The following is a 72,089-nucleotide window of genomic DNA, read 5'->3' on the forward strand; positions in this document are numbered from 1 at the left end:
TGCAAAATGTTCATACAAGTCAAAGCTGCATTCAAAAATATGTATATTAGGAAAAATTTACACAAAAATGCTGACTCCTTGTTTCTGGTTTCCCTGAGTATTTTTTAGCTTGTGGAACAAATTGCAAGAGACTTGTATTTATTTTGCTGTTGTAGTTGCTGTTTAGATTGTACAAAATTCAAGAAAATACATTTTTTAAAAAAATGCGGAATGCTGAAGAACCATGGAGAACTGAATTTAAGATTGGAAAATATGAGAAACTGAAATCGGGAAGTTTTTATTCCCCTAACTATGGAGTACTAACAACATAAGACATGTATTGCCTGCGGGGATCATGTATAGAAAGAAAACAAAGCAATTCATAATAGAAATATTTTGGCAACAAAATCACTATAGAACAAGAATTCAGATCAGTAAAACATGTAGCAAGCTATGTCTCTGAAAGTGCAGACATATTTCTTTTAGGGACCCTGTAAGTGGTATATAGTTGATGGATTACTGGTCAACATGTCTGTCTCAAGGAATCTTCACCAGAAGCCAAATTCCACACAAAACCTCAGCAACCAACATCAAAAGCCAAATGTCATATAATGCATCAAAGATACATACATATTAAATTTCATGTGCTGATATGTATCAGCACCCGCTCTGCAGTGGCCTGACACAATTTATTGGCGAGTAACCAAACAACATTTCTGTGATTTCATTCTTTATGTAAACCTTTTTTTAAAAAAAAAACTGTTTGAGAGCCCCAAGAGCACAGCTTCTTCAAGGAACGACAGCAAAAAAAAAAAAAGCAGCTAGCATCCAAAGCCAATAGCCACAATCCCTGCTCCATGCCTCTCTGTAAAGCATGTTTTAGGGGTGGAGCAGGAATGCCGACTTGACAGTGTTTCTGGCAAGCTCTCGGCATTTTAGCACTTTTGCAAAGGCATCTGGTAAACAAACAATAAGCCGTCAACGGCTGTGAGATGTAAAGCGCTGGGAGTGCAAAGGAGGCAGAATCCCACTTGAGTGATGCCTCCGAAGATTGTCCAAATATAACTCTCCGCAGTTGAAGTCTAATGTAAGCAAGAGCATTAGAGAACATTTGCTTTTGTAGTTGGGGGACCCACTTTTGGAGTCATTGTAGTGTTATCACTCAGCTGTTTTGGATTACAATAAAATGGAGCAGTACCCGGTGCCAGGCCCAGCTAACAGGTGGGGCATATTTATTATTCCTTCCTTAAAAGAGAAATCCTGTTTGGAATGGGAATGCAAACTTCGCTCAAGCCTTTCACCCACAGTGACTTAAATAGTTTGATTTGGAAATGAGCCCCTCTCGAGTGTTTATAAAGATCTACATGGAAAAAGAACAGCTCTGTCATGGGGAATTATCAGTTTAGGCAGGTCTACAATGTTAAGCTGATGAATCAGGCAAGTTTCGTGGTTTCAAAAGCTAGTGCTGTGTTAAAAAAAAAATGCATGCATTTCCCCAAAACCATTCACTACCAATTAACGAGAGACAAAACTGCATTTTAGAATCATCAAAGGGTGGTTTTGGCATGCTTAACTTAACTTTTTGAGGTGGTTGAGGTGTGTTTGTGAATGTCCTTCCCTTCCTTCTACAAATAATCTCACCGATGGTTAAGGATCCCCCCCCCATGACACAAATTAAATAGGGTGATCCCACCTGGTTGCCATTTTAGGGTGTTCTATGGCCCATTAGTTCCTGTCTGGGCTTTTGGACATATCCCTACTCCTGGACTCATTTATCGAGTTACTCTGAATTTGATCCCACCCACCCATAGCTTAGACTAAGGATCCAACCCAATGCTCTTTTTCCCACCCAAACTTGTGACAGTTGCTATGAGGAAGGACAAAAACGCCCAGCAGGCCAAATTCACCTGCTGGCAAATTCCTCCCTGGCCCTATATATGGCACCCAATTAATTCCACAGCCGTACACATGCACTGTCTGCTTAGCTCCAGGCAGAGCCAACAACATACAGGGTGAGAAGGGCCAATTCCCGCTGTGCCACATGCCCACAGTGCAGGAAACTTTTATTCTGTGGCAGCAGGCCTAATGGAAGACTGGCTGCAACAGGTCCGCCGCCAGAACAGTTCTCCCCCCACAAAGGCCATGATTGCCCTGTTTGAATTTTACAGTTTTGGTGGGTAATCCCGCCATCCCCTGTGACCAGCTGAGGCCGACAGTGATGTCAACTGACCATGTGGGCAAGACTTTCTCTACACAGACCCGGTTCCCCCACATCTGTGCCGAGCCACAATTGTCGCCTGCAAATGAGAAGCAGTCTTTAGCAGTGCTGGCAGAATGTTATTATAAGGCCTGGTTTACATAGTCAGGAAAGTACAAATCACCGCCTTCCTATAAGTGCACCTGAGGAACACAAACAATAAAGTGCCAAATATTGATTACAGTCAACTATCAAATATTGATAAAATGCATAGTTATAACTGATTGTATGGAGATAGATATTGTATCTGCAATGAAGAATTTGCAGAGGGTTTAGGGAGGCAACTCTGTTTCGGTTCTCCCCTGAAACAGTACAATTTGATCCAAGAATCTAATCTTTCTCCAGCTTCATTGTGATTCAATACTTGGCACAAAATAAGAAAAATAGAGCCAAACCAGTTTGGGGTCTTTGCAATTTCGGGAGGGAAATGATTATTTATTCAGATGAAAAGTTCTTTTCTCCAAAAACTCTATGATTTGATAAAAAGAATAACCATACCTAGCAATAATTCAGGACTGCTCTAATTCAGCCTCAATAACCTAAACCTGTCAGTCTTTAGCATTTGGTACTTGGCTCTCCATTCTTCCAACAATAATGTCATTAAGAATTACGCTAGGAATGTGATTAGGTACATTGCTATCCTCCTTTGAGGAACAACTTGACCTTTTTACTTAAGTAATAGGTCTTCAAATCAGAACAACATGCTCAAAGTTTAAACAAAAGCTGGATTTCATCCAGGGTTATCTTCCAGTTGTCTCAGCATTGCATCTTTTTCTTGGAAACCCAATTCTGTGAAGAATATAATGGATACTTTCACACCATGAAAGATGGGATTGGGTATGGCATGGAACAGAGGCTCCCAAGGCTGATTTCTTACTGCTAATTCTATTAACATGGGGCATGATGGCTGAGTAGCAGATGGACAACAAAAAAGGGGGAGCTGTGTCCCTCCAGATGGACCACAACTCCCATCATTCCCAACCATTGGCCATGCTTGTCTGGGGCTGATTGGAATTGAAGTTCAACAACAGCTAGAAGGTCATAAGTTTTTCACTAGGTAAAGGTAAAGGGACCCCTGACCATTAGGTCCAGTCGTGGCCGACTCTGGGGTTGCGGCGCTCATCTCGCTTTATTGGCCGAGGGAGCCAGCGTACAGCTTCTGGGTCATGTGGCCAGCATGACTAAGCCACTTCTGGCGAACCAGAGCAGCGCACGGAACAAACACAACTCTTGTTCTTCACTTGGTTTACTGTACAGTGGTACCTCGGGTTAAGAACTTAATTTGTTCCGGAGGTCCATTCTTAACCTGAAACTGTTCTTAACCTGAGGTACCACTTTAGCTAATGAGGCCTCCTGCCGCCACACCATTGCCATGCAATTTCTGTTCACATCCTGAAGCAAAGTTCTTAACCCGAGGTACTATTTCTGGGTTAGCGGAGTCTGTAACCTGAAGCATCTGTAACCTGAAGCACCTGTAACCCAAGGCACCACTGTATGTCCCTTTGCTCTACACAGCCCATCCTGAATTGCCTGCCTCCAAGAAGCTCAGACCATCTCTCATATGATTTCAAGCAGTTTCCCATCCAGGGAACCTAGGGAGCTAGGCCTGCCTGATCAGCTGCAGCTGCATCAAACTACAGTGGGACCTGCAGTGTACGGTGTTCCCACCAGCCCATCATATCCTTTTCTAGGATATCCCATTCCATTCCACCTTAGTGGCATAGCATGGGCAGGGGTGGGCACAGGGGTGGTTGCCCTGGACGCCAAATTGTTAGAGGCACAAAAGTTCAACACTTGGTGCTGCCTCAGTACAGCTCTTCACTTCCTTTGCCGGGCTCTGTTGAAAACAGCTTCTCCATGTGAACCAGGAAGTGGCCTCTCCAGACAACTGAACAACTCTTCTTTTCTTATCTCTGAGGCTGTGATCGACCATCTCTCTACTCCCTTCCTCTGAGATGGATGTGTGTCAACCTTCCAAGTTCTGATGGATATCTCCTTCAGACCACAGAAGAGAGACACCCATTATCAGGAGACGACCACGTACGCATTGATGGAACATCACATTGATCAACCAGAAGAACTGACTAACTGATTAACATCTGCATGATAAAGGAATGATTGTCCAGCAGCCATGATAATATCTAAAATTATCATTTATTTAATCGTTTTATGTTATTATTATTTTGCTTCAGACGTCTTTTTGAATTCATCTGTTCAGCAGTATGGTGACAGGAGATCATACCTTTTAAAAAATACACTGTGATATAAATTTCTCTCCGACCATGTTGTTCCAGGTATGGGAAACCTGTAGGCCCTCAGATGCTATTAAATTCCAAGTCCCATGAGCCCCAGAGAGCTTGGCCAATGGGTCAGGGATGAGGGGAGTTGCAGCATCTGGAGAGCTACAGGTTCCCCATTCCTGCTGTATTCTAATATCAGTTGACCACACACTTGAATGGGTATTACATCTGCCATGACTTCATCTGTTTGGCCAGTCACTGCCCATTCCTTAGTTTACAATATTCCTTAAATAATAATAATAATAATAAAAACCCAACCCTCTTAAGGAACACCAAAACGCTTGGATAATACAGTAGAGAGCTTTGTGAGTGTTCCATACACCATCAAATTCAAATCTTATTGCCTTCCTTTGTTTGTTTTTATAGTATTCTACTATTTCAGAAATACTCATAAATTGTCCTATGTTATTGCGCCAGGAATGAGCAGCCCCCCCTTTTTTTTTTTAAAAAAAAAAAGCCCTGTGGCTTCTTCCAACCACAAAACAGAAAAAGACACTTCCCAAAACACACAAACAAGATATAGGATTTTCTTTTTAGGAACACTTCTGATTTCTATGAGATTAGAGGGTAGCACAGAATGGTTTGGAGGGGAAAGAGAGGCCATTTATCACAGGAAAGTGGACTGAAAATATTGGGGGGGGAATCATAATGGTGACGCCACATGTCCTTCCTGATTTATCACTAACATAATATGTTGCTTTTACTTTTGAATTTAAGATTTAAAGATCTTAAACACAGGCTAGCTTAGCTTGCTCTGAATGCACGCTGATCAATGAGACTTACTCCTAAGACTGCAACTCCATGCAGATTTAATTTTGAGTCTTCTTCTTTGGCGATCACTTGTAGCGGAGTAAGATTGTCTTCCATAAACACGGTTTTAACAATGAGTCTGTAAGTGACTGTGGAGGCCAATTCTGGACCCACACAACCTTCCACAGTGGTGGAAGTGATGACTTGCCTATGGCAAACAAAGATCTTTTATATCACCCACTGCCATCTTAAGCCCTTTGTTTCCAACAGAGTTTTCTTTCTAGAGTTAATTCAGTTCAGTTTATGAAATGTATAGTAATCAAGGGCAGAGCAGTCAGGCACATTCATAATACGGATAGTCCTGAGGAGAAGGAGACGAAGACAAAATGAACAAACAAACATGGGACATCAACAGCTTTGGGCTTCATATATAAAATTCCATTTAAATGAGGTTCTGTTTAAATGAGAGTTCAGAAATTAGAAAGTTTTGGCCTTTGAATGCCTCGGCAGTGCTCATCAACCCTCTTCTCAATGCTCAGTTTGTTTGCCTCCTGTTGACCTCAGTTATTTAAATCATCTCTGTGTGTCTAAAATTATAAAACATGATCGCCGTGACATACGGTTCAGTGGGAGCCACATGTCTGCAGTTCAAGGCCTCTTTGTTGTTAAAACTTTCAGCACATGCATTTTCTGAATCAGAGAGAGCAAAAAAGCAGTATAAAACCGCAGAACCTACACAAACCTATTCTGAGTTTCCACAAGGACCTTTAATTCAATATTACATATAAAGAAATGGCTAGGCTCATACAGTCTCAGAACTGCAGAACAAAAACCCTGCTAAATTTCCCCACTTTCTCATCAAACCATAAAGCAGCTTAGTGAAAATAAGCATTTCCATAAGACTGGTTGTCAATATACACACACATACATATATAATATACATCTACATGGAGTCTTGTAGCTAATGTGCTGCCCTTTGGCGCAGAATCAAAATAAACTTTGCAGCAGTTTTGCCTGCTGTGCTTGATTTTCTCCAGTGCTGAAAATACTGTATTTGTATTCTTTTTCACTCAGTTGTGGTCTGAGCTTCCTTTGCCCAATTAAATCAAACATTCAGCGATTCAAGCATTCTAGAACACATTGAAGCCTGACTTGTGGTGGCTTAGATTACACCGTTTTAATTATCCATATTGGTTCATCTAGCATGGAAAACAACTGTATTGGAGAAGAACAATCAAATGTGAAACCCAAGGTAGAATTGAAACCCAAGAGGTGAGAGGGGGTTGTACAGTCCTAAATTGGTAAAAGAAGAAGTTGTGTGTGCAATCTGTTTATGAAAAATATGGGCACAAGGGTTTTATTTCATTTGTGAAAGGAGGTTTCATTACCCAAAGGAGCGCTTCTCCTCTTTCTTCTTTGACTAAGGCTGTGTGCACACTAAAATACATGCTATGTAATTTTTCTCAGTCTGGAAACATTTTGGCTTGTCCTCAACATGCTGCTTTCGATCTAGATTGATTCTAGAACCTGCTGTCCACAAGAGAGGGGTTGGGTAATTAATTGGGTTAGTCCTATCTTTTCCTCCCTGCAAACACTCCAGGTGAATGAAGAAGTAAGTTGTGATTGCCATATTGATGTACGCCCATGCACAACATCTCTGGACAAGAGTGGATACCCATTCCCTGGGCTGTGTACATCTGTCTAGAAAAGGAGACACTGCAAGGTAATGCAAAACCAATCGGGAATGAGCTTATATTTTCAGAATGAAAACAGTAGATGACACTTAATCCATATAATTGATGGTGTGGAGATCTGCTAGAGGGTCTGGATCCCCTTGCTACTCATCTGAGGAGGCCTCAGGTTTGTGATCTGGGAAGAGTTGAACTCTGATACAGGCATAATCTGCTGGCTCATTGAAGTAATTAACGTAACTAATAATAATGATTTCCAAACATTCCATTTGCAGCCCTGAACTTAAGGTGAGTTATATCTTACCCTTTTCTATCCCTCAAATTCCCTTTGTTGCATTGTCCATCCTGCGAGGTATTTACGTTTTTTCACCCTGGGGTTCGGAGTTATAGCTTGGTGTTTGCAACTGTTAGGCTGTATGGATATTGATTTCTTTAAAATAAGCAATAAGGTGCTTTCAAACTGCCATGGCGAAGCACTTTCTCCTTAGGGTCAAATCCCTATGGCCACTTACAGAGCTCTAAAAGCTTTTAGACGGCTGAGAAATTGGCAGCTTTTTCCATGGACTATTCCACCATTTTCAACTAATGGCATACAAGGTTTTGGATTCCTCTCTCCTCTCAGTACTCACATAATGGCGCTTTTCTTTACCTCACTAGACCTTCTCTTTCTCGGCCTTCCATTAAAAACGAACAAATTTATAATTTTCATTTAGATATATCCCATAAATTTGACTTTAAAAGGTGGTGCAAAACAGATCTAAAAATGCTGGTCCATGCATTGGGGGGGGGGGATATGTTGATTGCAATTCCAAATTTACTTACCTGGAAGAAGACCTCATTGGACACAGTCAGACCTACTTCAGAGTAAACATGCACAGGATTCTCTGCTAGCATTCAACTTTAACACACCCTCCATATGTCCCTATTTATATATATTTTTTAATCATTTTTTTAAAAAAATATAAAGAATTTATATTAAATTCAGAAATTTTAAGAAAGCAACATTAATGCATATTTACCTTAACAGTTGGATTCCCCGCCCTTACCTCTATGATGTTTTTATTCCCACCTTGTTTCTGCTGCATTATGTAGCATATTTATATCTCGTATTCATTTCCTCTATTGCAATTGCTGTCATTTCCCTTCTGCTGCTGAAATTTTGATGCATATTCCTTTTTCATCTCTTCATTGGATAAACAAAACCCATTCAAAAGAAGAGAGGATAAATTCACCTGAAATTTTCAAGGAGGGCACACTATTTACTTTATGAATAACAAAAAATAAACATTGTGGCTGAGGGTTCACTATGTTTCGCTCACTTTTATAGAAAATGTCCCATGCCAGTAGCTATGGCACACAGCTCTCTCCACAGTTTCCTGCTGGATTCATTTCCTGGAATGCCTTTGGCATGATGCCACATCACATCAGATCACTCCCAAGGCATTCTAGGAAGTATAGTCCTGTGGGAAGTGGCACAAGACTCTCACCACAGTTTCCCACTAGCTGCACTTCTCAAAAGCCCTTCAGAATGTCACATCCCATCTAAGGTGCTCCAGGAAGCACAGCCAGTGGGAAGCTGGGGAGAGAGACTTACAGCAAGTTAAGTACAGTCATACCTCGGGTTAAATTTGCTTCAAGTTGAGCGCGTTCGAGTTGTGCTCCGCGGCAACCCGGAAGTAGCGGAAAGGGTTACTTCCAGGTTTCGCCGCTTGCACATGCGCAGACGCACAAAATGATGCCACGCGCATGCGCAGAAGCAGCAAAAAGTGACGCGCACGTAGACGTGCCATCACTAGATACATTTACCTCTAGATGCGAATGGGGCTCCGGAACAGATCCCGTTCGTATCTGGAGGCGCCACTATACCGTATAAGATGAGGTATTTATACTATAGAAAAATGATAAAAATTGGGGGTCTTCTTATACACGGATAGTGCAGAGGGGGGAGGGGTGATTGGTGTCAGCAGGAGATTATCAGCAGTGATTGGGCTGGTGATTGGTGTCTGAGGCAAGGACTGCCGTGGATTGGCTCCTGCGGTGACTATTGGGTGGGCAAATGGCGGCTGGTGGTGGTGAGAGGGCAGGCGATTGGTGTCATCAGCGAGGCATGTGATTGTCGGCGATCCCTCCCCCCCCCCAAGCTTTAGAATTCTGGGCAATCCCCCCCCCAAGGCTGAACAACTCTGGGCAATCTCCCCCCATTTCCTTAATTTCGAGTCCCCCCAAATAGGGGTTGTCTTTATACATGGGGGCATGTTATACACGGAAAACTATGCTAAGTGGCAATGCCTTGCTCAAAAATGCCAGAGAAATGTATTCCTCCTTTTAGGAAAGCAACATAAACTTGCCTCCCCTCTCCATTTTCACAGAAGTTCTTTCTTTTTTCTCCTGAAATCTGGGAGGGGTGAATTTCTGGCCCAGCTTCAGTAATTTCTACAGTCACTGTGGATAATTGTCTCTCAAGAAGCACTGCTGCTCACTGCCATCTTTTCCTCACCACCTCAGAGACCTGAATGCACCTTCTGTATACAGTGGTACCTTGGTTCCTGAATGGCTTAGTTGCCGAACAAATCGGCTCTTGAACGCTGCAAGCCTGGAAGTATGTGTTCCACTTTGCGAATGTTTTTCGGAAGCTGAACGTCCGACGTGGCTTCCGCTTGAGTGCAGGAAGCTCCTGCAGCCAATCAGAAGCTGTGCCTTGGTTTCCAAATGGTTTTGGGAGTCAAACGGACTCCCGGAAGGGATTAAGTCTGAGAACCAAGGTACCACTGTATCTCTCTCCATATTGTGTCACTGTGAGATATCATGGTCACAACCACACCACACATTCAAAGCAAATTTAAAGTACATAGCTTCCCCTAAAGAATACTGGGAACTGTAGTTCGTTAAGGATGCTGTAAATCAGACCTCTGTGAGAGGAAAACTGTAGTTCTCAGGATTCTTTGTGAGGAAGCCATGTTTTCAATGTCTTTTAAATACCTGATGTGGCTGTGACTCATAAGGACATACAGAAGAATCCTACAGTTTTGTTATATCCTTTTAAACTGGCATTCTGTATAGATTTCGAGACATTTAAATTCTGTTTCCTTCATCTCCCCTAGAAGTCATGAGCAAAATGTGTGCCTGAGTGGCACATAATTGTCTATTGCCTTGTTTTGTACATATCTTCTGAACTAGAAAGGAGATGATTGGCATTGTGGAACTTTCTCTAACACTGGAGTACTCTTATGATACAAACACCCCATGCTGAAATCTCTCACCGTGTACCCAGGAAACATTTTGGTCCAGGAGATGCCAGGACTATTAGTTAGCTTGTTTGTCCTAGAAGACAAGCAGCCACAGAGTAAGTTTGTCCACTGTGACCACAGGTTCAGTTCAGATTTTTACTTGTGAGTAACTCAGCTATGTGTCATATCCTTCTGTTTAATTTGAAACATAAGAATATGAACCAGCCACAGTTAAGCATTTTATGGACCATTTTACAGCATGGATAGCTTCAACTCTCCTATTTCTGGAGTTTACAGGGGACCTGTAAACATAGCTGGACCAACGAGGGAGCAAGCACTGAGGCATTGGAAACCAAGCTGGGAACAGTATATGAAAAGTGGGCATAGATGAGGGTTGTTGGAAAATTCAGGTGAAAAAGGAACTGGAATCAGAACTGATATTTACATATTCATTCCATGTCTGGAAGGGAAATCAATCCAGTGAGTGCCATCAGTATTTTAGCCCACAAACAGTATGTAATTGGTAACACTCCCCTCCCTCGTTCGCAATGACATGATGACATTTATATGATTTACACCAGTGCTTTTTTTTTCTTAAAAAATGTTTAGGGGTACTCTCATTTTGACTCAAGAAAATCACTATTTTATCATTCAGATCGGGGAAAATAAATACAGTAAATGGACAAAAGTACAAAGATTTACAAAATGTTTAGGGATATGCATACCACTGCGTACCCCCCGGGGGGGGAGCACTGATTTACACAGTTAATGAGATAAATTATAAAAGTTACATAATTTCACCACAGCAGAACTAATAACATAGTTTTGGGTGGAAGATGAACTGCAGTGGAACAGAAACCACGCTGCTTGCAGTAAATGCAAGGCAGAATAGAAAGTGATACCTTCTTACATCTTTAGTCTACATCCCATTATTTTCCGTGGTAATTTTAAGCACATAAGTCACTTTTCTACTGAAAACTGTTCTTAACTTTATTTTATTTTAACAGTTTGTATACCACTCAATCATAGTGTCTCTAAACAGGGTGAAGGAGACTAAATACAAGAAGGCTAAAAATTAGTCATTTTAGCTGGACTGTGCTGAGTGACCTGGGAAAACAAGCCTTTCAACTCACAATGTACCTCCAATCATTCAAAGGATATATTGAGCACAAAAGGCATTGGACACTGTAGACATTACTTGCCACATTAATCTGTCTTTATGATCAAATGCTACAGCTATGAGGACCAAGGCATACAAGAAGGGAAAATATAACACAGAGATATGGTTCACTGCCTTGTTTTATAAGCACAAGTTGGTAGAGGTTGGCGGGGAGCAGAGAAGGGAAGAGGAAGAACAAAAGGCAAATATGTACGGTGCCGTATCTACACACACACAAAAATCAGCCAGCGGGATATAAAATTCCTCCATGGTATGTGACTAGGGTGAGGCCAGAATCAATATTGACATTAAAAAGGAACTGAATTAGCAGTCCACAGAAATGTATTTTAATCAGTTTTGGTACTGACAAATGGCACAGAGAGTCTACGAAACACATTGTTGGTACTATGTAAGTTCTCTCCTTCCTGCCTTAAAATTGCAGCCCCTTTCCTAGAAGGTTATACATGGCACACACAGAAACGTTAGACGATTTCCCCTTCTCAGTCCTCCTTCTGCCCACAATGAGTGAAAGGCTTTATACAAATTTAATTAATAAGAATAATAAGCAAGCACAATTTGTGATTTGTTCTTGCACAACACAATTACTGATAACAGAGCATGTATGTTAAAGCATCAGCCTTGGGTTCCATTGTCCCGGCTTTGTGGAGGCTTAGCCAACATGAGCCTTAACTCTGGTCTTAAACCAGCAGAGTTCTTAAATCATTAAATATACCTATAGATTCACTCCAGCAATAATTACCAGGTGGAGTTTATCCTACTGTATTTACCTGCTACTGTAAACACTATCCTGTCACTGTAATGCGCGATGTTGTCTCCTTGGAAATTCAAAGCAGACCTTCCCCATTCTGGCAGCTTATGACAGAGTCTGCTCTTCTCTGTGTCGGCACTGCAGTTTATCCAAGTGAAGCAAACTGAACATAACTGGCATGTAAGGAAGAGTAGGGAACCTTTGGCCCTCCAGAAGTTGCTGAACTAAAACTCCCATCAGCTCTAGCAAGTATGGCCATTGGCCAGGGGTGGTTGGAGTTCACCAACATCTGGAGAAACCAAGGTTCCCCACACCTGATGTAGAAGAAGAAGAGAAGAAGAGTTTGGATTTGATATCCCGCTTTATCACTACCCGAAGGAGTCTCAAAGCGGCTAACATTCTCCTTTCCCTTCCTCCCCCGCAACAAACACTCTGAGGTGAGTGGGGCTGAGAGACTTCAAAGAAGTGTGACTAGCCCAAGGTCACCCAGCAGCTGCATGTGGAGGAGCGGAGACACGAACCCGGTTCCCCAGATTACAAGTCTACCGCTCTTAACCACTATACCACACTGTAGGGTATAAGTTTTTACTCTAATACAGCCTTTGCCAACCTAGTGTCAAACTTCATTTGTTTCAGACTGCAACTCCCATAAGCCTGAGTTTGCATGGTTGTGCTGACATGGTCAAAGGGAATTTTCATCCAAAACCTCTAAAGGACACCAGGTTGGTGAAGATGGCTCTAATACAACCGGGGGATATGTGAGAAAACTTTGTATGTGGAACACCTTTGCAGAAGCATTATGCCAGATTCCACTATGTCAAAAGTGTAGTGCCTATTTTTATTTTTACAGTTCCAAAGGGAGAGTTAAGTGGTACTACAAAGCTGAAAGCCACTATTTTTTCCCAGTTAAAAATTATTATGCATACATACATACATAAATTTATTTGTATGCTGCCTATCCATAGTTAAAGGGATGAGGGTGGCGCTGTGGGTTAAACCACAGAGCCTAGGACTTGCCGATCAGAAGGTTGGCGGTTTGAATCCCCACAACAAGATGAGCTCCCATTGCTCTGTCCCAGCTCCTGCCAACCTAGCAGTTCGAAAGCACATCAAAGTGCAAGTAGATAAATAGGTACCGCTCCAGCGGGAAGGTAAACGGCGTTTCCGTGCGCTGCTCTGGTTCGCCAGAAGCGGCTTAGTCCTGCTGGCCACATGACCTGGAAGCTGTATGCCGGCTCCCTTGGCCAATAAAGCGAGATGAGCGCTGCAACCCCAGAGTCGGCCATGACTGGACCTAATGGTCAGGGGTTCCTTTACCTTACATCCATAGTTGAAACCATGCTCTAGGCAGCTTACAACATTAAAAAAAATAACTACAAACAAAGCAAAAATAGTCATTTACAATAAATAAAACATCAAAATGTACACAACCAAATTAAGCCATTTCCACATAAATAATAAGATCTAAAATAAAGATACAAAAAATTATCAAAAACAGCAACAATTCCCCTCTCAACAAAAACCCCTAAACAATGTCCCAACTGAAGAGTCTGTTCAGCAGCCTGATGCAGCCTTTTGTAGCTGGAGTCAGTCCGAGCCCTGCCTTTCCAGGCCACGTGGGAAAAGACCTGCAAGTCAGGAAGCAGGTCTTTCCGGACTCACAACCAAAATGACAAAAGTTATTTTCTCTGTTTTCATAAATTTCCCCAAGAGAATGTGTGTTGCCATTTAAACAAAACAGCTGAATGAAACAGGCGCAGTAAACTGTGTGACTGAAGTGGGGAGGCCAGGCATAAAATATACAATCTGTAATTGGTTGATCTTATCACATGTCCAGGTCGCTTTCCAAATTCTCATGATCAAAGTAGGGGAAGCAAAGTAAGACGGCTGACTTGAGCTCCTTGCCTAAATGGAAAGAAACAACATATACTCCTCAAAGCAATCCTACGCTCACTGAGCTCAACTTACTTAGGAGCTGTGCGTAAGATTGCACTGTCAATTTCAGCAATTCCACACAACTAAAATTGCAGCACTGTAAGCATGTGAAAAAGAAAACAATAAGCAAGAGGTTGTCAGTCGGAGTTTCTAAAATGTTACTTCCCTCAAGGCTTTGAACACCTTTCTTGATGCTTTGATATTTTTTCTCTTCCATTGCTGCCTCTAAGCTCCTGTTAACATTGATTCATTCGCATGAATATTTCATAAGAAGCAATAAAGCTTTTCCAAGCCTCACCAGAAATGGATATTTGCTTTTTTCTATTTCTTAAAGAACATCCATTATTTCTGAACTTGGGTGATCTATTGAACAGCTTTTAAATTACATCTCTCACTCTCTCGCTTCATGTTTGTTCGATCTCCCGCGCCCTTCGTTCTTTGGGAAAGTTTAGAAGCCTTTAGGAACGGTTCGAGCAGAACAGGTTTGCTCACAAAACTTAATTCTATTCCTGTTTAAACTCTGAGTAACTCCTGTGATAGAGGTGGTGATAATCTGTCTAACTCTATTGTTTTGCTCATTGCCCGAGTTAAAAATGCCCCAGATGTTCAAACAAATATACATGCCAAGCTTCATAGCTCGGGGGGGGGGGGGAGAGATCTTATCACATATGCCACAAATGTTTAAGTAGTAAGTCAACATAAATACATTCCTTGTTTTCTCAAACTTGCTTTTCACAGCTTCTGGCCCCTTCTGTAGCAGAGTGCAAACAGAAAACCTATTTGCTTGCTGTAGCTTATCATAATATACTCATTCATGGCAGAAACCATTTATAACAACTGTTGAAAGTACATGAAATAGCCTTTTATTATTGAATGCATCCATGGGGATACATGCCTCTCGCTACCAAAAATATCCGTTGGGCAGAGCTATGTGTTGACGGCAGCGGTATAGGTGCCTTCGACTTACCAATGAACTCTTGGTAAGGAATCTTCTATCAACTTGAATGGGGAGGGAGGGGAGTAACCAAGGCAGGCAACCACAATTTCCTGCTCCTGCTTTTTGGGTAGGATGAAGAGGGGAACGGCAAAAAATGGAAATGTGCATGTCTCAAGGATCAGAGAAAGAGGAAAAATAACTGCTTCATATATGGCAGTTAACCTTTATCGTACCTTTTTAGCCACGCTAACATGATAGTTTGAAACATGGCATTCACTTTATACAGAAATCCTATCATTGCCCCTATATTTGAGATAGCATCTATATGTAAACATTGTGAATTATCTCAAGTTTATGACAGGCAGGGAAATTATCTTGTAGAATTATGGAACAATTCCCCAGCCTGTCACCTCCATGCCACGGCGTAATTAAACAGCCCGTGGCCACGCCCCTCTGGCAGCAGCTTGGTTGGGGGTGTCCCCAGCCCCATTGATGCAGCCGGCAGTGATGTAAGAAGGAAGGCAAGTACCTCGCTTTACACTGGAAGGCTGTTGAGGCTCAGCTGATTGGCTGCAACTCTGTACACCAGGTAAAAGGTGAATGGTCTTTCAATGGCAAACTCAGGCACTGAGTGCTGAGGGAATAGCCCCAATCAAGCCACTAGAAATCAAGAGGGAGATATTGGCATGACCAGTAAATCTGAAGTTTGCAGAAGGGCCAAACAAATCTTAAACAGAAAAAAAAAAATTGAAGGCGGCAAGTCTCCCAGAAAAAAAGAAAACACAGATCAATAAGAGGTGTAGCCACCGAATGTAGAGCGACAGCTGAAAAAGAAAAGCATAACTTGAATATGACAGAGAAGACGACCCTGTCTGGAGTGAACAGTTGGATGGAATCCTGCAAAACAGCACTCCTTTTAGGAAGAAGGATACATTGCAATATTTTGGTCCAGGTTCCACTGTTACCTGCACATAAGGCCCATTTGTTTGTAGCTATCTTGCTTTTAACAGCTGCTTATAATATTAGAAACCCCTTTACTATTAATGCTTCAGCACATTTTTCAAGCAAATAGCTGGGTGCAGCTTCCATCAGTAATTGTTCTTTCCACTGCGCGCTCTCTCTCTCTCTCTCTCTCTCTCTCTCTCTCACACACACACACACACACACACACACACTTACTTTCTGCAGTGACCTTAGATTTATCCACAACCATGGTAAAAACCCATCCACTTTGCATCCTAACTTCTTATTGACCATCCAATGGCAGCACCACAGCTGTAACATGCATGCTATATCAGGTCATAAGCTGTTGTTTGAAGAAGACCAATGGTAAATAAAGAGATTCCATAGATCACCAGTGTTGGGTCATTGTTAAACATTGAACTGTTTCCTGGGTAGCTTTAAGCAGGTTCTGGACAGTGTCAAGAGGCCCTGTTTATTTTTTAAAACATTTGCTTTCATGAACGTATGAAAAAGGTGAAGATGTTAGTGTTTCTCCCTTTTCATCCAAAATGGAAATGTATAGTACTTAGGGCCTTGAGTCAGCGTTGCTGATTTATACCAGGTATCTTTAAGACCAAAGGTTGACTGAGGTTGGTGTAGTTAAGGCCTACCGATTATCTAACTGGGGATTTGGCTCAATAAAACACATTGCACTCATTTTTTTCCTATCCAAGTGTGATTAAGGAATGAGTCAACCATGCCAGGACTTGGATTGTGGTTCTATGGAATCTCAGTATTTTGACTGTGATGGGAGACCACTAAGCTGGTCTTTCTTCCTAATGGCTTCTTAAATTTCATTTTATTAAAAATGTGGCTTATGCACTCTAGTAAACAATTCTGTGCTAGAAGGAAGAATTCTAGCACAGCCCATGTTGCTGTAGTTATCACTGATGACACTTTATAGCGAGTAGAGAGGGCAAGACTGCGGTACAAACTGTAGCTCTTAAGCCCCAGAGAAAACACATAATCAGTAAATGTTCCCCTTCAAGCAACTTTATACTAGCATATAAGTCTCCAAAAATAGGGAGATGTATAAGACAGATGTTGATAGTAGGCTTCTGGGACCAACAATTCTGAACATAGGCTTCATTTTGCTAACATGTCAGCTTCGTTAAGAAGAGGGGAAATACTGATGCAATTTATATAGGGATAATAACTAGGATAGATGGGTACTGGGAATGAAGATTGGGAAATATTGCACAATGCAAATTCTTGTTATTGAAAACAGTGTTTCATCTGCAGCCTAATAATTTGCGACACATAATAGGTACATGGTCTTACGCCTTCTGAGATATCGTTCTATTATTGTCAACTGTATTAATCGCAAGTGCTGTGTTTTAATATTTAGGGCAGATGCAACAGTTCATAGAATCATCAAATTGTAGAGATGGAAGGGACCCCAAGGGTCATCGAGTCCAACCCCCTGCAATGCAGGAAACTCCATGACAGAAGCATCCATGACAGATGGCCACCCAACCTCCAAGAAGTAATAAATAATAAATATTTTTTTATTTATACCCTGCCCTTCCCAGTTCAGAAAACCGGGCTCAGGGTGGCTAACAACAAATTTAAAACACTTAATTGATGCAACAAAAAACAACATAAAATACAGTATAAAACGTGAATAACAATAAATTCAGAATTCAAAAATCAATTTAGGGGGGAAATCCATCCAATAAACATTAGATGATCACCAGGGCTAGCTGGCTAAATTAGTCCTATTTGGGCCAGCGAGGAGACCAGGGGAGAATTAGCTGTGGGATCCCAGAGCGGGTAATCTTCAAAAAAAGGGGAGGGGAGGGGAGGGGAAGGAAGGGGAATAAAAGATCAGTTCAAATTGAAAGCCAGGCGGAATAGCTCTGTCTTACAGGCCCTGTGGAAGGAAGTTAGATCCTGGAAGGAGAGTCCACAACCACCTGAGGGAGACCATTCCACTGTCAAACTGCTCTTAATGTCAGAAAGTTTTTCCTGATGTTTAGTCGGAATCTCCTTTCTTGTAACTTTTCTGAAGCACAAAATATGAAGAAGTACAAAATAACAGCCTCAGTAGAATCAAATTTTTGTTAATGGTGACAGGCTAGGAATTAACAATAACAGTAAGTCTAGAGATGCTACAACATTCAGATATATTGCTGCCTTTACTAGACCCCCAAAGGAAGACATTCAAAAGGGTCTCTTGACCAAGAAACAGCCTCATAAGGAGATAAATTATCCATCCTCCAACCATTTGATAGACTGTACAGTAGAAAAACACATGAAATGCTGCTTCCAGCTCTAAATGGGATCATCTTAATAGACTGTCCTGGTTGCGGGCAGGCTCTCAACCTGGTTCCCCCCACCCTGGCGTGGGTGGAGCTATCGCCCTCACACCGGGGTGGCACCACAACCACCCAGGGCTCTTGCCCAATCATGTCAAAGGGTCATAGTGGCAAAAAGTATAAAAGCGGCAGCGCGATGTGTGCCTGGCTCACATTTGCGTTGCTGAACACCCGCCCACCCTCCCTTTAATTTAGATCATTTGGCCTTGCTGTGGACCTTGGTTGGTTGCCCAGCTTGAGTCTGGGGCTGGGTAGGAATTTTTTCCATTTGGCAAATTGGCACGGGCCACTTGGTTTTTGCCTACCGCTTAGTAATCGTCACAACTTTGTACGGTTAGGCGGTTAGGCATTGGCTTATGGTGAATGGGGGAGGGGAGGCCGGCCATCGTCTACCCTTCCAGTTTCCAGTTTTGCCTTTTTGAGCACCTCTTCTCGAATGCCTACAACAATCTTATTTCTAAGAGTAGCCAGCCATATGTATCTAGGAAGCCCACAGTGAGGCATTAGACAAACATTTATTTCCTTCAGGACAATAGCTGCAGGCACTTAATGTCTCGTCGAGCGGCTTCTCTCGATGCTTTGCACAAATTTGTTTGAAATGTGCACAAAGCCACACACCCCTTTGGGGCCAGGTAGAAACTGGACACTTGACTAGATGTGGGTCCTGGATCTGACCCAGCAGGGCTCATCTTCTGCTTTCATTCCAGACTAAAATGCCCAGTGTAAAACTTCCCCTAAAAAAACAAAAAAACAAGAAGCATATGGTAGCTTTTTAACATAGCCAGAGACGGTCTTTGCTGTCATCACATCAATCTTTTCCATCATCGGTAAACACCAAGTCCCCCCCCCCCAAACACACATAAAATTCATCTCATATTGCAGATAGGCTTCCTGTGCACATATCCTTTTCCAAACCAAACATGCAATTATGGTTGCAGAACTTTAAATATTGCTGCTTTCATCTCCTCGCGCAAGCGATTGAGGGAGAGTGTTCTGACAGAAGCATGCAAAGGCTGGATGCTATTCAAAGAGGCCCTCTTATTGATTTTATCTCATCCCCATTAAGATAGAATAAGGGGGAGCAGGGAAACCTGAGGTAACCACTGGATTTTTTAGCAGCTCCCTTCCTTAGCCTCACGTCCAACAAGCAGCTGTGGCAAAGCAACCTTCCGTTAGCAAGTTATGGCTTAAAATTGACATACGTTCAGGCAATTTCTTGAGAATCCAGATGAAGAAGCTCTGAAAACCATCATAAGAAACTGATTGAGCCCTAGTCCTAAAGTAGGGTTGGAGAACCACTGGCCTTCTAGATCAGGGTTTCCCAAACTTGGGTCTCCCTAGCTGCTTTTGGACTGCAACTCCCATTATCCCTAGCTAGCAGGACCAGTGATCATGGATGATGGGAACTGTAGTCCAAAAAGAGCTTGGGAAACCCTGCTCTAGATGGTGCTGAACTACAACTTCCATTATTTCCAGCAAGTATGGCCAATACTCACCATGAAGTTGTTACAGCAGGCATAGGCAAACTCGGCCCTCCAGATGTTTTGAGACTACAATTCCCATCATCTCTGACCACTGGTCCTTCTAGCTAGGGTTGATGGGAGTTGTAGTCCCAAAACATCTGGAGGACTGAGTTTGCCTATGCCTGTGCTACAGTAAGTGCCACACTCTGTAGCAACAAAAAAGAGGTGCCAGTACTGCATACATTTGAGTAGCCCCTGAAAAAGAAAAGGTTGTAGTTCAGCAAAATCTGGAGAGTCAAAAATTCCTCCCACCAGCCATAAAGGAAAGCTTTATTTAGGGTCCCCTGCAGCATCTCTATTCAACAACTTTCTCAAGACCACAATACCTCAAGGACCGCCTCTTTCCATATAAACCTCCCCAGACTCTGAGATCATCTTCTGAGGCCCTTCCTCGTGTGCCTCCTCCTGGAGAGGTCTGGAGGGTGGCAATATGAGAACAGGGTCTTCTCTGCAGTGGCTCCCCATCTGTGGAATGCTCTCCCTACGGACGTTCACCTGGTGCCTTCATTATACCACCCCCATCATTCTGCCCAGACACTGAGGTCCGGTACTGAGAGACTTCTGACAGTTCCCTCACTGCGAAAAGCAAAGCTACAGGGAACCAGGCAGAGGGCCTTGTCGGTAGTGGCGCCCACCCTGTGGAACACCCTCCCATCAGATGTCAAAGAGATAAACAACTACCTGACATTTAGAAGACATCTGAAGGGAGCCCTGTTCAGGGAAGTTTTTAATGTGTGATATTTTAATGTATTTTTAGTCTTTGTTGGAGGCCATCCAGAGTGGCTGGGGAGGCCCGGCCAGATGGGCGGGGTACAAATGGTAGATGATGATGATGATTATTATTATTATTATTCACCTTTAGGCACCAGGCAAAAATGTTCCTTTTTAACCAGGACTTTGGTTTATTTGATTGACCTCCTATGCCCTTTTAAAATGTGGGTTTTTTGGGGGGAGTGGGGGTGATTGAGTTGTATTTATGATGATTGTGTATTTTGTGGTTTTGTGTTTTGATTTTGTTCTGTGAGCTGTCCTGAGACCTCCGGGTATAGGGCAGTATATTTATTAAATAAATAAATAAATAAATAAATAAATAAATAAATAGAATAAAATAAAATAAAATAAAATAAAATAAAATAAAATAAAATAAAATAAATAAATAAATAAATAAATAAATAAATAAATAAATAAATAAATAAATGGTATTAAAATATTCCAGAAGAAAGATCAACATCAGGAATGGGCAGATCAGCTTCTCTCTAGTCCCTGTAAGTTTCATGTCTGCATTCATAAATCCGTTCCGCCCACTTTTGACATTAATTACATTGCACAATTAAGCCTGTAAATGTCTAGAGCCTCCTCTCAAGGACACTGCCCGCCCCTGCTCCCTGTGACCCTTTCCCTTCTCCAAAAGCATACCTTGCAAAAGGTAAAGAGTAAGAAAGCCCTCTCAGGGGTGTTGAGATTGAGATAGCTTCCCATAGGTGCTAGAATGCCAAAGCTATATAATCTGCAACCTGGAACGCCTGAGCTAATAACTGCAGAGATTTGTACTTTGAATTCCCCAGTCCCAAAATTCAGCAGAGTCTCTAGATAAAGAGCTGAAATGTTTGGAAGAGGTCAAGCATCCAATTTCACCCCATTCCCCCTGCCTTACAGGTATGGAACATGCATTTCTGTCAGGAACAGTTTATTCTGCCTGTTTGTGAGTCACCAGAGAGAGGCAAAGAAAATATGTGTGGAGTCATCGTTACTCTTAGTTCTTAGCATCAGATTTGTCATCAGTCAATCAGCCCCTCAACATTTTTAAAATAATAAGTTTTGTTGAGTCATGGATGAGGCTCAAAATGTTCAGTGATTCATTCTGAACAATTATCCCAAAGATCAAATGCATAAGATGGCCTAAAAACCACAGTGTTCCCTGGCACATTTCAGAGCGTGTGGCATTAAGGACCCATGTGTAAAGTGTGTTGCACTTTAAGGTGTTTTTTTTGGGGGGGGGTATTTTTAAAATAGTTGTGTCAACTTTAACCTTTCTAACCAATACAAAATCTGTTCTTTCTCATAACTTTGCTCTCTTGGTGAATCAGACAGGGATGCTTCTATGGTGTGAGTACGACCTTTGTTAGTGGTTCCCAAAAGGCCCAAATGTGTGGCTCTTGCCCAGTGCTTTTTTCTGGGGGTACTTGAGGGTATACAGTCCCGGCACCATTTTTTCTAGAAGAAAAGCATTGCTTCTGCCCACCAGAGGCCATGCATTCAATATTGTGGGCCTGACGTTGTGGAACTCCTTCCCGACTGAGATTCACTCCCCACTGACTGAACTTCAAGCAGCTGACACAGACTGCAAGCATTTTAAGCAAGCTGCGCTATGCCTATTTACTGAGCTCAATTTTTTTTTTTAACCTGTGCTTTTAGCTTGTTTGAAACACCATTTTTTTATTGATTATTTTACTGATAGCTGTGTAACCCACTTTGTGATACTCTACAGTGAACATCACTCTATAAAAATTGGCAATAAATATATACCATATTGGCCCGAATATTGGCTTTTGTATGATATCGCTGCTGAAACATGCATACGGTAAAACGGAACAGGTGTGAGTGCCTGTGGAATTTTAAGGGAGCAGCTCATATTTGGGTATTGTCTTTTTTTCCCCTCTCCCACCCCCCCACCCCCATAAATTGGGCCAATACGGTACTTTAAAAAAGGGGAGGTTGGCCCCCCATTGAGCTTTTTTCTTAAAACAAACAAACCTAAAATGAAGTTAACGCAAGTTTGGAGGGGAAAACAGATGAAAGGACTTAGAGGGAGACTGTAATGCTGTACACTTTCTGGCCAGACTGAGTACTGTTTCTTTCCAGACAACAGCTAGAGATCAAGGCTTGCGCTCCTGGTTTTCAGCAGAACTGAGGGGTTTGTGCTTCTGCCATTCCTACTGCTACTGATCTTACAGAAGTGTTGCAAAATTGCAGCAGTCAGATATCTGGCACAAAGACAGACCAACATCCTTTGATCGAATACTTTTCAGAAAGAGAGAATTATATTTCTGCTCTATGCTGGGGTGATGCAGCAGCAACAAAAATAAAAAAATGGGAAGGGGTTGGGGGGGGGAACCCATTGTTTTGGAGATTTCATTCCCCTCCCCAAAATGAAAGAAAAAGATTGTCCCCTGCTACGACATATGCACTTCTTTTCAGCACACAACACCAAGCCTTTCCCCCTTTCCATTTAACTTTGAGAGAGGAAACATCTTGGCAGAATATGTTCATACTGGATGCCACAAGACATTCTTTATCATTCCTATGAAAAATGCTTCTCCATGGCAGCCACAGATTGTTTGATTTGGCCGTCGACTTTACCCACATAAACCAGCCCACAGGGGAATTTCAACATGCGCGCAACACTGCTCACAGTGAATATAATAAAAATCTGCAGCACAGAAGACTTTGCCAGATAGAGGATGATAAAGGAACATCTGTTTTGTTAGATGTTGCTGCATGGAGCACCTTGAAACTGGAATTTCAAATATACTCCAGCATTGATGAATGAGACAAAGAGGAAATGCTTTGCAATGAAGATACAGGGAGAAATGCTAGGGACTTGGGTGGCCAAGAGAAATTGCACCATTTAGCATTCATGTATGCACGGTTGAAATGTGAGCTAACATTTGTACATGCTCATGTGGGATGGGTGGGAGGGGAAGGGGAAGACCCATCCGCCCCTTGATAAATCATGTGATGATGCACCAAAGATGTTGGCTGTTTACTCTCAGTGGTTGTACAGACATTCTTTTAATCTTCTGATAATGAGACGGTGGTTTGCCACCAAGGCTGTTTCCAACCACAGAAGTGTTCCTGGAGGGTATTTGAGAACGCAATTGGGCAGTCGCCCAAGGATACCCATGTGTTTTGGCAGGTCTCGCCATTTCTCCGTGATGACTTGGGAGGACGAGACATTAGAAGTGTGGCCAAAAAACAAGCACACAGAGACATGTGCTAGTGGTTCACCATGTAGCTGCAAAGTGAGATGCGTGCTTCTTTCAAATATTGATTTGTCAACCCATCTGCAAAGAAATTCCCCTGGTCTTACCAAAGCTTTCTCCTCCTCCTCTTTCTTCTCTCAGTTATATTGCATATTTTCCCAAAGTGTGACAGTGAATGCTACATTAGGTTCAATATTAAAGATCCACAAGTGGATCTCCTAATATATTTTACTGGAAAACAGTTGGGGGTGGGGGCTTTGAAGTGGGACTGTGGTAGAGGGATCTATCTGTGTTCTCCATCCCCCGTGCGAATTCCCTGACCCAGTCCAATCCTGGCCTCTTTTAGCATGCAAAAATGTGGCCTGGAGATCAAATCTCCTGACCTTCTGTATCTCATAGTCTTGCCTTGAATAACTCCTTAATTTTGCCCTGAATTTACTGTTTCAGGATTACCCTGAATTCCATGTGAGAAGAAGGGGACGACGACGACCTTCTCACCATTAATAACATTATAGCTTTCATCAGACCCCAGCTGTCTTTTTGTTATAACTTGTTCAGTTGCATATGCCCCAAGTCTTTTATTTCAGAACAGCTCTTCTTCATCTCAGTATCTCTTATTTTAATTTTTGAAACTCTATTGCCATTATTCCAAAGATTCCAGAGTGGACAGGTGAAATCAGGGTTCCTGTAGCTTTAATAGGTGTGGAGCAGCCTCTGAAAATCTATATTCTACCCAGATGTTAAAGATGCAGGAGGGCTGTCCTCTTTTTCACCCAACTAACCTACTTATATGATATTGGGCTTACTATGGTAGCAGCAGCAAGGAATTCTGCATTCCACTTGCAAGAGCATGAATAATATCACGTTGAAGAGTCAAAAGCTACCTGATACCGGAGCCACAGGTTAGGCGGTTACACTAAACTATTTTGAACAGATTGGCTTACTTGTTTTTAATGTTAATTAATTTATAGTTTAAGATTTTCAAGACTGGAGTACAATAATTGACAGCTCAAAAAACAACAACAACACACAACCAAATGCTTTTGGCAGAAAATGAACTTGAAACCAAGAAATTGTGCAGACTGTTTACACAACCATGTCATGAAGACATTGGCACAAGGAGCAGTTTTAATTAAAATTTACTTACTAATTAGTGGCTTTGAGAAACAGCAGTTTGGAGCCAGAGGTTTGCTTCTGTATGCAAGAAGTGTCTTCTGCTTACAGAAAGAGGGTTTTTAAAAAATATATAATATTTTGCACTACAAGAAAAGTGAAACGAAGTCCAGGGGTGTTATTTTACTTGAACAAGAATTTATTTTGCCTCTGACTGAAGCATGAGAACTAACTTATTATAGCACTGCACAACTCCTGCTGTTGTCTCATCAACAAAGCAGTGTCTTCTGTTTCCTGCACTTTAAGCTCTAACTTATCCAACTCCCAATTAAGCCACTTACCGGTAGTTCAGTGATCTTGAACTGGAGACACACATGAACCAACCTAGATTAGGGTCCATCCATCTAGAGGCCCAGCTTGGCTCTGAGCAGTGAAAGGTCTTACAGTTTTCATGTGCTGCAGATGACTGGACTTTTGACCTCTCCCCAGTATGGCTGTAGGAAATGCAGTGCATCCAAAACCCAGAGCAAATATTTTGATGAATGTGCTTATTCAGTGCTTCCAATGCAATATTTTCAGGAACTATCAGCTGGTACCCAATGTACATAAATCAGTAGGCCAGATTGTCACTGGAAGCTGGAATCCAATAAAAAATAATCACTGTAGTGTAGCCCTTCTCCATTGACAATTCATAGTCTTACTTCTACCTGATGAGCTATTTTCTCTTGACGGTCAGTTGTTATATTAATACAGCAGGCACTCACGTGTAACAAAACATTTGCAGACAGATTGTATACATACAGTAATGGGAAAATCCATGAATCTTTGTACCTTACTTGCTTCATTGTTGAGGTCTCAGCCCTGCTCTTAATATCAGATTCCAATGCTAATACAGTGGTACCTCAGTTTTCGAACGTCTCGGAAGTCGAACATTTTGGTTTCAGAATGCCGAAAACCTGGAAGTAACTGCTTTGGTTTTCGAATGGTTTTTGGAAGTGGAACATGCCATGCAGCTTCCGTTTTGAGTTTTCCATAAGTAGATGCTTCTGGAAATGCATGTTTCGGTTTTGAACGTTTTGGAAGTCGAACAGTCTTCAGGAACAGATTACGTTCGAAAATCAAGGTACCACTGTACCTAACTGAACACGCCACAAATTGAGCCATGGCTCTGCCTCATCACTAGTCCAGTGTAAAGATGAGGTGCAGAGTGCACTAGAAGTTATTTACTTATGTAGCAATGGGGGCAGAAGAAAAACTCAAATCAAATGTTATCCAACAAAACAGTTACAGAAGGTGAACATTTCACCAATTGTGAACATTGCATTAATTGCAGATCACCAAGACCTCAAAACACTTTATTTATGTTACTGTGTGTGCATGAATAACTGGAGTATGTACTTCATTTGTCATAGGTTGTGGCAACACAACATCAAATGGCTTTAGGAGTTCATAGCCTAAACAGAGGACTTCTCAGCGCCTTCATGGTCCTTGCTCCGTAATGCAAAAAAGAAAAGAAAAATGCAGGTCATTTGTGGGACACTGCAGTAAAAGGAGAGTTGAGCACTCATGCTAAACTCAATTCCTAAGTGCGGCCAAAGTTCTGCAGCTATGCTGAATATTTGTCCTGAGATCATCATTATAGTAAACAGAGTGTAAAAGCTGAACAGCCAAAGGGCATCATTCCTTTCCTATTCAATAGGCAATTAATCCTTGCCAGTGAATGTGTTCTATCTCTCATAACCATCACTGTTCACTACCCTGGAAATTTTATGTTTACTTTTTTCTTTCTTTTTTTTAAGCATGACAATTATAAATCAGCTACTTCCAAGAGCTGGGGCAAATTAGAGGGAATTCACAGCTTCATGGCTGAATGCAAAAAGGTCTTTGTGGCGTCACCTTCTGAATCATTATTTCAGAGCTGGACTATGCAGACAGCAGGTCATGTGGCACCACTGTTTCTGTATTATACATCAGACAGTAGGGGGAGTCATGTATTCAAAGCCCATCTCCCCCTCCTCAATCCTTGCAAAGGGTAAATTAGGTGGGTTGTTTAGATATGCATAGGGAAATGGTTTGGAGGCTGAAATGACACAGTTCACAGACCAGTTTTTACCGTGTGCAAACTGCGGTCATATGACCTGCTGTGTATATAGACTAGCTCTGAGAATTTCGAACCAGTGAGAATATTATGGGAATGCATTAGCTGGCACATGTTATATCCCTCCCACACCATAAGCCTTTTGCACAAATGAGATCAGATGCAATTATCAACACAACATCGCTGAGTGTTCAGTATTTCTCAGGTGAAAACAAGGTAATTTGTACTTGTTTATCTAAAAACTGCTCCTCGTGATAGGGAAATATTTGGTAATGACAAGATGCTTGACAACTGAAGTGCCCTGCTAAAAGATTTGAATCGTTTGGTTGCATCCAACACTGTTCCTACTCAGAATACTTCCACTGACATTAATAGACGTGAATAACTTAGGTCCATTACTTTCAGTGGGTTTGCACTGAGTAAAACTTAGCTATAACTTATTATCTTCAAAACATGCATCTGCTACCTCCTAGAAAGATTTCATGTTTAGCTTCATAAAGATGTAGATGTTTGCTTTTATCACACTCGGTTATGGCTGTGATCCAAAGGCCTACCAGAGATAGTGAGAAATAGCAGGGCTTTTGATCCACCATTTCAATAGCAGCCAAGGAAGGTCATTTGGACCTCTGATGGGCTCAGCTGCTAACTGCCCTTAATCCTCTAGACTGGACTTGCAAGCTTCCAGATCAATTTGTCTTGGATCTCTCATCCTGGCATTCACCAGTCATGGCCAAACTTGGCCCTCCAGCTGTTTTGGGACTACAATTCCCATCATCCTTGACCACTGGTCCTACTAGCTAGGGATGATGGGAGTTGTAGTCCAAAAACAGCTGGAGGGCCAGGGTTTGGTCATCACTGATTGGTCCTTCGGTCTTCACAGATACATTGACCCCTATCCCTGTAGGCAGTTCTTGCAGCTAGTTTCCAACTTTGTGGTCTCTTGCCTAAGCTGAAAGCTAAGCAACCCCTGTTACTATTTAATCAAGCTTCTTATTTGATTGAAATAAAAAGCATACTTGTGATACGAGATGAGAGAGAAATGTGATTCAGTTTGAAATAAAGGTGAATCTACCTAATCCAAGCTTTCTGAAATATTAGCAATTCGAATCGGTGATCCTTTGAAATTCACGTTCCTCTGAATTTTTTCCAACGTAGTTCTCCTATACAGAAAAGGCAGATTTTGCATATAAATGCACATATTAATGAAAATAATATTCTAAATGCATTATATAAGGGGAAATTAAGCAAAAATGCATTAAATGGGCACATTTAGCAGCTGTTAAATAAATAAATAAATAAATAAACAAAGAAATAAATGCTAACTAATGTGGAAACATGGAGAACTGAATTTAGAATAGGAAAAAAATGAGAAACCAAAATGGACATATTCAGCCATTCCCTATCTGTAATCCATTATTTGGAAACCCTGGTAATGGGAACCCCAGATAGAATCACCTGGCTATTTGTCTCTCAGAGGTTCCAAACTTGGGCAGTAGTAACCTGCAAGTCTCAGGTTTTTGCTTTTCTGTTATTATTAATATTAATAAATTGCTCCCTGTGGGTCATCTCAAAGTCATTCCACAATAAAACAGATATGAAATAACTGCAAAAAATAAAAACAGGTTTTTTAATAAAAAAAATACATATATAAAGCCAAGGCCAACTAAAACTCGGAGTTTTAATTGGTTTTCAATGACACCGTGTCTGTGTTAACCTTCGGTCCATTTCAGAATCTCTTGAGTTGTGCAGAAAATGAGAACTTGCCAGAAAAGAGTGAAATGCAGAAGTATTCTCAGTTGCTCTTCTTGACTAAAATAATCGGAAGATTCTGGAGAGAGAGAACTGGTCATGACAACTGAAACCTGCACAGAGCTCCTCCAACAATAAGGCACACTGATCAGTTTAATATGGCAAAAACCTCTCTTTTATATGTCAAGGAGGAAGAAAACAGACACAGATAACTAGACGCAAATGCATAAGAAATCGTTCCCGTGGCAATGCAAATGTTAGGCCACACACCACTTCCTTCTCTTTTGAAAGTACAATTAGAGAAATAAATTAAGAATACAGCAACCCACATCTGACTACGATTTGACTCACAAATTATTACCTTTGCTGACTTGTCATTATACTTGGAAAAATGTCAGGTGAAGAGGCCAAAATGGGCCTAATGCTGTTTCAGTTCAGGGTTTAAAAGCAACATAAAATGTCAAAGTATGATGGGGAAATCCTGGGCTTTTTGCTACAAGTCCCTTGGTTTGAGGCTTAGTGGTATCAAGATATGCCAAGCACAAAAGGTCTTCACATATTTAGGCAGTGCTTCATCCATTCGAACTTGTGGTTACATAAATAATTTTTCTTATTATGCTTCTGTTTGTCCTCAGTTTCTCTAATTTTCTCCAGAAACTTCAGTCCCTCTTCTTTCTCCTCCTCTATTTTAATGTGAATTGTCATCTTCCTGGGGCAGGGAATTCTCTTTTTTTACTTAAGGCATTGTGTAAAATGCTATGTAAGAAAAAGAAAATGACAAAAAATATTCCACCCTAAGCAGAAATAACTTGTGTTTGCATTTACGGCAAGAAATGTCCAGCCATCACTCATACAGGTGTATGAATAAGAATAAATACATAAATAACCATGGATTATAGTGGGCAAAGAAATGCCTGTACAATATATTTATATAACAATTTGTCACATGATTCAGCACAACAATTAGGGAGGGTGTACAGTGGTACCTTGGGTTACAGACGCTTTAGGTTACAGACGCTTCAGGTTACAGACTCCACTAACTCAGAAATAGCACCTCTGGTTAAGAACTTTGCTTCAGGGTGAGAACAGAAATCGTGCTCCGGTGGCGCAGCAGCAGCGGAAAGCCCCATTAGCTAAAGTGGTGCTTCAGGTTAAGAACAGTTTCAGGTTAAGAAAGGAACTCCAGAATGAATTACAGTGGTGCCTCGCAAGACGAAATTAATTCGTTCCGTGAGTTTTTTCGTCTAGCGAATTTTTCGTCTTGCGAAGCACGGTGTCGGAAAAGTTTTGGAAAAGCTTCAAAAATCACCAAAAACCTCAAAAAAGGCTACCACACCGCGTTCTATGAGTTGCTCCTCAAAGTCAAGTCGCAACTGTATTAACAGTGTTAAGAAAAAGGAAACAAACTTGCAAAAAACGCAAGACGTTTTCGTCTTGCGAAGCAAGCCCATAGGGAAATTCGTCTTGCGAAGCAGCTCAAAAACCGCAAAACCCTTTCGTCTAGCGAGTTTTTCGTCTTGCGAGGCATTCGTCTTGCGGGGCACCACTGTAAGTTCTTAACCTGAGGTATCACTGTAATATATTTATTTTTGAGTCACATCACATACCACATTTGTAGGTGTATACCCAAGCTGTTTTAAAAGGTGCATCTTAAAAAAGTGTGAGTGTCACACACAAACTTGCAATCACAGATCCTCCAAGTCTCCCTATTTCCCAGGGACACCCCTGATTTAGAGAACATATCCTGGTTTCTGATTTGATCCTGGAATATCCCACTTTTCCTTAGGATGTCCCTATTTTCATTGGAGAGATGTTGGAGGGTATGGAGTTATTCAACCCCCAAGCCATCTGAAGGTAATCCTGTTAATGTTTAATGTTGGAAGCTGCCAGAGTGGCTGGGGCAACCCAGTAAGATGTGTGGGGTATAAATAGTAAAATTATCATTATGGAATGGGACGTCCCTATTTTCACTGGAGAAATGTTAGAGGGCATGCAATCACTTTGATTGAACAAGTAATTATTTGTGATTGACTGCAGTTTCCTGTTGTCAGCGCACTCATTTGGCAGACCTGGGCTTCTGTTTAATGTGTGAAATTGTGCTTCAACTGGGTGCTGCATTGCTTCAACATGGAGAGAAGGATCACACAAAGAGAAAACCTTTGCAAAGCCCTCCCTCTCACTCACTCAATTCCCAATGGTCAGTGGCGTAGAGATTTTCCACTGTCCGACCTTGTCTAAGTCCCAATCTCTTTATTTATTTTGCATTCATCACAGCAGACAAGTCTTGGAAAGCTCTTATGATATGATCATTTTTCATTGTTTGCAATAATAAACGGCAAATATTAATCTGGTCATAAGATAAATATTTTTGAAGGGTCTCAGCTGAGCTGCTAACAGGACCTCCACGTGTAATGAAAATGTTCTTGAACAGCGCCATGTGTTTGGTTTTAACTGCCTTGTCTGCTCGACCCGAAACCTGGGACATTTTGTGTAAGTGGCCCCCTCCCCGTTTTTCCTGATGACAATCATCAGATGCAACCAAGGCCGCTAGGGAGGGACACGTGCTAACCTTCTCTAAACACAGGGAGTTTGATTCCATATTACATTTGTTTAACCTCTGGCATTCAGTGACACACTCGTTTGGCTGAGCAAAGCATGGAAACTTCAAAGATAGCTTTATGACCTGGATCTTCTGCTCATGTGAATTGGCCCTTCTTTGAGCTAACAGTGACCTTCATGTGGCATGTCTGTATGTAGGAGTGGATGATTTTTGCAAATTTTCCCAGCTGTGCTGCATTTGATATTGTCAAATGGTAATTATGGTAATTTATGGACCTAATAGGTATCTAAAGCCATTTGCACATAACAAAATATGTATTTTACCCGTGATATTTTAGGGAGCAGGCTACCAGGCGGGGCCCATTACTTACATCATAGTGTTGGCAGTTGCCACCTCGACACTGTTCACAAATAGAAAAGTTTGTTGGTGAGTACCAGGCTTGGCTCTCTGTGGATGCTCTGGCCCACCAAAAAAGTCAGCTTGTTGGCATACTGGCATGGTGCTGGCACTCTGATTAGGCCAGGCCAGTTGCAGTACAGGTGGCACATCTTATATGTAAGATGCTGTATATGGTCTGGCTTGAATCCATTATCATCATAAACCACATTGTAGTATGTGGGATTGACAGTGCCCTGGTAGGCAAGTTGGCTACTTAAGAAGAAGTCGTACCATTCAGCTTGAGTAGCCTCCGTGTCAATAACTGTCCCAATGGGAGGGTTTTGCAAACTTCTGTTGAGAAACCATCTCTTCTCCCAGGTCTCGAATTCTGCCAGTCATTTCAGCCAACTCCATGTATTCTATCAGTTGCATCTGCCATTCTTCCAGTGTGGGTAAATCTTGGGTCTTCCAATACTTTGCGATGAGTATTCTTGCTGCTGTTGTTGCATACATAAAATTTTTTTTATCTTTCTTTAACACCCCTTGGCCCACAATGCCCAGAAGGAAGGCCTCTGGTTTCTTATGGAAGGTATACTTAAATACCTTTTTTAACTCATTGTAAATCATTTCCCAGAAGGCCTTGATCCTTGGGCACGTCCACCAGAGGTGAAAGAATGTTCCTTCAGTTTCCTTACATTTCCAACATTTATTGTCAGACAGGCGATATATTTTTGCCAGCTTGACTGGGGTCATGTACCACCTGTATATCATTTTCATAATATTTTCTTTCAAGGCATTACATGCCATGAACCTCACACCGGTGGTCCATAACTTTTCCCAGTCAGCAAACATAATATTATGCCCAATGTCCTGTGCCCATTTTATCATAGCTGATTTGACAGTTTCATCCTGCGTATTCCATTTCAACAGCAAGTTATACATTTTTGAAAGTACCTTAGTCTTGGGTTCTAACAGTTCAGTTTCTGATTTCGATTTTTCCACCTGGAAACCTATTTTCTTGTCTAGCTTAAAGACCTCTCTAATCTGGGCATAGTGTAGCCAGTTTTGCACTTTATCCTTTAGTTTCTCAAAACTCTGCAATCTCCAAGTGACTCCTTCTTTCTCTAGTATTTCCCAATATTTCAGCCAATTGGCCTCCATATTGAGTCTTTTCTGGGCCTTGGCTTCCATTGGTGACAACCACCTTGGGGTCTTGTTTTCTAATAAGTCTTTGTATTTTACCCAGACATTAAGCACTGCCTTCCTGACAATATGGCTCTTGAAAGCCTTGTGAATTTTTACCTTGTCGTACCACAAGTATGCATGCCACCCAAAAGCATTATTAAACCCTTCCAGATCCAGGACATCAGTGTTCTCTAGAAGTAACCAAGCCTTCATCCAGCAGAAAGCCGCAGCTTCATAATATAACCTTAAGTCCGGCAGGGCAAACCCCCCTCTTTCCTTTGCATCAGTTAGTATTTTAAATTTTATTCGGGGCTTTTTGCCCTGCCAGACAAATTTAGAAATATCTCTCTGCCGCTTTGTAAAACATTCCACTCTGTCCACAATCTGTAGGGTCTGAAACAGAAACAACATTCTTGGCAATACATTCATCTTTATCGCAGCAATTTGGCCCAACAAGGAAAGTTTTAATCTTGACCAACTTTCTTTGTTTTCTAATAAGTCTTTGTATTTTACCCAGACATTAAGCACTGCCTTCCTGACAATATGGCTCTTGAAAGCCTTGTGAATTTTTACCTTGTCGTACCACAAGTATGCATGCCACCCAAAAGCATTATTAAACCCTTCCAGATCCAGGACATCAGTGTTCTCTAGAAGTAACCAAGCCTTCATCCAGCAGAAAGCCGCAGCTTCATAATATAACCTTAAGTCCGGCAGGGCAAACCCCCCCTCTTTCCTTTGCATCAGTTAGTATTTTAAATTTTATTCAGGGCTTTTTGCTCTGCCAGACAAATTTAGAAATATCTCTCTGCCGCTTTGTAAAACATTCCACTCTGTCCACAATCTGTAGGGTCTGAAACAGAAACAACATTCTTGGCAATACATTCATCTTTATCGCAGCAATTCGGCCCAACAAGGAAAGTTTTAATCTTGACCAACTTTCTAAGTCCTTTTTGATTTCTGTCCAACACTTTTCATAATTGTCCTTAAATAAATTCAAATTTTTAGCAGTCATGTTAACCCCTAGGTATTTCACCTTCTTAACAACTGTTAGGTCTGTCTCTTTCTGAAACCTTTCTGCCTCCTCAGTTGTCAAATTTTTTTCCAAAACCTTTGTCTTTTGCTTATTTAACTTAAAAGCTGCCACCCGACCAAACTCATGAATCAATTCTAAAGCTCTTTTCGTGCTAGATTCTGGCTCCTGCAATGTCAAAACCAGATCATCTGCAAAAGCTTTCAATTTGTACTGTTTGGCTCCGACCTGAATCCCTTCAACCAACCGGTCCCCTCTGATCATGTTTAGGAGCACCTCCAGGACCGAGATAAATTACAAAGGGGAGATAGGGCAACCTTGTCGTGTTCCTTTCTCTATCTTAAACTCTTCTGTCACCACATTGTTAACTATCAATTTAGCTTTTTGTTCTGAATAAATTGCCTCTATACCATTTTCAAACCCCCGTCCCACTCCCATCCCTTCAAGATTTTTCTTCATAAACTTCCAAGAAATATTATCGAAGGCCTTCTCCGCATCTATAAAGATCAACACAGCTTTTGTATTAATGTTTGTTTGTAAAAGTTCCAAAATGTCAATAATGTTTCTAGTGTTGTCAAACAAATGTCTACCTGAGAGAAAGCCGGCCTGGTCCTTGTGAATTACTTCTTTTAAGACTTTTTTAAGTCTACCTGCCAAAATATCAGCAAAAATTTTGTTATCCACGTTCAGGAGAGAGATGGGACGGTAGTTCTTAAGTTGTGTCTTTTCAGTTTCTGATTTAGGTATCAATGTGATGAAAGCTTCTTTCCACAATTCCGGTGCCTTCTTCCCCTCCATAATCTCATTGCAGACCTCCATTAACGGATGTATCAAGTAGTCTTTCAGTATCTTGTAATATTTGGAGGTGAGCCCATCTGGCCCTGGAGATTTGCCCAGTTGCATATTCTGAATGGCACCTTCGATCTCTTGTTGTGTTATTTTGTAATTCAAGATTGTCCTATTTTCTTGAGACAATTTTGGTAGTCCATTCCTTCTCAAAAATTGGTCTATCTCTGTCTCATCTTGCGGCCCTTGAGTGTAAAGTTGTTTGAAGTATCTCTGGAAACACTTTCTGATCTCCACAGGATTCTGGATGTTTCTCTCTTCCATCTCTAGATTAGTCACTGTATTTAGTTTTTGTCTCTTTTTCAACTGCCATGCTAGCAGTTTCCCACATTTATTTGCCGATTCAAATGATCTTTGTTTCATTAACTTGATTTTCCACTCCACTTCCTGATTTATCAATTTGGAATATTGTGCTTGAAAAAGTTTAATTTCTCTCAGAATCTCCTGTGACTTCGGTTTCGATCTTAGCTTTTTCTCGCAATCCTTAATTTTCTCCAAGATCTTATCCTTTTTCTCATTCTGTGCTCTTTTCTTTATGGTGTTCTGCTGTATCAGAAACCCCCTCATAATAGCTTTGCTTGCGTCCCAGATTACTCTTTTTTCCACAGTAGTGTTCAAATTTATTTCAAAATAGTCCTTCAAAGTTTTTTGGGCCTTTTTGATAATCTCTTGATCTCTAAACAGGTTGTCATTCATCCTCCATCTGAAGGAGCCGGCTGTAGTTAGTCTTATATCCATCTTTACTGCGTTGTGGTCGGAGCAAGTCTTTGGGCAGATTTCCACTTTCCTAGTCTTAGGTGCCAGACCTCTAGTTATCCAAATTTGGTCGATTCTTGTCCATGACAGTTGGGCTTCAGAAAAGAAAGTTCCTTCTCTACCTAGTGGGTTTTTTGTTCTCCAAATGTCAATCAAGTCCATATTGTCAGTCAATTCAAAGAAGGTTTTAGGTAGTCTGCCATCTTTTGAAATGTTTTGGCTTTGTGACTTATCCATATTTGTAGACACCACCCCATTCATATCTCCCATCATAATGATGTTGCTATAGTCCAGATAATCCAGCATCATCTCATGCAGCTTCTTGAAAAATTCCGATTTCCCTTCGTTAGGTGCGTAGATTCCCAATATCAAAAACTTTTCACCTTGAGTTTGTATTTCAATTGCCAGAATTCTTCCTTGCTCATCTTTAAAAAGGAATTTTGGTGATAGGCTCTCCTTTACATAAATCACCACTCCTCTTTTTTTAACTCTATCCGATGAAATAAATTCTTGGCCTAATCTTTTGTTGATTAACACCTTTCTGTGGAGCCTAGTCACATGTGTTTCTTGCAAGCAAATAATGTCCAATTGTTCTTTCTTTAATATATGAAATACCCTTCTCCTTTTTTCGGGGGAATTTCCGCCATTAATGTTCCAACTAAGAAGTTGCAGAGACATCCTGGAAAAATCTGTTATTCAGTGAGTAGGGGCTTTTCCTTCTGGTCGTCAGATGGGTTTTGCAAACTTCTGTTGAGAAACGATGAAGGCATTTCTTCCTGACCACAACCACCGATAGTTTGGCTCTTCTGCAGCCACCATTGCACTCATCGGGGGCACTTAATATCTGTGGGACTTCAAAGTTCACCACCATCTTCACGTGTCCATCTCCAACGCTGTCACGGTACACTATTAGGTGTGCAGGCAGCTGCCCATTACATGCTTGCAATTTACTTACAGCATCTTTCATGCAGACCTTTAAACAAACTGCGATGTTTGGTCCTGAATTTTGCAGCGTGCAACGAGAATACCGCCTAGTCAGTTGGAAATTACAGCTGGCCAGAAACCCAATAACCAAGCTTCCTTTGGTCAAAGCATCTTTGTTGACATCAATGCGAACCACCATGACAGATTTCAGTGGTATCTCAACTGCTCACAGTGCCCCTCCAAGCTTAAAGTATTAAAGCCTGGCACCTGCTTCCCAAAACTTCTGCCTGCCTTATGGAGGGGGCACGATGCTCTGACAGGGTCCAAGACCCCTCCTTCCCAAAGCCCACCTGGCTTTGGGAAGGAGGAAGCAGGCCTGGTGCTTCTTCCCCAAAGCCTGGGAAGCTTCTGCCCAGCTTAGGCAATGGAGAAGAAAGCAAGGTAAAGGGAAATGATAGATGTGCATCACTGAACACTCTTGAAGTGAAAAGAGCAACTCAGACTACAAAACAAATGAGCAACAGAAAATATGAAATGCTGGGATGCAATAAATACAAATTATTATCAAACAGCTCCTTCCAGAATTTATATGAAACACAGATGCATTCAGCATTTCCTCTGGGTATTTCCACTCCTGTGTTAAGCACTGGGCTTAATCCAACCTGCCTCCCCTTTGTACCTGTTGCAATCAAACCACAAAGTAGCAGGAAAAGCCTATTAGGCAGCTTCAAACAGCAGTCAGGGAGGACTTATCAGCTTCTGTGTAATGATAGTCTGGCAGTATCGTATTCCAAACTTCTCAATGAACCATGACACCAAAACATAAACAAGGTCGAACAATCGGTTTAAGCTCTTTGCGCAGTCATGCAGCAATGCATCCTTGCCTGAAATGGCTGGTATCCATATTCTAGCTCAGGTATTGCCAACACGGTGCTCATGGGCACCAGGTTGGTGGCTCCTGTATATTTTGTGGAGAGGTGAAAGAATATGATTTTTTTAAATAAAACACCACAGCAACTGCACAAACTTCCTTCACCTAGAAGCTGCCCAGAGTGACTAGGGAAACCCAGCCAGATGAGAGGTGTATAAATTGTTGTTGTTGTTGAATAGGATGTCCCTATTTTCATTGGAGAAAGTGGGAGGGTGTGCCATCTTGATTTGAATCAAGTGTGCAGGAGCTTTCCCCAATTCCCCAATTAACATGCATTGGCAATGGTTACATGTAACCCCAAGCAGGAGGTTCCCTTGTTGTTTCAAACACAAGGTAACAGGGGGCAGTATACAGGGATATGTTACCCTGCAGCCTGATTATTAATATGCAGTTAACTTTACATCTGCACAGGCCACAATCTCCCTGGAAGCAATGTAGGAAGTTTCTTCTTCCCTCGAGGCAGAACATTCTGCTAAGAGGAACCACCGAGTTAAAGCTACGGCTGTCAGGAGGCATGGCCACAATATTTTCCATCTGCCTCATCTGTAAGCAACTGTCCTTAAAACAAAAAAGGAAACAAACAGATTTATAGAGGACTAATAAAAACGATTGCATTATGCATTCTCTCACTCCATCTTGAATCAGCAGTTCCAGAAGGTCCTCTGGGAGGAGAGTAAATAACAGCATACTCACAATGTTCCTTTTTCTCTCTCCCTGAGCTTGGCAAAACCAATGCATATAAACACAAATTAGAAGGGAAACAGAAAACAAAGCTAATGCATGGTAGCCAGGCAAACTCTGGTGTGGAATGATAGCCTGAAGTGTGACAGCAACAGATGCACATTTAGACATCTGTGGTGAGGATCATCTGCATACTTATCACCCTGTTACGTGCTTGTGCAAATGTACAAATGCAGAGAACATGATACAAACTCCACTAAACACATCTACTTGAAATGCATTATTTTTCTGTTTGTTTTTGGTGCAGTGTGTGCTTTTGCTGATGAGACTGAATTATACATGGTGCCTGTGAACATGGAAGAAAAATGCACCCACTTTAAGCCTGTGAATCAATGTGAAGAGGCTGAATAATCTGCTTCAACAACAATTAGACTTGGAATCAACAGGTACCTCTCAGCAATACGTTGTTCAGTGTCTCCCAAGATATTATAACTCAGACCTGCACACCTTGTGGCGTACCAAACTGACCAAACAGGTTCCTAGAGTCCTCCTGCCTCCTTCCCAAAGCCTAATTAGTGCTTTCCCAGCTTTGGAAAGGAAATGGGATATAGACCCTGTCAGCAGGTAACTGTAATCTATTGAGAACTACCTGGACAAGAGCTTTCCCCACAGTACTCAGAAGGGAAATTCCGTGGTAGTTGTTACAATCAGATCTTTAGATATCTAAAGAGCATTATCATTCCCCACACTTCCTTCCCTTTTGCAGGCCAAATATGCTCAACACTTTAAACTGTCCTTGATTGCAGATGGGTGAATCTGTCAGTTCTGCTTTCCCCCAGTTTCTTATTTTTCCAAACTTAAGTTCAGTCTTCCACATGAATTTGAGATTTCCTTTTTTAAAGCCCTCATTAAAAACCACCAGCATCTGAATGCAAATTTCTCCTGATATACACATTTGTATGCCATTTTGTATAATATAGACTTTCCCCCCAAACCTGTTTTATTGAAAATAATGCACCTTGTATGTTATTTTCACTAGTATTGACATTTTTAATTGATATTTTACTCCAGAATATGAATTTTTGTACACATCACTTGACTTTAGAACTCTACTGCAAAATTCAGAAAAGTGTGAATTTCAATGGATGGCTGTGTTTCAGTTCTTGCGCTGTTTTAAAAAGTTTGAGTTAGTTCAGTTCACCTTTAGATGTGAACTGAATTGAATTTCTCCTCTCTCCATATTCCTTATCAACGTAAATCATAACTGACAGTGTGCTGCCTTTGGATTCTCTGAAAATCTAAGACATAGACATCTTAAGATACCACAATTATGATCCTGGAAAACACCTACATAACTGTGACCTCAACAAACAACAACTACTTATTTATAATCCAAGACACAACAAGCCTGCAGTTAAATACCATCCTTCTCATTGTTAAGATGCTCAGAGCACTATTAAATTGAGATGCTAGCTAGAGGCTTGCATTAGTGTTTAGATTAGAAGGGGGGAATAATAAGCGTCAGGATAATTACTGCCTATAATAATAGAAGTGGAACCTGAATCTTAATCGCTATGGCATGACTTCACTGACAAAGCATCCACACAAGCCCACAATCAGCAAAATAAAGACATTAATTAGTTATTGGCCCACTACAGTTAATCTTGTGGTTCTTTTGAAAAATGATTGGATTTTAAAATTCCAGGAGTGTCTTGGCTGATGCAAGTCAGCAATGCTTCAGTGAGAGCCTTTTGTTTTATATTTACCAAAGATCTTGGCTCTGTTTAATTAAGAAGAGCAAAGAAGTGAGAAGGGAATCATACTGGGATTCAAGATGCCATCTGTTTGTAAAATAGCTGAGAGTAGAGTTGTTTTCCCGGTTTAGAACTGCATTTGTGAACTGGCAAATATATATACAGAGAGAGAGAGAGTTCTACTCATTCAACGCATTCTGTTTAAAGCTGGTTTATGCACACTGTAAATTAATTCATGTGGTTTTAAACCGATCAGAAGGATGGCATCCACTGTTAACCACTATTACGGAGTCTACAGTAAAGTGAAACAAACATTATTTTGGTGGCGAAGTTTTACAACTGGGATATTTGTCAATGGAAGGAAATGCTCAAAAATGAAAATCTGATAGATTTTAGCATCGACCCTACCTGCCTGCGGACTGTCTTGCCAGAGTGGTGCATGCTCTGGTTATCTCCCTCTTGGACTACTGCAATGCGCTCTATGTGGGGCTACATTTGAAGGTGACCCGGAAACTACAACTAATCCAGAATGCAGCAGCTAGACTGGTGACTGGGAGCGGCCGCTGCGACCACATAACACCGGTCTTGAAAGACCTACAGTGGCTCCCAGTATGTTTCCGAGCACAATTCAAAGTGTTGGTGCTGACCTTTAAAGCCCTAATGGCCTCAAAGGCCCGTAGACCTGAAGGAGCATATCTACCCCCATCGTTCTGCCTGGACACTGAGGTCCAGCGCCAAAGGCCTTCTGGTGGTTCCCTCAATGCGAGAAGCCAAGTTGCAGGGAACCAGGCAGAGGGCCTTCACGGTAGTGGCACCCGCCCTGTGGAATGCCCTCCCACCAGATGTCAAAGAGAAAAACAACTACCAGACTTTTAGAAGACATCTGAAGGCAGCCCTGTTTAGGGAAGCTTTCAATGTTTAACAGACTATTTTATTTTAATATTCTGTTGGAAGCCGCCCAGAGTGGCTGGGGAAACCCAGCCAGATGGGTGGGGTATAAATAATAAATTATTATTATTATTATTATTATTATTATTATTATTATTATTATTTGGAGGTATGTCAATCAGACTAGGAAGCGAATAAGCAGTCAAAAGGTTGAGTGGGAATAGACTGTCAGAAGGCCAAAAATACCTGTTATATCAGATAATCTGAATTATTATTATTATTAACCAATCACCTTCTACACAATCATCTCAAAGCAATGTATAATAAAATATGATAAATGTTAGACATGTTTATAACCAAATTAATACAAATACACAATAAATATTCATGGAAATACAAAATAAGCACCTATTTGTCCTGCTGGGAAAGTCTATCAGAACAAAACTGTCTTCAGTTGTTTATGGAAACTGCGGCTAATGGGTGCCTGTTGTGTATTGGCAGGAATGCTGTACCACAGAACAGGGGCAACCACATGAAAAGCCCTGCTCCAAGTGACTGCAGAGTGGGTTTCTCAGATCAGCTGTGGCCATGCATCCCTCAATGTGCATCAGCGACCAACTAAACTGGATAGCTGAGGTTTGTGTGGTCTTAGGTCTAAGCAACGCATTCACTGCACAATCAGAAACTTTATTGGGCTAAGGGAGCAATCCTAAGTATGGGAAGCCAGCATAATTTCCCCCAGTTTAAGTTAAGGAACCATAAGGTATGTCAGATCCAAATTCTGTTCAAGAGCAGAGCTAAAGCAGACTGAGATACCCTAAGCCAGCAGAGAGAAAACAATAGTGTTTGACACCACCCTAAGTTCCACAAGACGCGGGTGGTGCTGTGGGTTAAACCACAGAGCCTAGGGCTTGCCGATCAGAAGGTTGGCGGTTCGAATCCCCGCGACGGGGTGAGTTCCCATTGCTCGGTCCCTGCTCCTGCCAACCCAGCAGTTCGAAAGCACGTCAAAGTGCAAGTAGATAAATAGGTACCATTGTGACAGGAAGGTGAACTGCATTTCCGTGCGCTGCTCTGGTTCATCAGAAGCGGCGTAGTCATGCTGGCCACATGCCCCGGAGGCTGTATGCCGGCTCCCTCGGCCAATAAAGCGAGATGAGTGCCACAACCCCAGAGTCAGCCACGACTGGACCTAATGGTCAGGGGTCCCTTTACCTTAAGTTCCACAAGGCTGCCAGGTCATCGTAATCAAGCTGAACCGAGTTAGGATCCAGCATAAGCCCACCCACCCACCCACCAGCCCTGCCCCCACAACATATTGAGCAACATTCATATTGAGTAACTGACAAGCTCTGTAATATCACACAAGTGGATGATAACAAAAGCAGCAGAGCGATCAGGTTTTTCAGCCCAATTTACAGCATCTCAGAACGTGACTGGAAGTATTTAAAGAGGCACATTAAAGTGTTGGTACAGACACAGAAGTATCATTAAAATTTCTCAAATGCCACAGGATCAAAGGCCTTGTGGATGACTGCAAGTGATTTATTAGGCAGCAGAGGTATTTTAATCAATGTACTCCATTGGGAAGCTAGAGAAACTGCAATCCTATCATGGGAGGAGAGAAGAGTTTCCTAACTTATCTGCAAACTTTGCTGGGGGCCTATCAGTGTCAAACTCTCTACCTCTTTTCTTCTGCTCTGTTTGCTGCTCCTTCTGGTCTGGAGAAAGAAGCCACAACCACCCACCTATGTTTAACAGATACTGTAGTCGTCCGAAGTCCACAGAACTGAGGCAATGGAAACTTCGCCATTGCAAAGGCACTGGGTTGCATCTGGCTGGTCATTCAACCATGGCAGTTCCATTCCCAATTGCAGTCCGATGGATCACCACTTCAGCTTAATGTAGTCATTTAGGTAATGATGAGCGCAAGAGGAAAATAAGGTCTCCAAGTAGTTTGTTCCATAGAAAGGTGGCAGACATACTCTTGCCATTCAAAGTGCTGCTTTGAAATAGGGACTAGAAGTGAGCCATTTGCCTTTTATGTCTTTTCCTCTGTCTTTAAGTACTCAAAGGTCCCTTTCTGGTAAGTAGTTAGGGTGCCCCCCCCAAAAAAAGAGAGGAAACACACCATCAAAGCAGAGACCAAAAGTGGACACTGAGCCACATAAAATGTATAGCTGCAAATTTAGAAAGAATGACTCTAATTGAAATAGGAATGCTCTACATATCATCACAGTGGGGAGGACTGCTGTGGTGGCTGCATTTACCTGTTCACTACTGGGAACAGGTGTGCAGCCAATGCAGGGTTTAACTCTATCCTCCCACTCATCAGCTGTCATCATGAGTGATATGAGTTGATGGACAGGTGGGTGTAGTTTAAGGAAAATTACCTGGCGAGCCAAATTGTACCCCCTGGCATGCCAAGACTGGCCCACCAGCCAGACGTTTCCTGCTAAGTTATACTTAGGGTAGACACACTGAAATTAAAGGTTCTAAGTTAGTTATATCCATTGATTTCAATAGGTCAGTGCTGAGTAGAGCCAACAATAGATACAACCATGTTGTTGTTTCCATCTGTTTCAAGAGACAATGGAGTGCACCTCTTGGGTGAAGTCTAACTGCTGCACTAGCAGCACTAAAGTGGTCTCTCCAGGGTACAAGCCTGGAAAGCATTATGGAGGTCCTAGGATCACCAGGTGACAAGGCCCTTCTCTTGGCCTTGCTGATGTGGTCCAAAGGAAAGCAGAGCAATATGCTTGGCACCAGCTTGACTCCACTCTGGACTTGTTGAGGGTTTACTCCTTAGCCCTTTCTTCACCCAAAGATATGTTGCAAGGCAGCAGAGGTTTAGGATCAGAGTTTTCCTTCTAGATGGGCTTCCTTCCCAGGTAGACAACCATCTGCCCCTCACTTGCCTTTATAGCATGTGCAGAAACAACTTTCTTGACCGTTGGATCCACTACTGGTCTCGTCTACTCAATCTACCTGTCTTCACATGCAGGGGAAGTTCCTAACTCACCAGGGTTTTGAGACCCATCAGCTACTTTCACCTGCCATCCAGTCAAAGTCGTTCCTGGGGTGTGGCCTCTGTCGCATGCTGACAGCTTCCAGGAACCACAAGTGAGAGCTGAGTGCAGGGTGGGGACCAAAGGTGGACAAGCATGTCACCCACCAGAGGTACGACCCCTTTCCTAACACTCCACGCAACCATAAGCTTATTGTTATCACAATAGCTGTGCGAAACATTTCTAGGATACAATTTCCCGGTGAGATTTGTGCAAGCAATTTGCCAGGCATGTGTAGGCACAGTCAAAATCACCTGAGATGGCAAGCTATAGCTTGTAAAATGGAGTATTAGGTAGACCTCAGATTTTAATCAGTGCCTACACCACTACCAGCTTCAAACATCAGAAGAAACACAGCAAACTGAGAGGCCCACAAGCCCACAGGAGGCCAGCCTGTGCCACTGGAAGCACAAGCAATGGTAGTTTGTGGCATAGAAAAACAGGTGCGAAAGAGCCTTAAAGCTGGTTATAACAATGAGCCAGACCTACACTCCTGCCAGCCTGGTGTTGCTCCTACTCACTGGTTCAGTAAACTAGAAGAAAACCACACCAGAAATGTTCAACTTGAATTGTGGAACATTGGGCAAAAGGGTTTGCCACCATTCAAGCAACTCATTACATAGTCCAACAGCCATTGGCCTGAACATGCTCAGTCTTGTCTGATCTCAGAAGCTAAGCAAGTTTGGGCATGGTTGGTCTATGGTCAAACTGTTCCCATGCTTCAGGGATGAAGAACTGTTTTTGGCTTGAGGACCACACTCCCTTCTGTGTGGTCCACATGCCAGTGGAGGATGGGGCCAGAGTCAAAAGTGAGCAGAACAATAGGTGTATATTTTAGGCTAGTTTTTTCACATGCATCACTGTCTATCCTCCATCCAGAGAAACAAGAGTTTTAAGGCACATTTCAGCAAGGCAAAAACATTCAAGGAAGGCGAGAAACAAGATTGGTGAGGGGTATGCCTTGGGGAGACGGGCTATACTGTTGAATATAAGGATAGCAAAAACACAGCTGAGAAGCTCAAATCATATATATGACTGAAACCCTTCTTTGGAAATTAACCCAACAACCAGACCTTAACATTTAAAAACTTTACTTGCAGAAACTTATAGATGAATTAAAATATGATATTTACAGTCACATGCTTCTCTAAGCATAGGCCTATAGTCTCTTATTCTAACTTCCAAACAACTATATTTTTCTCTTTCCAGAGCTCAGTACTTTCAGTCTTCTGTATCTCAGTAAGGCCATGCCTTGCAGCTCCTTTAACCTTCTCCTGAAGCTTTGTTCTTTCTTTCAAGCAGAGAAGCACTCCAAACACTCTATTTAGCCTAGCAGTGTTCACAGTGGATTCAAAAACACAGTCATCTTGCTTCATATAAAAATGGAGCCTATCCTTCACTAGATATCCCCCATGTGACCAAACGTTAGCCAATCACATGAGAACTACTAGAGAATTCTCTATAATTCCAGTTACCAACCAATCAAATTTCAACACATAGTAATGCATGCCAGCATTTACTATTTCAGTGAATTAAATTACTATACTTAACAGTAGCTGGGTATGAGCCTGAGCTGTATCTCAAGGGATAGGTAGAGAGCTCTGGAGAGATATACTTGCCCCCAAGTCTGAAGTCCGTCCCCCCCACCATATTGTATCAGTTCTCAAAGGTGTGAGACTGTATGCTTCAAAACACAAACATACACACATCAAATTAGTCCATGAGGAGAAGGCATGGTGGCATCTAGTTCTCTATAATCAGGGTGATGATTGAATGTTCCACCCCACACACAGATCTTGAAGATTCTCCCCCTCACGGTCTGGCACAACACCTTCTAGAAACAGCCTGAACAAATGATGAAACTATCTATCACTCCCGAAAAGCTCTTAGTGGAGGACTAATACTGAATAGAAGTTTTTTGAGTGCAGAAAAAGAATGAAAATATATCACTGCTTAACCAGTAAAATGTGTTCTGCAGAACACTCGGTTGCAATCCAATACCAATGGGACTGTAAATGCTTTGCCTTGAAGTGAAGCACTCTGGCATGAAATAAAATTGCTATTATGGAAGAGTTATTTCATTGCATGACAATTGAAACGCATGTTGTGGAAGCATTTACATATGTTCTTTTGGATGCTACAATTCGCTTCACTTTGATAAAACACAGATAACATTTTTTGCAATCTTAAAAATTGCTTTTCACTTATTTTTTAATACTCCCCAAGAAAATTGAAAGTACACTCTCCACCCGAGAACATTTTTCCTACCAATAAGTTCCCCTTCAGAGACAGAGTGTCGCCATTTGAGAATCACGCATCGTCCTAGTTCTCCCAAACATGGGATGAAGTGGTAAATTTGCTTCTGTCTGGATTCCTAAGAGCCAGTGTTTCTGCCTCACAGTTATATACCCTGAACAGAGGAATTAGCATGTCGGGGAGACAGCAAAATTAGACATGGTGGTAACTACTGACTTCAATGGTTTTAAAGGAGGATTAAACTAGTTCATGGTCAGTCAACAGGGGACAGGACAGGAAGTTCTGTTGTGACAGGGACACTAGAGCTTTGGATCTAGCCCATTACTTTTTATAAGTGTTAAAGGTACAGTATGAAAAGAAGAAGAAGAAGAAGAAGAAGAAGAAGAAGAAGAAGAGGAGGAGGAGGAGGAGGAGGAGGAGGAGGAGGAGGAGGAGGAGGAGGAGGAGGAGGAGGAGGAGGAGGAGGAAGAAGAAGAAGAGGAAGAAGAAATGGCTATATCCATTCTGCTATTCACACTTTACTTCAGGTGGTCAGAGAAGAATACTCAACTCCTTCAGTCATGTCATTCACACACACACACACACACACACACACACACACACACACAAACACCATTTTGCTAGTGCCATCATAACTTGTTAACATTTGTATCATGCTCTTTTTACATTTAACCTGTGCTCAGTGCTCACTGGTCCCCAGTGAGTTTATCAATCTAGCAAGACTAGGAACCTACAATTCTCAAGCTAAATACTCTAGCCAAAGCACTCCATTTCCAATCCTGGTACAGTACCATTGCACAAACATTCAAAGTTGCCTCCGCCTAGCTTCCAATTATGGTAATATATTTCAAAACTGAAACAGTCGTCTTCTCTAATTATTCATCTGGCCAGAATAAATTGTTCACAATAATGTTTGTGGAAAAACAGAAAAGGTCAGGATATCTTAAAAATCAAATCCCTGTCATTAAATAACTGTGCGCACATTGTTTTGCCGAGTAGCTGTTCTGTTCTGTTTACCTCGATCTGGGCGTAAGTTCTGGCCAATCCAAAGCACATGGGCCAATTTAAATCAATGGGGAGACCTCCATTGACTTCAGTTGAATATTGAACCAGAGCCTTAGGCATCTGGAGCTGGAAGAAGCCATCCGTCTTGCTTGCCAGTTCTGACAAAATCCATTTGAGTAAAGCACTTTTCATCCAAATGGATAGCACATATCTGATAGAGAGGGGCGGAGAAGTGGGTGGGGGGACTGTGTGTTTCCATTTAAACTGTATTGCTTAGGTCGTCTCTCTTGATTTACGTCGCAGAGCAGGATGCCAAGTTGGCATTCACATTATTGGAATGGAGAAAGCATTCAGTTGCAAGTTCCGAAAGAATTAGAAACAGACTGCTCTTCAAAAAAATATTTGGGAATTTGAAAAACCCAAAGACGTCACTGACCGAACATTTGATCTCCTTCTCTCTTACTTATTTAACAACAGTTTTAACATTTTGTTTGATGACAATAACTCTGGCATTATTATTTTTTGTCCTGCAGTGGCATGTGGGAACTTGAGACTGGCTCACAAGAAGAAACGGGTGGAATATTAAAATACATGTTCCAGGAGATCAATGCCATTTATTTTTATTTGCTGAGGGCCTTTAACGGAGAAATTCATCGTCCAGGGTTGGGACCTAGCTTAGTAAGCTGCTGAGGACTGTGTGTGCAGTCAGGCCTCAGAGACCTTTTCAGTGTGCAGAAAGAAATAGATGTGTTCAACAACAGTGCACCATATTGGCCATGCCTAATATGAATACCAGAAGTCCTGACTGGCTATACCAAAGAAGAATGCTAAGAGACTGAGTTTGTTTTATCAACTTCAGGTTTCAGCAACTGCCCTTGTGGATTCCAAGCTAACCATAGCTTCCAAGACTATATTGGGCTATGGCCATCCCCCACTCCAACAAGGCCTGGGCTTAGTTTTCCTGTAACAACAAATTATAATACTCACAAAAGAAAGGCATTGTGGTGCTATTTTGCTTTCAAGATTAAAGCAGGTGAGGAAAGTAGGTTTCATACAGTGCCGAGCTTAGTTTTAAGCAGAAAACAAACAACAAAAAATGGCATACTAATCCCAACCTATATTTGCTGCTTGGATTTCAAATGTAAAAACTGGAAAGAATGAACATGGAAAAATTTGCTCTCACGAGGATGCAAAAACTTCCTGCTTTAGCTCGAGCCAGAAATAGTCTGAGGACAGAGTCACTCACAACAACTTTTGCGTCTTCTGAGCAAAATTCACTGAAAATATCTGGTTCATGTTCTGGGCACCAATTCAGAGAGAAAGAAGAAAGTCATGGGTTGTTTTTTTTAAAAAAAGGATCCAAACTGAATTCTTCACACACACCCTCCCGGAAAAAAATTCTACAGGAATGTATGCTATTTAGGATTGTTAGTTCGAATTTAAACCTCAAAAACTATATAAAAAACCTCATGGGTTGCCAGCCTTGAAGAACTATAAAAATCTCATGAATTGCCAGCCTTGAAATTTTCAGGACACAAAGCAGTATACCGCACTCTTGAAACATTCTGGCAACACAGCAATCCAACTTGGACACCTTTTCCTTTTCCAACATGTGACTGTAAATCAAACACAGTTCTTTTCAAACACTGAAACTGATCTTCCAATAAAACATGTAGTCAAATCTATCCTGGAGGTATTGAAAAGATCTAGGGCACACTGACACCTCTTGCCATTGCTGACCAACCAAGTCAAAGTCAGTCTACCAACCTTATATGGCAGCCCAAAGGAGACTAAACAGCCCTCTTCTTTTTTGGCTGGTGCATGAGATTTCTGAGGACTGCACTGGATAATATTGCAAAAGTTCTATCTGTGCTGGTAGAAGTGTGGTGCTGGAACTTCCCCTAGTGGGAGCCATTGCTTGATGTTGCAGTCATCACGTAATGAACCAGCCCACTTTCTGGAATTACATTTTCCTGTCTAAAACAGTTTCAGTCCTCTGATCTGAGGGGAAAGAGGCAGATTTAACTTTGGGCAGAGAGAAAAGTTGGGCAAATACTTTTGAGTATTAGAACTGTCTGGCAAGCAGCAGCCTTCTGGGCCTTCAGACATGACCTGTGGCTTTGTGAAGGTTTCTTCCTACTTTGGGAGTTAAGTTGTTCCTGCACTGGGTTTTCCACCTGCTCTAACAGTATATTAGTGGACAAATACCAGAAGTCTTCGGCAATCTTTCTGCACAACAAAATGATCTTGAAAATTCATCCGGAGACTTCTAAATAGGGCTGAGTGAAAATGGCCTCCAATGTTATTTACACATAGCAAAATTTGGGAAGGGGTTACATGGGGCGGGGCATAAGAAGGAATTTCTCCAGCGGATTTCCTCAAAAATTATCTTTGGAGGAATTTCAGCTCAGTGTTGAATGGTACTCTGTTGTTGATATTGGTGGATGGAGGAAGTGTTGGGACTAAAAGAGATGGGCTGGAAGGCGCAGTAGCCAAACCCATTTCTACTTCAATCATATTAAAATAATATTAAATGATATAACAACTAGATATCATTTAACTTCTGCCCAACATTCAGGATTGCTGAAATTGGGGAGGCAATTCCACTGAACATGTACTCCAAGAAGTTCTCCAACACTTCAAGGGCAGTGTGAAAGGCCATAAAATTACTTTTAGAAATCTCAGCACATATCTACTACCTAGTTTTGGGGGGAAGTGTGCAAATCTAATTTCTATAGGTGAGTGAAGGAGAAGAAAAATTGCAGTTCAGAAAAGCTTTACCTATGCCACTATCCTAGAAAAGGGGTAGAGAACCTGTGGCCCTACAGATGTGTCTGGAATCACAACCCAAATCATTGGCCACAACCATTGGCCATGCTGGCTGGGACCGATGGGAGATGGGGTCCAGGAACATCTGGAGATCCCCAGGTTCTCCACCCCAGTCCAAAGCAGATATGGGCTTGCAGCTAAATCTGAACTCTCAAAATGCTGGAGGAACGGATACAGGTCCAAATGTTGTACTGCGTTAACCATCTGTGTGGAGCTTTGCACTTGTGAAGTCCCAGCAGATGAACTGCCACTGACATAGGAATGATATCATAAAAACTCCTTTGCTAAGTGTGATTCAAATTCTAGATCACATTGGACAGCTGAACTTTGGCATCTGAGTGACAGCTGGCATGAGGTCTCAGCATAAATAGGGGTGGCTAATTCTAACCATAAACACATGCCGGCTGCATTGCATGAATGAACAAGCGTTAAACAAGAATTTTTCTTTTCCATCACAGAAGCCAAAGCTAGCTCCACCTTCTTACCAAAGAGGGGAGTTTATGTTTCCTTGGCTAAGATGCATTTGTGTGGTAGTAAAAAGACTACCATCGTCAGAAGGATGGTTGGCAGCCTTTCTCTCTCAGTTTGTACTCCGTTCAGCTATGTCTACTGCTAGGGAGAGTCTGATGGCTGAGAGTAACCCGTGCTGGAAACGTATTCAGCAAATAGCAGGAATCTAATGAGCGTGATGGCATTAGCTGCTGTGAAACAGTGCGAGACAGCACGTTTCCTTCCATAGCATCAGCAGGAGAACTGCAAAATCTCCAAGGGTGAGCAGCAGCACAATTGATCTACCATGTCCCCATACTTTGAGCTTCTGCAGCCAATGAGGTTAAGCATTACCCAGCTTGATTACTATAATGTGCTAAGTATGGAGCAATCCTTGGATACAGGTTGAAGAATGCAGTGGGCCGGGGATGCAACTGTCTAGCTGTTGGCTAGGATTAATTGCAGAGAGCACATTATCGCTGTATCAAAGGTGCTCATCCGACAAGGTTCCTGCCAAACTGCATTGGCCTTTAGAACTCGGAAAGATCCAAGGCGCAAAGGAGCTCAGAGAATGCTCTCTTCCATGTGAACATTCACTTGTGCTGCCATCATCCAAGAAGGAACAGAAATTATATGACATGAGATAAGCCTTTAATATCCCACATGGAGAAAAGTAAATTTAGATATTCCAGGTCCTCTATGGAACCTGTTGCCCTGACTTTCTGAAAAGAACACAGGAGTGATAAATTCATGCCTTTGGTGGTGAAAAAGAAATTGAGACTAAATTCAATTTGTACTAAATTGTGTAGTTTGATGGATGCGTTCTGCGTCTTATTTATATGCTATCATGCTTTGGATACAATTATACTGATAGTTGGATAATTTTTAAAGTCGTTATTACTGTGAGATGCTTTGTCAAAGGAAGAATGGATACAAAAACATATGGAATACGCAGAAATAGTGAAACTTACTGGAAGAATAAGAAATCAAGATAACAAACTTTTTATAAAAGAATGGAAATGGTTTATTGAATATTTACAGATAAATTGCAAACAGATAGAAACATTGGGAGGATTATTGTAATAACTTGCAGTTTCATAAGAGTATGTAGTCAAAGTAGATAATTAAATGAGCAAATTTAATGAATTTGGATATACAGAAGATATTAAAAAATAAATTTAAGGAACCACAGAAAGAGGGGGAAGGAAGTCAAAACTTGAAATGTTAAAATGATTGTAAAATTAATGAAATGTATAAATTTGAAAAGTATAAATAAAAACTTTGCTTTGAGCTCAACAACAACCTAGAACCCAGACTGTGTTCTAGGAAATCCCATAGCTGTTGTGTGGACATCCCATATTTGTTGCATGAGACTTTACCCTCTGTGATAGTAGCAATCTGTGGGGAACAAGCTACTGTTGGACTACAACTCCCATCATCATTAGCTAGCAGGATCAGTGGCCAGGGATGATGGGAACTGTAGTCTAAAAACAGCTGGAGACCCAAGTTTGGGAAATCATGGTCTACAGTGACTGACAGAGGCTCCTCGGGGTTTCCGGTTGGAGTCTCTCCCAGCTGTACCTGGAAATACTGGGGATTGAACCTGGAACATCTTGCATGCAAAGCAGATCCTTTACCACTAAGCTATGACCCTGCCCCCTGTTTTTAAGTGAGAAATGCACACATGGAGGCAATAATAATAATAATAATTTATATCCTGCCCGCCCTGGCCAGAGCCAGGCTCAGGGCAGCTAACACCAGTAAAATTACAATAAAAACATAATGGTTTAAAATGCAGCCTCATTTTAATAGAAGCCCATAGATCAAAACCATAAGGGGAGGGAAACATAAGAGTCAGACTGAGTCCAAACCAAAGGCCAGGCGGAACAGCTCTGTCTTGCAGGCCCTATGGAAAGATGTCAAGTCCCACAGGGCCCTAGTCTCTTGTGACAGAGCGTTCCACCAAGTTGGGGCCAGTACTGAAAAGGCCCTGGCCCTAATTGAGACCAATCTAACCACCTTGCGACTTGGGACTTCCAAAGTGTTGTCATTTGTGGACCTTAAGGTCCTCTGCGGGGCATACCAGGAGAAGCAGTCCTGTAGGTGCGTGGGTCCTAGGCCACATTTAAAGGATAGGCCTCTAGGCCTGAGATCCAGTGAAAGTAGCCTTCAGACCCAGTATCTTCTGGGGGTCCACTGAGAGCTCTGAATTATTTGGAGATGGGTCCTGAAGATCATATGGAAGTTCCATGGAATCTAAAGCCATGTTGGGCTCAGTATGTGCTGGGCAGTTAGTGGCGGTGGCAGGCGATCAAATACCATCCATGCTTTCCAATGGCCCGCCCTGCTGTCCCAAGTGCAATCGCATGAAAACAAAAAAATGTGCACTGAACATCAAATAACAAGAATGTTGTAAAGCGTTTGAGCCAAAACTGCACTAGATATTATCAGGAAACGCTACAGCTACAGTCCCAGCTCCCATTTGGGTTGAATGTCACACACATCATTGCTTCTTTTCATACCCTCATTCTTTCATCTGTTCTTCCTCACATACACATCAGCTCTCTATGGCAAGTGTGCCACAGCACAGCAACACAATGAAGGCTTAGGTTGGCCATGTAAAAATGCAATTCATAGAGAAAGCAGAGGGCTGGTGGGGGCTGGTGGTGGACAAGAAAGCCCAACATTTCTTGGCAAGTCCTGCCTCGGGTTGCCTAGAAACCTGCTTTGAAAACAAACACTGTATTTGTTTCTTTTTAAGCCGACAATGTAAAGTGAACCATACAGAAATGGCTATGAGACACGTCCCTTGGCCACTCACCAGGGTGAAATATTCCTTCTTGTGAAGCTGGAAATATTAATGCCAGGTGTTCCAAGTGCTGAAATACGAGAAAGTTAGCAAAGCATTTCATTTTTCTGCAGAGATAATAAAGGATAGTTCCCCATATTTCCTTGAAGCACCTTGAAGCTCCTCTTTCACACTATACACATCCACACTGTATATTTAAAGCACTATTATACCACCATAACAGTCATGGCTTCCCTCAAAGAATGCTGGGATCTGTAGTTTGTTAATAATTTTTAGCTCTTTGGTTTACTAAGAGTTGCTAAGAACCTCCTTTTCCACTCCTAGTGATACAATTCTCAGAGGTGTTTAACTGTCAGTCCCTTTTCCCAGGGAACTCTGGGAATTGTAGCTCCGTGAGGTGAGTGGGGGTCTCCTCCTCCTCCTCCAGAGGACAGGGTCACACTTCAAAACGACCTTGACAGATTAGAGAACTGGGCAAAAACAAACAAGATGAATTTTAACAGGGAGAAATGTAAAGTATTGCACTTGGGCAAAAAAAATGAGAGGCACAAATACAAGATGGGTGACACCTGGCTTGAGAGCAGTACATGTGAAAAGGATCTAGGAGTCTTGGTTGACCACAAACTTGACATGAGCCAACAGTGTGACGCAGCAGCTAAAAAAGCCAATGCAATTCTGGGCTGCATCAATAGGAGTATAGCATCTAGATCAAGGGAAGTAATAGTGCCACTGTATTCTGCTCTGGTCAGACCTCACCTGGAGTACTGTGTCCAGTTCTGGGCACCACAGTTCAAGAAGGACACTGACAAACTGGAACGTGTCCAGAGGAGGGCAACCAAAATGGTCAAAGGCCTGGAAACGATGCCTTATGAGGAACGGCTAAGGGAGCTGGGCATGTTTAGCCTGCAGAAGAGGAGGTTAAGGGGTGATATGATAGCCATGTTCAAATATATAAAAGGATGTCACATAGAGGAGGGAGAAAGGTTGTTTTCTGCTGCTCCAGAGAAGCGGACACGGAGCAATGGATCCAAACTACAAGAAAGAAGATTCCACCTAAACATGAGGAAGAACTTCCTGACAGTAAGAGCTGTTCGACAGTGGAATTTGCTGCCAAGGAGTGTGGTGGAGTCTCCTACTTTGGAGGTCTTTAAGCAGAGGCTTGACAACCATATGTCAGGAGTGCTCTGATGGTGTTTCCTGCTTGGCAGGGGGTTGGACTCGATGGCCCTTGTGGTCTCTTCCAACTCTAGGATTCTATGATTCTATGATTCTATGATCCTCAACAACCCTCAGCAAACCAAATATCTTGTCATGTCAGGCTCTAATTTGGAAATACAAAAAAAGCCACAGCTAAAAGGCGATACAGCGATACAGTTTACTAATACCGAATATTGCAATATCATAGTTAACAATCACCCACAAGGATTCATGATCAAAATTTCTACACATCCAAACATGGAAGGTTATTTATTTATTTATTTTGCAAAACTTTCAGGCTAATTTCCCCCAGTGTTTAACAACAAATTAAAATGAGTCAGGTCACTTAAGATAAAGAATAGAAGGTATTCCCAATGAGACAAACTTTGACTGGTTGCAGACATAGGATCCTCACTGGTAACTTTTAGTAAATTCTTATTTTTGTTATTTTATTTCTTACCCTGCGTTTAAAATTTTATACTTGTATGCTTTTATCATTGCAAGTTGCTTTGAGACATTCAACAGGTGGAATGAACAATAAGTGTGATCCAGTCATTTCAATAACCATTTTAAATAACCATGTTTGCCATTATACACAATGCATCTTGGCAATGATACTACAGAGCTGGAAAATATATCCAAAAAGAGGCAACTAAAATGACTAGGAGAAAGGTGAATTTGTTTGCATAATGACGTGTGTGTGTTATGGCGTATCCAGATTATTCGGCAAAATATGTCACAAAAGGTTACGGTGCTCTGCCTGTTCTGGTTGAATGTATTCTACTGAGTTTTCCATTGATGCAAAATAAACACATAAAAATTAAACTCTCAGTTATAGAATCATAGAATTGTTGAGTTGGAAGGAACCCGGACTTCATCTAGTCCAGCCCTCTGCACTGCACAGCCTAAATTGAGATTTATGACTTAATCCATGCGTGCACATAGAAATTACCCCAAAGATTTAGGGTTGCCATATGTTGAAGAGCAAAAAAGAGGCTTCTGCTTTTAACTATGCATCGCTGTGACAACTCTACCCATGAAAAGGAGGACATGTCCTGGAAAAAGAGGACACATGGCAACCCATTCCTCCAGTGCAAATATCTGACCCCTGTACAGACACATAAATGCAGAGAGAATGTATTTGGAGGAGAGGGAAAGGGCTTTGGCAGTGGTTGCCTCTATTGCAGAAGTGAGGAAACTGACATTCTTTTGTGGGGAACCTTCCGGGGGGGGGGGGCATTCAAATGGTAGGTGGAGTCAGAAGCAAGCATAGGTGCAGCAATAGATGTGGTTCTTCCTTTGTGCAGCAGGCAACTTTGAAGCCATGCAAAATCCCGTGGTTTCTATGCAGACAGACATTTCTCTCTATCCAGGCAACCAGAAGGTATTGTCACAGTTCAAGGACCCATTCCAGCCAGGAAAAAGTACTTTGGGAAGACACAGATCAGGGCTGGTGACAGATGGTTGCTCTGGGACAGCCCAACATTCCCCACCTCTGCTCTGCTCTACTCTAATCTAAGTGCATTAATGTCAGTATCTGAAATGATGCTACATAAGTCAGGGGCAGAGCATGCCTTTGCAATGTTGCTCTACCACCTGATACTCACTTTCCAAACAAATATAATATTTGTACAGAGTTCTGGCAGTGCAATCCTATACACGTCTACTCAGAAGTCCAGCTGAGTTACAAGTATGTATAAGATTGCAGCCTAAATTACTTAGGTGCTTTGGATACCAAGAGCTCATATAAAAGATGGTTTCCTAGGAAATAGCAGGCCTTGTAAACAGCAGACCAAATTTACTCAACAGAGCTGTTATCCATTTCTTTTAGGAAAAGTTGACCCTGTGTTGGACAGATACCAGAAATTGCATCCAGACTAATCAATAAACTCTAGCCTGTTGTTTGTTGCAACATCTTCCTTGGAAACTACTTGGCAAAATTAAGTCAGTATGTTCAATTAAAAAGGAAAAGAAGAAGACAACCAGTGCTGCCAATATCCTGGATATCAACCACTTGTAATTTACTACACTTAAAATCTTTAAAAACTAAAAAAACCACACCATAACTTTTAACTTACTTGTGTTCCACAAAGGACCATGCAGTTTTCAGATCCAATCTTGCAACAGTTCAGAGCAGTAAGTGGATAACTTCTTTAATTTGACAGTTTTAATCTGAGAACTGCTATCAGTGTTACGAAGCAATAATTTTTCTACAAAGGAAATGCTGTAATGAAGAAGTAATGGGACAGAGGTAGCCAACTTTTTTAACAATTATGGCATGAGACAAGTTCAAAAACATGAAGAGCTGTACTTCGCTGGTAAAGGACAAGTTTTGCATGCAGAGCGACCCAGATTCAGTTACTGACATCACTAAATGAGGGGCTGATTTATTTCAGAGTGTGAGCCTGCAGACTGGACCTGTGGGGTTTTTTTCTATTTAAAGCACAGTGTGTCTCTGTTTTTAAACCCACTGTATTTCACACCATTTTTATTTCCTGGACAGCAGCTTATTTCTTGGAATTCAGAAGGAAACCTCCAATTCTCTCTCCCCAACTCAGAAGTGATAGTGTCCAAATGTGGACAATTACAATTAAATTTGCCTCTCCGTGAAACATGGGACCCTTTTTTAAAAAAATCCCAGAACGATAACTCCAATCCTCGGTCCTCCATCACTGTCATGTTGGCTTGCCAAAAACCCTCAATCGATACCCAGCTACCAATCTGGTACATTAGACATTTTCAATCACTATTCTAGTGTAACTCTTGATTTTGTGGGAAATGTATTGTTATGATTTGTTTTAATATTAAATAAATGTGTTTATTTTTTAAAAAATCATAGAAATATTTTTTGGTTCAGTTTTAAACTGAATTTTAAAAAGAACTCAGTATTCTCAGATAAAGCCAACATAGTTGCAAAATCATTCAAACAGATCGTAGGAAAGGAAAAACAACAACACCACTATTACTAAATTCCAGTTTACAGACCCCCTGTTGGCTCTGGCCCCCTATGTGTGTTCCCTCCCTTTAGTTGGCCCTCCTTATTGCCAGAAAAGCTGGTGAAAAATCTTTTTCATCGAATAAAAGCTTCCAGCGCTGCCCCCGGAACATCCAGCTCTGTGATGGGTGCCCTAAGAATTCTCATCACCCTTAAAAAAGCCTGTAATTCCCAGGATTCTTTGGGGCAAGTCATGATCATTAAAGGGGTATAAGAGTGTTTCTACATACAAGGTGTGGCTGTGACTACAGTCTCTCTCTCTCTTTCACCAGCAGCTGAGCTAGCACTCTAAGAACACATACTGGAATTCCTAAAACAACAACAACAACTCCTGAGATTTAGACAGTTTGAAAAACAGAGTCAAAGCCATCAGCCGAAACCATCCCTCCTCTGCACTGACATATATTGTGAAACCTTGATCCTTGACTTAAGATACCAAAAAAGAATCAGATTAAATTCAATGAGACCTTAGTGAAGCAATAAGCATTCTTAGATAGTTTCTCAACTACATTATTTATTCCACTTACCATGGACTGAACATGTTCAGTGGGTACCGCTTCTGAGAAACTAATATGCTAAAGCTTCTTTTAGAAAACCACACAGTCATAAACAAATCGAAAAAGATGTAGGGCAAAAGACTCAGGTCTGAAGTGAAGCTATGCTGGGAAAAGAAAAAGAAGATCAAAACTTGCTGCAAGTGTTTATTCAAATCATTTTTTAAGCTGTTAGCATGGACGTGGGTTACTTCTGAGCATGACTAATTAAAGCAAGTTTTCTGATAAAGCAAGAACAGAACCAGGGAGATAATGCTGGCTGTTAAGAGTACTGACTGAGGGACATGAAGTGTCAGAAGGAAACCCCTGAAGAGAAATCTGATTGGCAACTGTCACAACCAAATTCTGGACTAGATGGGCTTTTGGCCTGAACCAAAATGCTTTGCTCAGGTTCTTATACTCTGGTATCCTTAAAGCAGGGCTGAAGAACACGTGGACCTCCAGATATTGCTCCCATAATCCATGGCCATTGGCCAAGCTGGCTGGAGCTGATGGAAGTTGGAGTCCCACAACATCAGTAGGGCCACAGATTCCCCACCCCTGCCCTAAAGCAACATCAGGGGAAAACACTCTCCAAAGTACATGATGAGGAGCTTGGTCCCACAGCTCAAGTGAGTGGAAAGAGTGGAAATAAGACATCCTATGTCACCAGCACTTACAATGTTTTTTTTTTAAAAAAAATGCTGGCCTGTTGAATAGGAAACCCTACATCTGTAAGGTTTCAACTCATCTTGCATGTCTTGTATCCAGTGGAGCAGCATATGGATACTGGAACTGAAGTTTAAGGTTTATGGTCAGATGGAAACTCCAGTTAAAAGCGATTGGTTAGATGCTAATGGTTCCACTGACACATCTCCTAAAAAATGTAGGCGGGAGGAGGAAGGGAATGGATAGTCAAAACTAGATCAATGCCAGGCACACTTGGATGGCTATCTTCTGGAAACAATGAGAGCCCAATAAAAGCCAGCTGGACAGTTTATAAGGAATCCTCAAATCCCCTAACAGGAATCAAGTTTAGCTTAAACAAGTATCAATTTCCAAGCAATAATTCTCTGATTAGATAAATACATGGAAAATAGGCCTATAAGCACCTAGTAGCCATAGTAGCCAAGTGAAACACCCCCGTGGTCAAGGTTGTATGATATACCTCCAACTACAACACACCAGTGAGAGAAACTGCAAGGTGATTGTGTCATTTGCCCCACAAACGTTTTCCAATACAATAATTTGAAAATTGATCAGTCTTGTCATCAATATTCTTCTTGCCCTGAGCTCCAGTAGTAACATTTGCAGACTTTGCAATAATATGTGCTAGCTTGTCCAAGAAGGAGAATGGATTAATACTCAGTCCTTAGATGAGCTATTTGTTGTTTTCACTATAGGATTGTAGGCAGTGCTTTTTTTCTGGAGGTACCAAAACTTACCATGAACATCTCTCCTGTTCTCTTATAATGGCAGTGGCACCTACCTGAGGTTCTGGAACTGAGTTCTGACGAGTTCCAGCTGAAAAAAGCCCTGCTTATATGTGATCTGAGGGATGGTCTCAACAGGAAAGGCTTGCCTTATCAGTTAAAAAAAAAACAGCTGTGGTCTTCTTGTCTTTAACTCTCTCTCTACCACACTCCACAAAGTTTTTTCTGCTGTCTGAAAAGATTCTAATTTCCTTTTGCTGACAGCAACCTTCCCCCAGTACCTGTGCAAATCTCCCAAATTTAATCCCTCTTCAAATTTCTCTTCTCAGCCTGTTGCTCCACAACCTTCTCCAGAAGGTTTCATATTTCAGATCCTCAGAGAGGCATTCCATTTATTTTTTTCTTTTTTAAAAAACAACAACAACCTTTCACTCCAGGTTTCTTTTCATATAATTGATTTAAGAAGGAAGTGTCAGTTTCTAATTTGGGTTATTTGTAGGAACCTCAGCTTCCAGTCAGCTTGACTTCCACCCCCGCCCCACACTGCCCCAAAGTAACTCTAGTCATTAAATTTACGGAATAAATGGAGCTTGTCTGTGCAATTTGTAAACCCATCCCAACCATGAAAGTTAGCCTCTGTACTGCCCCTCCTGCTTTGTTAGCATTCATTTTATATCTTTTCACTACCAGAGAGAAAAAGCTAGATTTACTGTGGCATCATGAAGAAAACTGACCCTGGTCTGACTTCAGTGTTTACTTGGAGGCCTGCCACCTGTAATTTGGGTGGCTATTCCAAATTAATATGTCAACGTCAGCTGTCATCCCCTCTCCAGATTCTGGTTATGTTGTGTGCCTCTCCCTTCCCTGCCCATTCTTTTGCTCCCAGTTTCCCTTCCTTGGCTTCTTTTCTTCTCTGGATTCCTTCCTTCAGTTCCTTCTTTCCCCCTTCCTTTCCTACATCCCTGTGCTTCTCTTGTCCTGATGCTTCTTGAAGACCTTTCCTCCATCTTATTCTCATCTGCCTGCTTAGCTCCTTTATTCAGGCAATGGTAACCGCGGCCACTGGCATGTTTTGGTCGTAGTCAGGGACCTGGGCAAAGAAATCCTCTCCCAGGATCTCTGCAATCACTGCAACAAAATCCTTTATGGACGATTGCCATGTAGGTTGTGAAAATATCTAAATGAGGTCTGGCACTTCTAGACGAACTGTGTGTGCAACCCTATCGTTGCCATGCAAATATTTGCATGCAATTAACCAGCCCCTGCCTGGTCCTCCTCTTCCATTGATTTCAATGTGGCACTTGTGCAGGGACTGCCTGCAAGACCCATTGTAAACAAACAGAGTTTGCCCTTCAGCTGCGCCTGGCAGATTGTTCCAGTTGTTTCTCTCTTTCCTTCTCTCCCCCCTCCCTGCCTTACTCCATTTGGTCATTTCAGCAGCAGCTGCAAACATTAGCTGAGGTCAACAGTTAAGTACAGCATGCAATATTTTACATGACTTGCTCTTATAAATAACTGAAGAATTCACTCCCTCTGTCTAATACTAAGTGGAGCAGGGACAAAAAGAGAAAATCCACCAAAGAAGCCATAACATGGTATAACAATGCTTTGAAAATCCATTTGGAGAGAGTTCTAGTGGACTTTTCCTTCCTTTCTCAAAAGCGTTGCTATCACTCAAGAGTATTGGGCAGCAGCCCAGAGATTACCAAAGAGACACCAGCTTGTTCCAATCAAAAACACACACAAGCAGCGCAAAAGACAATCTCATACCTCTTGCACACTCTCGGGTTGGCTGGCGATCAAATGCTGTGATTAGGAGCTTTTTAGGTGCGAGCCTGTTGCCAACAGAGCGACACCCTCAACACAAATGGCAATTCTGACGCTTTAGGTGCATGCGGCCTGAAGTATGTGTATTGTTGACTACTCCCACAAACGATACTCACAAGACTGATAAAATTCAATCGCCTTGGCAAAAAGACAAAAAAGGGGGGAGGGGGACACTTGGTCATGTGCCAAAGATAAACTGGCTCTCGTGTATTGAAATTATTCAGTTCACTGGGGGAGGGGGGAGGAATCTAGGATACACACCCAAAAGATATTTATCAGGGCCAAGCTGGATGTGTCAAAGGGGATACATGACTGTATCTCCGTCTCTTTAACTTTTTAGTGGCATCCCAGTAGTGATGTATGGAAGTGAGAGCTGGACCATAAAGAAGGCTGATCGTCGAATAATTGATGCTTTTGAATTATGGTGCTGGAGGAGACTCTTGAGAGTCCCATGGACTGCAAGAAGATCCAACCTATCCATTCTTAAGGAAATCAGCCCTGAGTTCTCATTGGAATAACAGATCGTGAAGCTGAGGCTCCAATACTTTGGCCACCTCATGAGAAGAGAAGACTCCCTGGAAAAGACCCTGGTGTTGGGAAAGATGGAGGGCACAAGGAGAAGGGGATGACAGAGGACAAGATGGTTGGACAGTGTTCTCGAAGCTACCAACATGAGTTTGGCTAAACTGCAGGAGGCAGTGGAAGACAGAAGTGCCTGGCGTGCTCTGGTCCATGGGGTCATGAAGAGTCAGACACGACTAAATGACTAAACAACAACAACAGTAGAGGCTGGTCCATTAGGGCATGTGGGATGCTGCCCCACCAGCAGAGGGCAGGGATGAGAGCCAGAAGCAGCCGGTGCCAAAGCCCAAAGAGGGTGGAGTTTGTGGCATTGCACAGCTCATTCATTCTCTCCTACCGTGTAGTAATTGTGTCTCATTTCTGCCGAGAAAGGTGGTTCAGAGACAGGGCCGGATTTAGGTTTGATGAGGCCCTAAGCTACTGAAGGTTATGGGGCCCTTTATATGTCCAGCTGTCCTTTGTCAACAACAAATTGCTGCTGTTTTTTGTGTTGGATATATGCTATATGGTAATTTATGGACCTAATAGGTATCTAAAGCCATTTGCACATGCAGAATATAGGCACCCTATATATAGAAATGAGCAAACCTGTGATATTTTAGGGAGCAAGCTAGCAAGCGGGGCCCATTACTTACACCATAAGAGCCTACACAACACAAAACACTGTTGCTGTATGTAGGTTTTATTTTATTTGTTTTTATCTTATATTTTGGAAATGTACATCCAGATTTTTTTCCTTTAAATTTTTTGGAGCCCCCCCCCCAAGGGAGTGGGACCCTAAGCTGTAGCTTGTTTAGCTTATACATAAATCCGGCACTGGCCCTAGGCCACAGCTTCTCCCTCCCCACTGCTGCAATGTGTTCTATAATGCTTCTTTTGAATACAGTTGCTTCTGAAACAGCACAGTGTGTAGGGGCATAGCATTGGGAGGGCCAGGGGAGAAGTAGCCCCAGGCACATGATTTTGAGGAGATGCCAGGGATCCTCGCCCTGCCCGCCGCTGGGGGTCTCTGGGCCCTGGAGCCCAGCCCGGCCTTGCAGCTGTGGCCCCGGCTTCCTCGTTGAATGGCCCCCTGGCCAGCATTGGGGGTGGATGCACCCACCAAGGGCTGTGTTGGCTGGCTGGGCTCCTCCCTGCAAGGGCAGGCAGGCAGGCACAGCACAGTCCTGTGAATATCCTCTATGCCCTGTGGCCAACTGGCGATGGTGAGATTTTGGCTGGCATGGCAGGTTTCGTTCACCCTCTGTGCAACATTTCCAGCATTATATCTTCATTATCAATCTGTATTAGACAGAGTCTTCCTGTAAAATAAGCATATACCCGAAATGTGTCACAATGTTCCGAGGCAAGTTCTGCCACACCTCCAGAAAACACATGGGATTGTGGAAGTCTGTTGAAATATGCCTCATGGCATGGTTGGTCACCTGGGGCAACCAATTCTACGAATAACAATTCTATGCATATGCAGAGGGCAGGACAACTTCCCGAACCCTCTGCATTCAATCTGATCTCTAGGTTTCGGAATTCCAAATTGTCTTGCTTCCAAGGTGGAAACTGACTCACTAAGAATTCTCTGTTGCTTTGTTTTATATTTCCTAGTTTTCTAGAGAGAGCTGTGCAGGTGCACTCAGGGCCGTCTTACCCACAGGCACTAGTGGTGCGGGGCACCTGGGCACCGGGCCCTCAGGGGTGCCAGGCTGAGAGTCCGGGGCCCAAGAGTTGGAGTCCGGGGTAGAGCCCACCCATCGGTCGGAGCACCATGGTGGGCTCTTCTACTGTGGCGTGAGTTTGGGGGTGACCGAGCCAGCGAGACACTGAGGTGGCCGGCCAGCTCTGCCCTCCTGCATGCCTCGGACTGGGCAACCTGGGGGGGGCAGGCGAATCTTTGCACCTCGGCGCCACATATGCTTAGGACAGCCCTGGGTGCACTGCTTAGTTCATACATGCATTTTCCTCATAGCTTTACATGTGTGCACAGATAAAACAATGGGGACAATCTGAATGGGATTGTATGTGTGACTGCATCGACACATTCTTTTGTACACTGTTTTACCATTTTGAAGAAGTGCATGTGTGGATCAATGAAACGCTTGCACACAAAAAAGAATCTTGCTGCTATTCCACATTCCACCTTCAGAGGTTACGATGTTTTAACAGGTTACAAGACAGGGACATTGGTCACATAAATGGAAGCAGCAGGGAATGAAACAGAAGAGCCAATTCAGATGATTTCATGCTTCATTTCTGCAATTATTTGAGCAATTAATTTCCTTGTGAAAATGGGAATTTAGTAGGCAAGGAACATAGGACAGGCAAGATGGAATACCAAACTTGTCATAGTGTAAACAGGCTTCCTAGACAACGTAGACACACCATATGTGTAAGCATAGGCGCCGACTCCATGGGGCCTGAGGGAAGGGAAGGGAAGAAATTCGATTCAGTTTGTATTTAAAAGCAAATCTACCCAACTCATACTTTCTAAAACAATACATAGACCGAAACAGTCATCATCCGAAATTCGCTCTTCTCTAAATTTCACAATGAAGTTCTTCAGCCAAGTAATATGCATATTCTAGGGCAAAGTGTGCATATTGTGCATATTCTAGGGCAAAGTGAAAATATTGTGTGTGGCGGGGGAGAATGTGTTATATTTGGGGAAAGTGCTCGGTAAAACTGTATGCAAAAATGAGTATATGGGGAGAAATTTGCACTAAAACGCCAGTGAATTTTCATGATGCTCTTAAAAATAAATCACAAACTGTTGTGAAAATGTGGAGAACTTGAGATTGGAAAAATGAGAAACTGGAAGAAGATGAAGCAAACATATTCCTTCCCTACCTGGTGGGACAAGTTTAATACTCCTTGGTTGCATTCATGTGTAGTGTTTTACAACATTCCACACAATCTTAGGGCCAAGTCCCATGCCAACCAATGTTAGCTCATTCATGCTGCTTTTTCCAACACCTGTTGAATTTCTCTACTCTGGCCTGTTGCTACAAGCATTAAGAACAGGGCTGGGGAATAGGTGGCAACCTCATCTTCCATTAAGAAGAGTAATCCTTTATTATTTTTAGCAAGGCACCAATGTATGAGAAGTATGCCCAGATTCTTGGGAGTTCTTGGCAGCTCTTCGCTATTGGGATGATGGATAAGTCTTAGATGCTGCAAGAGCATTTTACTTACTCAACTGGTTTGCCCTGCTGGAAAAGGATTTCTTCACTTTCTAGAAATAGCCAAAGCCTGCCCTTTTGTTGTGTAATAATAATTAACTAGTAAAATGGATCTGCAGCAAACCCTGACTCATTCAGCTAACTACACCGGAAGAACTCTCCCTCAAATGAAATGTGGCTTTGCACGCTTCACTGAAAGACCCACTTTGTAAAAGGTGACTGATGGCAGATAGAGATGACAACAAACAAATGATGGGGTAGTCACTCTAAAATGTAACTTGCTAACTAGGTCTGGCTCCAGAGGGTGGCAAGGTTGTGAATCTGCAACGACCCAAGGCCAGCAGAAGATTCATTACCCCAACAATGCTCCTGTCCCCATGTTGCAGTAAATATTCAAGGAGATCAGATGCAGCCTCAGAAAAGTCTCAGTTTGCATGTCCCATCTCTTCCAGTTTAGGAGATCCCACTGAGGCTACTGTGCCCGAAGGCTCCCCAAATCCTGCACTGTATCCAACAAAGTGGAGAAGTGGTCATTAAAAAATAATAATCAGCTCCTGGCTAAGCTGAATTAACTGTTAACAATTGTGGAAGCAAGGGCACCAACTTGCCCCTGCAATTGAGGGGGCCAGGGCTGCACGACATCAGCATGGAACATGTGCGTGGCATGGGGCATGCTCAAAGGGCGTCAGCACACCCTGGGGGCATGCTTGTGCCATATGTACACACCACATGGTATGCTGACATTACATGCACATGTCCCATGGCCTGCACGCAGGATGCAAACACACCTTGTGGCATGTGTGCACAGCTGCCTGAGAATTTAGAGGGGGCTGGAACCTTCCTTGATTTTTTGGGAGGGGGACTGCGCCCCCCCCCCAATGACACACCTTGTGGAAGACTGATGAGGTCCCAAGTAAAACAAATTCTGGACAAAGCAGTGCACCTTGCAGTCGGTGCCAAATTTAAATAGTGCTAATGCAAGCTGCGCTTGCAAATGAAGGATCGGGCACACTCTAAGGCTCCTCTTTGTTCCTTTACAGATGGGGCTAAGCTGCAGTGTGCCCGACGTCACATGATGTCAAGTGAGAGACAAGTGGGCGTGGCCTAGGCAAAATGGCCAAACTAGGCCCATGGGCTGGAGGTAGCCATGCTTTGCAAAATGACTGAGCACCACAGAAGATAATGTCTTTGAACCCTTTGATGTAGCCCACAATGTGCTTTGAACACTTCCATGTCATCCAATGTGTATGTCCAAAGGCATGTTCAAATGTGACTCAGAGACTATATGGCTTAGAGAATATTAATTTGCTGCTGGGAGAGAATCTTGGTGTTTTGCCTAAAAGAAAGCTGAAGTGCATACAATTTCATCCCCACACGCCCAAGGTTAAGATTTTCCAGAACTCAGGTGAAAGCCAAAAGATTTTTTGCCAGATTGTCAGAAACATGCAGGTAATTAAATTGCTGGATTATTACATGGGAAGAAGAAGAAGCAGAAATGTTGGATTGTAGCCTAACCATGAACCTAAGCAGGTTTCCTTAGATGTTAAGTTCTAATATGCTCAGTGGGGGTTACTGCCACATCAAAACACACAGGATTCCAGCCTCTGTTATAAGCCATGTGTTATGTAACATTTTGAACTGCAAAGTCCTCCCTCGCAAGGATGCAGTGGGAAACCTCACAGCACTAAGGGTGTTTTCATTTAACATGAGAAGCTAAACCCTTTCACCATCCAAGATGAAAGTAGGTGGAAGATGCGAGTGAAAACAAAACAAAACGCAAGCCTTGCAGAAGTACGGAACATCTTGGAAAGCAAAACTCAAAGTGGGTAGGGCACCCTGAAAGCCCACTGAGGACTGAGCATGCTCAGTAGGAATGGAATGCTGGCCTGTCTGTTGGGAGAAGAAATGGAAAGTGCTCTTAGAATCATAGAAGAGTTGGAAGGGACACCAAATCTAGCCCAACCCCCTGCGATGCGATGCTGGTCCAAAATAACAACACTTTACATTGAGACTATTTTCACGAAAGGCGGTTAAGAAATATTTTAAACAAATTCATCCCTCTTAAAAAAAAAATGTGAAAATGTGATAAGTGGCTACTTTCCCCCTTCCTTGTTCCATCTGATTTCCTCAGTGACCACCCACCTTGCCTTAAAACTAGAGCATTGCAAGTCCCTGGGCAGGCATTCTCACAGCAGATGCCACAGTTTCACTGTTGCTGGTGTGAAGAGGTTTGTGGTGTCTACTTGGAAAAATGTGCGTGTCGAACACACAGCTGTGTGAGAAAGGTTGCCAAATGGCATTGCTACCTTTATCCACACAGGGAACAGCAAATATCCTCCTAAGGTAGTCTAAACGTGGCCTTTGTACTGCGTCTCAGAACACAAAGGTCACATGGGATTTACTTATTTCAATGATATGTCAAACTAATCTGGTTGACTGTAGCTAATGCTTTTTTTAATATTTAGTCAACCCTTGTTCTGTTTGAGCGTTGGCAAAAGGCAATTTCCCTGTGACAGAGGTGAGACCAAGAGGAGAGGGAAGGTGGATGTAACAACCAAAATGTTATAGGGAACTGGTCACTCGCCAAAAATGTGTCAACTCTGCAAGCCTGAAGGGAAATTGCTTTTAGTTCTTGGCTGCCATGTTGCAGCCCACTGAACTTTTGGTGAGGTCTTACAGACAGGCATTCCTATGGAGCGGGAACTCGGGCGTAATTCAGTCAGGGATGTGAAGCAGTGACAAGTGTGGCCCAGGAAGCATTCTGGGAGCCAGATAAAAACCCCTGGAGGGCCATTTTTTCCTCCCGGGCCTAAGGGTCCCCACTCCTATTATAAAGCTCATTGGAGTCACGTATTATATAAGTTGGCAGTGGTGACATTTGCCAAGCCTGCCGTATGTCAAATCCAAAGTACAAGATTTAGTGATACTCCAGTGTGTGTACATAAGTACAGAAACAGCACCCTGGGACCTGGTGTGCTTGCCACTAGGAACTGAGCCAGTAAGCAGGCAGCATATGAGCGTGGGAGAAGTAGACAAGAGCAAAGAGTTGCCTTGGTGCCACAAGCCAGGCACACAGCCCCTTGGGTTCGACACCTGGTGTACAACCAATTACGTGGCACAATTCGACCACACTATTAAACAAGTTGTTACTGGGCAGAGGAGTGCAAAACTTCAAATCAGCTTCAAAAAAGGCACAATTGAAGCAGGGGTTGCCATTTTTATTTTTATTTTGCTCTGATCCTATACTTTGCCTTATATATTACACAATAATTTATTACACAACAAAGTACTTCTATTTCTATTATTTCTATTATTTCTATTATTTCTATTATTTCTATTTCTGTTCTTCAACATTTCTCCAATGAAAATAATGATTTCCATTATTATTATTATTATTATTATTATTATTATTATTATTATTATTATTACCCACCCATCCGACTCAGTTGCCCCAGCCACTCTGGCCGCCTTTCAACATATATAAAAATAAAATAATAATAATTTATTATTTATACCCCGCCCATCTGGCTGAGTTTCCCCAGCCACTCTGGTCAGCTCCCAATCAGTGTTAAAAACATAATAAAACATTAAACATCCCAAAAGTCCCATATACAGGGCCACCTTCAGATGGCTCAGGGGTCAGAGAACTCCATACCCTCCAGCATTTCTCCAATGCAAATAGGGATGTTCTAAGGAAAAGCGGAACATTCCGGGATCAAATCAGAAACCAGGACAGCTTCTGTAAATCTGGGACTGTCCCTGGAAAATAGGGACATTTGGTGGGTTTGCTATTGCTTTCTGGTGGCACTCTCAAGGCAGGGCTTTGGGGCAGATGTCCAGGCTCCAAATGATTTCAAGGGGCTGGCTTACTGCATTTTGAAGGAAACTGGTATGTACTGCCATGTAAATTTTAGATTCTAAAGAGGTCCCCACCGTGAGATATTTAGAAGAGCAATCCACTACTGCTCATGTGACCGGTTGAGCGTAGGTCTCTTGGATTGGATGGAAGTATCCTTCATCCAGTTCTCCTGGTGAAACCAGCTGGCCATTGGCAAATGTATGATGTAAGCCTCATTCCATCATCCCGTCAGCTCCAGTGTTGGAAGTGTTGGTGCGCACCTCAAATCTGCTCAGGAGTGTTGTGGGGCAAACTCAGAACAGTCTTGGAGAGGAGAGAGGGAGAGAGAGGAAGTTCCATTGCACAGGCAGATGTCCTTGTACTTAACAGGACAGTAGCATGTACAATTGTGGAGGCACATCAAGGGGGTTAAAGGTGGGTTTTAAGGAGGGGTAGAGATGCAGGTGGCACTGTGGTCTAAATCACTGAGCCTTTTGGGCTTACCAGTTGGAAGGTCGGTGGTTCGAATCCCCGCAACAGAGTGAGATCCCTTGCTTTGTCCCAGCTCCTGCCAACCTAGCAGTTCAAAAGGACACCAGTGCAAGTAGATAAATAGGTACCGCTGCAGCGGGAAGATAAACGCCGTTTCCGTGCACTGCTGTGGTTCGCCAGAAGCGGCTTAGTCATGCTGGCCACATGACCCAGAAAGCTGTCTGCAGACAAACACTGGCTCCCTTGGCCTGAAGCAAGATGTGCACCGCAACCCCATAGTTGTCTTTGACTGGACTTAATCGTCCAGGGGTCCTTTACCTTTACTTTACCTTTACCTTAAGGAGGGGTGCTAAGGAAGAGGGAGTTTTTAATTGCAACTTGAAGAAGAAATTCAGCAGATGAAGCCCCTCTTGTCACTATGTCTCCATATTGGGTAAAGGTTCAGCTGCTGGATTTCTATATATCATACTGATGCTAAAGGCACAGAGACAGACCTTGTAAGGAAGAAGAAGAAGAAACAAACACACACACACACACACACACACACACACACACACACACACACACACAACACAACACAAGGCTCAGTTGGCCTTCAGTTGGACCTCTTCTTGAACATCCTCTACCTTGTGGAATTCTCTACCTGCAGAGTTTCGGCCCTGCCTTCTTTCAGACATCTCTTGAAAACTGCACCTTTTAGACAGGCCTTCACAATATGAATGTCTCTTTATAACCAGTGTCTACTGAAGTTTTAGATCACATTGTATAGATATTTATAGATCAATGGTATTGCATTTGTAAGCCACCTTGACATATTTTATGATAGTGCGTCTCATAAATATTCCAATAAATAAATAAAATTACCAGCTAAGTGTTATAGCAGGTTATTAGTCAATGGTACTAGGTTTTGTCATTTGTCCCCGTCCCTCAGCTGGAATCTTCAGTGCGAGCTTTTCTCTGTCGGCTTCCTTGTGTGATGCTGCGTGCCTGGCTAGGTGAGGTTAAATAAAGCCCACTGTGGCGATGACTCAAGAGCTTGCAAACCATCTCTGGAACTTTAATATTTTAATTACTCCTTTTGCTTTAAGCCAACTTTCATAAGCATGGCATGCTGACAGGCAAGGGGGATTGTTTTTATGAGCCTACTCCACTTGTTACAGTAGGCTTCAGACTCAGGACATCAGCCATCAGCACAATTGTCACTGAAGTGAAATCCCCACTCCTGACGTACTGGAAGGTAGCTGAGTAAGTCATGACTGCACCCTTTTGATTCCTGCTATGCAAAAGGCATACGAGAAGAAGAAAAGACAACAACACACAAACCGCAAGGTTTAAAAGTAGTGGCGATTGGGAATGGCTCGAAAATCTGGCCTCTTGGCATTTCAAAACAAGCCTGCTTTGAAAGGACAATATGCACCAGATTAATTGCATAGGTGTCACAAACCATTTGTCATTTGCATAGCACAGTTGAAAGCCCATTACAATTAACGGCTTTATGATAAGATAGCAAATTAAAACCACACATTTTGAGCCAAGCGTTTGGTTGTACATCAGTACACCCAAAGTGACTGGGTCAACCCAGTCAGATGAGCAGGGAATGAATGAATGAATGAATGAATGAATGAATGAATGAATATCATCATCATAATCAGCATGCATTCCCCAGCATCCCTAAAAGTAAGCTCTCATTTTCTCAAGAAGCCCCTGCCTGATAGTTGAACTTCTCATACATTACATGACATATATGAGTCAGTTTCAGCATTAGAACAATATGTTATACCCTGAATAGACAGTCAATTAGCAGGGGTGATTTGTGTGTTCTTTAAGTTTGGGCCATTGCCATGCCATTCTGTCTGCTGCTAATAAATCATTTCCAGATCCTCATGCTGCAAATATCCAGACAGCGCTACTAAATTATCTAAGGGTATGCTATACCCTGTGATTTCCTCTACACACTGCAGAGCCAATACTACATAATATACGAGGACAGTTCCAAAACACAAGCAACACATTAGCTCTTGTGCCACTGCACTGCCAGCGCTCATCTAAGGAAAATCTATATACACCTCACCTACAGAGCAACCTTAACCTCCAGATCTGTGCCAGAGGTGCCTCTACTCCACAGACCACAGTTACATCCACAGAAAGCTCCATGAGGGTAGCACTAGTAGAGGATCCTGAAACGTCCCTAAAACAAACAACAGATGTGGTGATAAACTGTTTCTTTAACCACCACTTTCTGAGTGGGCATGGAGTGGGGTGTCACCAGACTGAATTATCCATCTTCCTGAAAAAATGGCTTCTGTAAATCTGGGAATGTCCCTAGAAAATAGGGGCACTTGAAGGGTCTGGAAGCCATCCTAGTTTCTGATTTGAGCCCGGAATGTCCCGCTTTTTCTTAGGTCGTCCCTATTTTGATCGCAGGAAAGTTGCAGGGTATGGAGTTATGCGACCCACAGAGCCAAGGAGATAAGTAACTATACAACCTTTAGAAGACACCTGAAGGCAGCCTCGTACAGGGAAGTTTCTTAATGTTTAATGTTTTATTTTGTTTTATTATATGTTGGTAGCTGCCCTGTGGATGAGGCAACCCAGTCTGATGGATGGCGTATAAATGTTGTTGCTGCTGTTTTGTTGTTATATAAAGGTAAAGGACCCCTGACAGTTAAGTCCAGTTACAATGACTCTGGGGTTGTGGTGCTCATCTTGCTTTACAGTCTGAGGGAGCCAGCGTTTGTCCGCAGACAGTTTTTCCAGGTCATGTGACCAGCATGACTAAGCCACTTCTGGTGAAACCAGAGCAGCACATGGAAACGCCATTTACCTTCCCGCCGGAGTGGTAC

The 72,089-nt window shown here is 42.3% G+C and overlaps 1 long non-coding RNA gene across 1 annotated transcript; it reads right to left on the reverse strand.

Annotated features, from left to right (window-relative positions):
- Positions 1-18,896: 18,896 nt before the first annotated feature.
- Positions 18,897-47,189, reverse strand: LOC308577082. Its single transcript, XR_014003420.1, has 3 exons — positions 47,065-47,189; positions 28,114-28,201; positions 18,897-19,058 (listed from the first exon to the last, which is right to left on the reverse strand). It is a non-coding gene; the product is annotated as an uncharacterized lncRNA (long non-coding RNA).
- Positions 47,190-72,089: the final 24,900 nt, after the last annotated feature.

Source organism: Podarcis bocagei, assembly GCF_964188305.1.
Source record: "Podarcis bocagei genome assembly, chromosome: 17".
Taxonomy (NCBI): Eukaryota; Metazoa; Chordata; class Lepidosauria; order Squamata; family Lacertidae; genus Podarcis; species Podarcis bocagei.